The sequence below is a fragment of the Adiantum capillus-veneris genome, unplaced genomic scaffold (genome assembly GCF_014529385.1).
Source record: "Adiantum capillus-veneris isolate H3 unplaced genomic scaffold, ASM1452938v2 Hic_scaffold_935, whole genome shotgun sequence".
Taxonomy (NCBI): domain Eukaryota; kingdom Viridiplantae; phylum Streptophyta; class Polypodiopsida; order Polypodiales; family Pteridaceae; genus Adiantum; species Adiantum capillus-veneris.
In genome coordinates, this window is record NW_028221892.1 from 1 (window position 1) to 53,625 (window position 53,625).

Consider the following 53,625-nt stretch of genomic DNA (forward strand, 5'->3'; position numbering starts at 1 on the left):
GAAGTGGCTCCAAAAAGTGGTCCTCATGATGACCTTATCTCCATCCTCTACCTGTAACCACGCGTGCAATTCTCGCACCTGCATTACCTCCATGTCATGACGCCACGCAGATACTCGAGCACCTGCTTACCTCATCACCGGCTTCCCTGCTCTTTATCGAACTACTACTCTTCTTTATTGTAGAAAAAACACACTGGTACTGATAATAGTGAAAATCGCTGCACTATGTACACCCTGTCCTACCTGTACACACGTGGGCCCCACGTAACCACCTGGCTATGGAAATTGGGCAATCCTTTATTTGATGCACCATGCATGTATATGCACATATGCACAATCCCTTGCTCCAAAAAGCTCCTGACATAATTTTCCCATCCCCTAGCCTGCTAGATCATTCATGATCAGCAGCAGCAAAGAGAGATATGAGACTCGCCGCATCACTACTCTCCTCATCCCTCACCAACACTGCTTGATCCACAGACAGCTCATCTTGCTCCACCATCATCAATCTAGCATGATACAATTTAAGACGCAATCCATTTACCCTTGACTTATGTAGAACACCATCCAGGTTAGCCAGCTGATATGTGCCATTTGGAAATCACTCCACTACCTTGAAAGGGCCTTCCCACTTAATTTGAAACTTCTTTTGGAAGGTGTTGTCTAGCTTACTGTTGTAGCACAAAACCAAGTCATGTTACTTGATACCCTTACTTTTGACCTTTTCATTTATCTTTGCCAAATCCTTATCCTGCATTTTCCATAATGCTCCAATGCGCTCATCCTATCCAACTGGACCTCTTGTAACTGCAAGAGCCTCTCTTTGAATGCATCACTAGGCGGCCCAAGCAACTTCTCTAACATCTTGACCACAGGCAACTCTACCTCCACAAGCAATAGTGCTTCCTTTCCATACACCAAATGAAATGGAGTAAACCCTGTACCTGTCTTCATCGAAGTACGGTAAGCCCATAATGCACAAGGCAATTCCAAATCCCAATTCTTTCCTTGGTGCTCTGTCACTTTAGAAAGAATTTGTACCAACTCACCATTGAATCTTTCATTTAAGCCATTACACTGCGGGTAATAAGGAGTGGTATGCTGGTGCCTAATCTTCATGTTTATGCATAAGAAGTCTAGCAGTTTAGCTCTAAATCCTGGCCCTTTATCTGAAAGTAGCTCTAATGGCACCCCAAACTTGCAACATATTTCATCATACAAAAATTTTGCCACATCCTTTGCAGTGATCTGTTTTACTGGTATAGCCTCTGCCCATCTAGAGAGATAGTCCGCTGTCGTCAAGATATAGCTTTTACCCCTGCTTGTGATAGGTAACGGGCCTATTGCATCAATCCCCCACTTTTCAAACGCATCAAACGCCATAATAGTTTTTCGTAGCTCTGGCTTCAACACTCTCTTCCAAATGCTTGACACCTATTGCAAGACCTACACCAATGGTGAACATCCTTGTGCAAACTAGGCCATACATACCCCTCTTGCAAAATCTTATGCAAGGTGATCTTTAGAGAAAAATGGCCACCACATGTGTCTTCATGATTCTCTTCCAACACTCTATAAAGCTCCTCTCGCCAAGGTACACGTCTCAACACGAGATCAGCCCCTTTCATGTATAAGACATCACCAATCAATTTGTACATGTATGCTCTACGCACAAAACCATACTTCTTAGACTTCTGAATCTCCTTTGGAATGATTCCTGTTAGCAAAAACTCCTCTTCTTGAGCCAAACTTTCCCGGCCATGATAAAGAGGTAAAGTGGTCCTCAACACAAATAGCTCCCCAATCATGCCTTGAGCTGCTTCATGTGCCTCTCCATTTAGAGCACGTTCAATGTGTGATTCTCCATGCTTTGAACATTTTTAACAGGCCTTTAATTCTGAAGCACATTTCCTTCAATGAGGTGTTCTTGCTCTTCCACACACCCAGCACTTGCTTCACCACTAACAAGGCATCACCTTTTATGCTCAACCTTCGAACCCCATGCTTCAAAAAAATGTGTAATCCGGCTTGTAGAGTAGCATATTCAGCCTCATTGTTACTATGAGCATCCAATTTGAACCCTCTCTTGCATACTAGCTTCCCCTCTGGATCATAAAGTGCTATACCCCCTGAAGCCGCATCATGGCTCTTTCTGTATGAACCATCAAAGAACAACACATGTGCATTGCTGATCTGTGGCACTTCTTCAACTACCTTTCTCACCACCTCTTCCTTAACAATAAGGGGATTCTCCTTGTAGGTCGACAAATCAGCTAGGGTAGCCCTTGTACTATCTTCCACTAGAAAAGAGAACTCAAATTCTTGCAGCTAAATTACCCATTTCTTGACCACATTTGACATGTTAGTGACATTAGTTAAATGTGGCAAAAAGGCATAGCTCGTCAAGAAAACAAAAGTTCGTGGTAGCAAGTAATGACGAAATCGTCGACAAGCAAATATTACACTGGCCATCACTAGCTCTACTTCCAAGAATTTTCTCTCTGCTACCAGCTTCACACGGCTTGCACAATACACTGGCCTCATATAATGGCTGCCCTTCCCCTTTTGCAATAGCATGGTTCCAATGGCATCCTCTCCTACTGATGGATTTACATAAAACACTTGCTCCCAATCAGGAGCCTGTATGGCTGACAACCCCCCTAACACCTCTTTCACCTCTTGAAACACTTCTTCATAGTTGTCATCCCATTGCAATGGATCATGCTTTTCCACTTGTTCTAATGGATAAAGAATCTGAGAAGACAATGGAATAAACCTTGCCATGTACTTCACTTTGTGTATAAAAGTTGCCAATTGCTTCGTACTCGTAGGTGATGGAAGAAGAATAATAGACTTAACCTTTTCTAGATCAGTCTCAATGCCATTTTCTGACACCATATGGCCCAATAACTTCACCCTTGGCTGTGCTAGATGACATTTCTTTGGATTTAGTTGTCCTCCACATTCATCATATCGAGCCAATACCATCTGTAGCTTCTCATGGTGTTCAGCCCTACTACTATAAACACAGAAGTCATCCATAAAAGCTTTAACACAACTACCAATGAATGGTTCCAACACCCAATTTGCTCTCTCTTGATAGAAGGAAGGTCCATTTGACAACCCAAATGGCAATACTCTGTAGCAATAGCAGCCCCATGGCGTAATAAAAGTGGTCTTTGTGCGGTCTTTAAGAGCAATCTTCAATTGAAAATAGCCTGAAAAACCATCACACACACTCTACCTCTCATAACCTGCCACTGAATCCAAGATCTGATCGATGAATGGAAGAGGATATGGGTTCTTCTTAGTGGCTGTGTTTAAGGGTTTAAAATCTACACAGATTCTCCACTTCCCATCCTTATTTGGACTGACTACAACTGGACTCACCCATTCTGTGGTCTCCACAGGGACTATGAACCCTGCCTTCAATAACTTGTCCACCTCTTCTCGCAAGGCTTCCATTTGCTCTTGACCCATCCTTCTTAGCCTTTGCCGCACTGGCTTAGCACCTTCTTTCAGCTCTATATGCATCTCTTCGCCCTTGAACCCTCTGATCTCTTCATATGAAGTAATGAACAAATCAGGAAAACTAGCCAGCATGTGCAAATATATATCCTTCTCCATAGTTGATAGGTCTCCACTGATCATTTGTGTCATCAATTCCTACTTCTTTGACAACTCAACCTTGGTTTGCATCAGCCCTTCAATCACTTCATAAGGCCCTTCACTTTCATCTTCAACCTCATTCGCAAATGCAACTAAACCAAACTCCTGGATTTCTTTCGCCATCAAAAGAAATTCAACATCAGCATCCTCATCACTGCTGGTAGTGCTATCACTATCCTCATCTGTCACCGTGGAAGAGTCTTCATCACTAGACTCATCCTCATCTTCATAAATCTCCTCTAATCGTTTCCTTGTGTCCATATTATAAAGCTTCTTGGTACTTGTCTTTCTATAGAGGCTAATCGTACCATGTCACCGATCTTGAACAGCTCCCACTGCATGTAACCATGGTCTGCCCAGTATAATAGGATATGCTCCCAACCCTGCTGGCATCACATGAAAATCAACCACTGCCTTTGCATCATATGCCTCCATTTCTAAGCTCTTTACAACACTCAAGCATTTTACTTTTTGATGGTTTGCCAATCTGATCCGAAAACCTGACACCCCAGCCACTGTGAGACCCATCTTCTCAACGCATGAGTGTGTTATGACGCATATTTGGGCTCTGCCATCCACATAACCTTGTCCCAAATTTTTCCTTTTATGCCACACATCTACTATTGGAAAAATGTCTGGTAGCTCATCCATTGCCAACACCTTTACTGAACCTCTCTCTGGCTCTTTCTCCATTGGGTTAACCATCCTCTTCCACTGTCGCTTTAGCTTAGGCACCATCTCTATAAGCTGCCCAAAAGTAACATCTGCCTTCCTGATCGTCAGATCCTCCTTCAAGTCATAGCTTAATTGCCCATCCCCTAGTGGAAAATCTGAAACATGAAACTTTCGACGAGCTCTCCTTTTCCTCTTGGCCTTGACATCCTCGCCTTCATGGCTCTTTCCTTTATTCTTACTAGGACCTGGGGTACTTCTTCCTTCCTTATCCTCTATGGTCCTCTTCCCAATAGGCATCACTAATCTATCCTCTAGCTTTGATGCCTTCTCCAAGGTGACTACACTTAACACTTTTGTCTTTCCCTTTTCCTCTTGGGTTAATCCACTGGTTCCTTTATCTCCCTTAATTTCGATGCCATAATCATTTGACCTAGTTAACACCTGTCTTGGCAATGGATACATGTCTCCCCCCATCCTTGGTGGCTTATCACATTGCGGGCTGATGTGACCCAACTCTCCACAATTGTAACATGTGGGCGTTTGCCTCCAAAACCTACCATTGCTTTGTCCAACACCATTCCTAGGCCTTTCTTCACCTCCTGGCTGATTTGCAAACCTCCCTTGACCTTGATTATTTCCCACTTGACCTAGCATGTTTAGGCTGAGATTCTTCATCAAATCTACCATTTGCCTCATGTCTTGCCTTAGCCATCATCTTGCACTGCGTAGTGAACCCTGCTGGCATAACCTGAGTAGTAACAGGAACCACTGGTTCGTGATGAACCCCTGGCATGCGACCTTGTAAAGAGTCAATAGGCTGAAATTCAGACCTCATGGGCAAAGACTCCACCCCTAACTGTCTCATTTATCTCAGCTTCCACTCTTTGTTCCTTGCTACCTCTAGTGCATCTTCATATGTCCTAGGCTTCTTTAGCTCCACTCTCCAATGTATATTCTCCCAAAGACCAGCTAAGAACCTGTCCTTCTTCATCATGTCAGGCGGGGGTACCTGTGGTGCTAAGGCCTTGCACATTCGCTCCCATGCCAATGAAAACTTACGTATGTACGCATCTACTGGCTCACCTTCCTTTTGCACCAAAGCCTATACTTCTTGCCACACTTTGTCAGGCTCTTCTATCTTCACAAACTCCACTTCCAACCCATGTCATAGATTGTCCCAACTCAATCTGACAGGTGGATCTGCTACACGCAACTCCTCTTCAAATGCTTTGGACCAAAATCGTGCATCACTCTTCAAACAAATTTGGAGAACACGTAACATCTGCAGAGGGTCATGAATCTGGTTGCTAATGTATGCAACCTCCAATTTTTCCAGAAAGTCTTCCACATCTTCATCACTTCTTCCATGAAACTCCGGATAAGAGAAAGCCATGGCTACCAAGTTTCAATGCTTTGAGAACCCCTTTAAACACACGTGCAAGAACCCAAAACTTTTACTGACTCAATTCTCAGAAACTTCAATGGAGCTCAACTTTAGATAAGGAGAAACACATGCACATCAAATGAGTTTTCATAGTTGATCATCGGAATTACAACAGGCAAAGGACATTCCAGGATCTCTCTTAATCTTCTTGGCCCGAACATAAAGACTATGCATTGCTTTAAAAAAAATCTTCCTGGACACATGAACATTTATCTGGATTCTTTGAGTTAAATGAAATGGAGTGAATTGAGGGGCATTTTGATCATCCATTAAAGCCAACCATGAAGCTCCCAAGAAGGCACACCTGACTTAACCTCTGATTTTGCCAAAATTTCAGCAGCATAACAGCATAAATGGCTCAAAAGACCAAAAAACCAGCCATCATAACTTGGAAAAATTTTGGCAGAGTTTCCCCAGAAATAGAGTAGTAGGAACCCAAAATATAGACTGTATATGTATGCATAAACTGTCAATAATAGAGCCCGAGCATCAAGTAGGACTCACTAGTACATAGCCTATGGCAAGGTCACAAAAAGGGTGCTCCAGCTACATGTATCACCGAAAGGATCTCTACATTTGAGAATCCCCCAGCTCAATAAAAACCTCACGCTATCGACCCTCACACGAAGGCTAATGCAAATCGCGTATAGTCAAGTCTTAGAAATGACTATCTTCCAGACCAAGTCTCAGAAATGACTGGGACTGCCAAATACAACCATGTATAGCTCCACAAATGCGTACAATGGCAGTTTCCACAAGTAACGTACAATCCAACAGACAATGCGCTCAAATAGGCGCCAAGTGATGCATACCCACAACAACAACAAGTGACATCACTGCTAGTATATCACTGTACTCCAGCTACCTGTACCTCTGTGAACCACCTGTACCTGTACCTATCCCTGTAGCCTGTAACCTGTAACCTGTATCTTGAAGCTTGAAGCTCGAAGCAGAAGGTACTCGAAGAAGATCCTCAGTGGGGGCGCCAAAAGAATGTGAGCGGGATGGAAACACACACAACGCCTCTATAATGACCCGACACACACTCTTGGGAAGATACACACACACTATGGGGCACCACTCGGCTTACACAACCAGCCTGGCCGAGACAGGAAACACACAGACGGAGTGAGAAGAGAGAGATTTCCGACTTGCCCACTCAACACTCACACATACACACTCACACACACACTCTCAATTCAGCTCAAAGGAGGGAAATTGCTATTGTTTAGACTCAATGAAGCTCAGCCCAACACCAATGGGGCAAATAGTCTACACAGTATTGAGGAAATACACCAGATACAACCACAAAGTTAAGCGGAGGCTTCACTCACCGGAGAAGATTACACAGAAAAAAAGCAAAAAATATGTGAGGAATTTGGCAAAATGGACAGCGCCATTGTGTCCGGAACGCCCAAAAACCCCAGTCTACAATGTCAAAGTGCTCAAATCCAACCTCGGATGAGAGGTTTAGGGCCAAAAAATGCTCCAAAAAAAGCAAAAAACACACTTGCGGCTGTTCCTCCTCTCTTCTCCATGTTTTTTCTGGTCTTCTCTCAGTTTTTTCAGTTCCCACACTTAGCTTTATTAGTTTGGCACCCGTGGCCTTTTAGATGTCCTCAAACGGACCCCAAACAGGCGAAAAACTGACCTCGCAGTGCATAGTTGTCACCTTTTTGCATCATCCGCACACCTGGCACTCAGTTTTTCCAAATAATGCATCCCGCAACCACGTGAAGTGGCCCCAAAAAGTGGTCCTCATGATAACCTTTCTGCATAAGTATCACAAGAAAACACCCACGTCGTGTCCATACTTCTGTGCGTGCAAGTATTGACCCCATTCGCCCTCCTGACGCCACTAGATGCCATCTGACGCACCTGCTTACTTCATGTCGTCGGCCCACAGATAGCTTCCTCGAGAAGTTTTACGCGCTACCAACTCCTCTTTATTGTAGAAAAAACACACTAGTACTGATAATAGTGAAAATCGCTACACTATGTACACCCTGTCCTACCTGTACACACGTGGGCCCCACGTAACCACCTGGCTATGGAAATTAGTAAATCCTTTATTTGATGCACCATGCATGTATATATACATATGCGCAATCCCTTTCTCTAAAAAACTCCTGACAACGTATATACCGAGTTGTATATATACATGGACATTGTTCATCTATACACGAGGTAACATACTGTGACTGTAGGTTATTGTTTATATCCTATCTCACTATCCAACTATACCATACATGCAATTTTACCATTATTATCATGCACTATATTTGACGTAGGTAATTGCATGCATTATAAACATCTTATCATAATTATTATCGCACATTATTATTCCTCGATTATATCTCTAATTAATTTATATCCTATCAAGGTGTTAAGTTCATACCCCTTGATATACATCTACATTTAATATCAATTGTTCATTGGGATCGTCGTAATAATTACATGCGGTATCATAATCATTATCATGCACTATCCTCTTAGATCTCTAAAATACAACCTATATATATCTAGTGGATATCAGAAACATGTTCTACATCACACGGTGCAACTAAAATAGATCTTGCATAATTATATTTGTCTAATGTATACTATCTTGTGAGATATATAAAGAATGTCTAGTGCTAAGTTATCTAAACATGATATTCTAGGTACATATGGAGTTGTATACATGCATGGACACTATCCATCTATAGAAGGGGTATTATAATGGTTGTTATCAAGGTTAAATATGTATATCCTAACTCACTGCAGCTCCCCACATTAATATCTCCACACATATATACATATATATCGAGTGCTCGGTAGCTCCAAACACATGTACGTACATACACATTATCTTAGACATTGATAATAATGTGGTAGTGTGGATTGTTTTAATTTTTATAACTCCACTATTTGAGCCTCCTATTTGAACTCTCAATCATCATCATAACCTAATCTAGGCTATCATGAAGTAGACTAGAGGCCGCATCGTAATTATTATCTTGCATTGTTTATATCGTAGGTCGCATATATGGAAAATATATAACAAATTCCTATTGATCTATATATTCATGTAGTTTTATATAAAATATATGCAAAATCTAGCAAGTATGTTTATAGAACTTGTTATTCTATGTGTATATATTGAGTTGTATATATACATTGACATTGTTCATCTATACACAAGGTATCATACTATGATTGTAGGTTATTGTTTATATCCTATCTCACTATCTAACTATACCATACATGCAGTTTTGTTAATATTCTCACGCACTATATTTGAAGTTATAAGTAATTGCATGGATTGTAAACATCTTATCATAATTATTATCGCACCCCATTATCTCTCGAGTATGTCTCTAATTAATTTATATCCTATCAAGGTGTTATGTTGATACCCCTTGATATAAATCTTCATTTAATATATAGTTTTCCAAAAATATGTAGGACATCCATATTAACAGTTTATATCTTGACATGGACATAATATCAAAAGGTCCATTTTACACGAATCAACATTTTGAATAATATGTATACCTACCTGGAGATAATATGTGAGATTATTTTATCTTTGTATGTTGATGCCTTTTGATATACATCTTCATTTAATATATAATTTTTCTAAAAGATGTACGGAATCCATATATTAATTGTGTCTATATCTTGACATGGACATAGTATCAAAAGGTTCATTTTACATGGATGGCCATTGTGAATATTATGTACATACATGTATAGAGATAATATGTCAAATTATTTACATGTAGGGGCACTATCCATCTATAAATGTATACATGTAGGGACATTATCAATTTATATAAGGGGTGTAATAATTATCCTACACGTTTACACAAAATCATATTGGATCTTGGCCAGATTGGCGGGCTTGGGAAGCAATGACGAGACGTGTGACCATTATACCAAGCTATGTGGATATAAGTAGACAAAAGTTTGAGTCCAATAATGACTTTACTATCCACTATCCAACTAGACTATATTGTAGCTCACATATATTGTAATTATTATGTAAGGCCAAAATACCCCACTAATTTGTGGAAATTCCAAACTACCTATCAAGTTTGAAAAATTCCCAAATACCATTGTATCTATTTTGGTGGCCTAAATATATTCTAATCATTATTCTTTTTGGACAATTGAGCAATGAGAGGCGTTTTCAAGTGTAAGCACCTCACGAAAAAGGGCAATTATGTTTACAAATAATGAAGTTCATAGTCTCCAAAAACTACATAACCAACTCAAACTCTAGTTTTAGCATCTTCTATTGAATGGCAATCAATCTTTGAAATTTGAGGGGTATTTTGGGAATTTGCAAAAATTAGAGAGGTAGTTTGCTAATTTCCTAAGGACCAACTTCGAAACAGTGTAGCATAGCTGTAATGGCTTGCGTCTCTTGCTGGGGACGTTGGTGGTTTGCAGCCCCTCTCTTGTTTTTGCACGCTTCAGAATTTGTAATTCTGTCGCTATCTTGTTGTGGGCGAGGAGGTAACCCAGGGTATACTTTTGATTTTCCAAACAACATGCGGCACCGATGGTATTGTGCCAACTCAAAGTCGCGCACGTCGAGGTGGACGTGTGTGATTGGGCCCTAAGAGCTACAACCCGTCCATGACATTGTATACCTCACGTGTAACCAACACAAGATGTCAATCGGAAAGAAATTTTTCCTAAGCCAAGATGTCCCCACATATGTATACGTATATATAATTTTCATTCGTTGTTGTAGCAAAGATAATAACTCCACCGCTAGTCTACTTGGATAGTAATATACGATATAATTAAAACTAACCTAGAATGTATATTTCACCCCTGGCATAGTTCGATAGTCTCCCTACCATAATAGCAACACTGCTAGTCTAGTTGGATATTGATGTACGATATAAACACTAACCTAAAACGTATATGTTACCCCTTGCATAGTTCTATAGTGTCCCTACATGTACACATGAATAGATGGATAGTGTCCCTGCATGTTTATAGGTACCCGTATTAACCCCACATGTATACGCACATATCATTTGCATTTGTTGTTACAACACAGATATATGTTTTTACTATTTATTATGATATACAATGTAAATAGTGTTTCATAATAATCATGGTGCCGTGAGTCTAGTAATTGAATAATGACTTAGTATATGAATGTCCTACATATTTTTGAAAAACTATATATCAAATGAAGCTGTATATCAAGAGGTAAATGCATAACGCCTTGATAGGATAAAAATTAATTAGAGATACACTCAATACTTAATGAGTGCTAATAATGTGAGACAATAATTATGATAAGATGTTTACAATCAATGCAATTACTTATAACTTCAAATATAGTGCGTGAGAATAATAACAAAATTGCATGTATGGTATAGTTAGATAGTGAGATAGGATATAAACAATAACCTACAATCACAATATGATACCTTGTGTATAGATGAACAATGTCAATGTATATATACAACTCCATATATACACATAGAATAACAAGTTCTCTAAACATATTTGCTAGAGTTTGCATATATTTTATATAAAATTAAACGAATATATAGATCAATAGGAATTTGTTATATATTTTCAATATATCCGACCTACGATATAAACAATACAAGATAATAATTACGATGCGGCCTCTAGTCTACTTCATGATAGCCTAGATTAGGTTATGATGATGATTGAGAGTTCAAATAGGAGGCTCAAATAGTGGAGTTATGAAAAATTAAAACAATCCACACTACCACATTATTATTAATGTCTAAGATAATGTGTATGTACGTACACGTGTTTGGAGCTACCGAGCCTCGATATATATGTATATATGTGTGAATATATTAATGTGGGGAGTTGTAGTGAGTTAGGATATACATATTTAACGTTGATAACAACCATTATAATACCCCTTCTATAGATGGATAGTGTCCATGCATGTATACAACTCCATATGTACCTAGAATATCATGTTTAGATAACTTAGCACTAGACATTCCCTATATATCTCACAAGATAGTATACATTAGACAAATATAATTATGCAAGCTCTATTTTAGTTGCACCATGTGATCTAGAGCATGTTTTTGATATCCACTAGATATATATAGGGTGTATTTTAGAGATCTAAGAGGATAGTGCATGATAATGATTATGATACCGCATGTAATTATTACGACGAGCCCAATGAAGAATTGATATTAAATGTAGATGTATATCAAGGGGTATGAACATAACACCTTGATAGGATATAAATTAATTAGAGATAAACTCGAGGATAATAACGTGGGATAATAATTATGATAAGATGTTTATAATGGATGCAATTACCTACGTAAAATATAGTGCATGATAATAATGGTAAAATTGCATGTATGGTATAGTTGGATAGTGAGATAGGATATAAACAATAACCTACAATCACAGTATGTTACCTCGTGTATAGATGAACAATGTCCATGTATATATACAACTCGGTATATACGTCACATAGAATAACAAGTTATATAAAATTATCTGCTGGATTTTGCATATATTTTATGTAAAACTAAACGAATATATAGATCAATCGGAATTTGCTACAATGGAAAAATTATATGTATATCAAGAGGTATATGCTACAAAATGGTCCAATGAAAATGACTAGACTGGCGAACTGTATCCAGGCTCCATGAATTCGACGCTGGCTAGGAGTGGGTCCACGCTGGCTAGCGGCAAACTCTAGCGAAGCTCAACAGCCACACACACACACATTGCTGCACTCTCTCTCTCTCTCTCCACGAGTCCACCGTGAGTCTGTAGCGTCATTATGGAGGGCTATTGGGCGCCGTTTCTTACAGTTACGAATTCTGGCAAAACCAATATTTGATTCAATAAGCTTTTACAGGCAAAGGAGTCACGTTTCAAGTTTCCCTCCACACACACACACACACACACACACACACACACACAAATTCTGTTAGTAGCTACAATCTAAATCGACACTCCATCTTCATATCCCACCACAGCTAATTTCTGTATTCTCTAGCTATACACAGAGTGCGTTGAACGTTCTAGTTTGGCTATGCACAGATCAGCGTAGCAAACGCACAAGGCTTCTCCTCAAATGTCAGCTTCACTTTGCTAATACTATTACTTCACTTTGTTGTATTACGACCGCGTGCCCAAGCTTGAATAAGCTCCTTAGTGGGAGTCCTCCTTATCAAGCCACTGTCGACTGGTAGAGCAAGGGGTATATTGTGTGCATGAAGCGAAGGATGGAGCGGTTGCGTATATCCTGCGCAGGCTCCCACTTGTTGGAGCTATATATGGCTCACTCTACTCAACTTGGTCTCACCTATATATTTGTATCTTGTCTTCAACATGAATCAGTCTTTGGGAGCTTATATGGTATGTCTCTTGTCTCGTCTCTCTCTCTTTCTCTCTACATCTCAACATGGTATCAGAGCAGTAACGATCACGCGCCGATTCAATTCATGGTGACAAAACAGTATGTGTATTCGATTTGCATGTAAGATTTAAAAATTGCTACAAATTTTGTTTTTGAGCATTGATTCTTGTTAACTGTGGTTGTTTTGTGTTAAGAAGAATATTATTAGTGTTTTCTGTGGCGTTTATTACTAATCAATCTAATCGTTGATTACGTTTTCTTGTTGATGACACCCTGAACTTCATCTCAATTTTTCTTGCTGTTCTGCTCAAAATTTGGAGAAACGGGAAAAGCTTGTTCGTCTCCTCGAGCTGGATAGTAAGACTTGTTCGTCTCCTTGAGCTCTTCGATTTGGAGTATCTGGATAGTAAGAACCCTAAAAACTTGTTCGTCTCCTCGAGCTCTTCGATTCGAGTTCTAGGTTTGCGCCAATCGGAGTTCTCAACAGAAAGTTATGCTGTTTTTACTGCAATTGAGCTTGACGCAGCCTTCTTCGTCCTACTTCTTCGTGAAGCGTCCGCGATCGTTTTTCTTATTTTGGCGTTAACATTTTCGAGAAGATTTAGCTTTTTGCTATTCTTATTGTGGCCGTCAATCTTGCGTCTCATTCCACTCTATTTTGAGGACTCTTTTATTTTTAACGTCTCCTTTACCCTGCCTTTTTTGGGTGACGTCTCTCACATCTTTCGACGTTCCTTGAGCATCGTTCTTACGTTTATCGTTGATAGAACGCAGTCCTCATATCTCTCATTCTCAATTGCGGCCTTCACCATATATGGTGTGCAAATTCTGCGATCTTATCTTATACTTCTTCTCGCAACAAGATATGGCTATGAATATTCTCGTCAACGGCTTTCTTTCTGGACATCGTTCTGTTCGTCCTTTCCAAGGTCAAGGTTTTCCAGGCTGGAAAGCAAAGATGTTGTTAATTCGTGAAGGCGATGAACTCTCCGATGTTGTTCTTGAAAATCGTGTTTGTCCACCTCAGCCTCTTGATACGGATAATGATAACGTGCTTATCACTGAAGGACCTATATTTGAAGATTGGAATGTTGCCTATACGGATTGGCAACGACGTGATAAAGCAGCTCGTCGGTATATTCTTTCTGCTCTTACTGATTCCCTTTTTCTTGCTAAGTATGAACTGCCTACTTCCCACGACGTATGGAAGTACCTTATTGCAAACTTTCAGAAGAAATCTGTCACAGAAATATTTTATTTGAGAGGGTTGCTTAACAAGTTACAATATGAAGTTGGTACTGCCATGACGGGACATATTGAATCTTTCAAATCTATTATTAACCAACTTGCTGCTGCCGGTGATCCTGTTCCACAAAAGCAACTGATTACACTTCTCCTTGATACGGTGAAGGACTCTTCTTATGATAACATTGTTACTATTCTCTCTAGTAAAGATGGTCTTGATTTTTACCAAGCCTGCATGTCTTTAATTCAATACTCTCAACGTCAAGAACGTCGTAATGCTAGTCATGATACAGCTATGATTTCACAAGAGGACACTGAGTCACAACAAATGGAACGGGCTTTTATTGCTTGAAGGCGTCCATTTCAATGAGGAAACCGTAGAGGTGGCCGTCGCGGTAATATTTTCTCTCGTCTCAAATTTCCTAATAAGCAATGTTCTTACTGCAACAGAAATGGCCATACTGAAGATGACTGTTGGGCACGTCAATATGATGAAGAACACAATATTACCACAAAACAACCACGTTTATCTAGAGACTCTTCTTCTTATTCTTGTGAATATTGTGGACGATCTGATCATCCCACTCATATGTGCTATAAGCGTCGATTCGACACAGATCGGAATAGAGCATATGCTACTGAACATCGAAACAAAATTGTACCAGAAACAAGCTGCGTCCTATGTTCAGTTGCTCCAGACAGAATACTTCATGTACGCGATGGATCACTTTTTTTTGTCAATTCTGGTGCTACAGGAAATATGACATATCAGTCTAAGTGGCTCCATAACTATCATCCACTGCCAGTTCAACGTGTTGTTTATCTTGCTGATGATACTACTTGTCAAGTAATGGGTATTGGAGACTTATATCTTGGTACCTTATCTTCTTCCACTCGAATTTTTCGAGGAGTATTACATGTACCAGATCTTCAACGTAATCTTCTTTCAGTTGCTAGACTTGTTGATCTTGGTCTGTTTGTTGGATTTGATCATACCAAATGCCGAATTGAGAAAGATGGACAAACTATAGCCACTGCTCCTCGAAATGGTAATTTGTTTGAACTCTCTCTCAACGATGCTGTAGCAAATGTTGTCACTGCTCCAGGTGATCATGATTGCAAAGTATGGCATCACCGTTTTGTTCATGCTAATTTCTCAAAACTCCTTGATCTTCAACGTCGTGATCTTGTTCATGGTATGGATCTTAAAGCCCATCCCCATAAGGGAATTTGTGAATTTTGTGCTCTTGGGAAACACAATCGCAAACCCTTTCCTCTTTCAAATACAACTCATTCTCATGACATATTGGATCTTGTTCATAGTGATATATGTGGACCTCTACCTTCTTTGAGATCACAATATCACTACTTCATTACTTTCATTGATGATTTCTCAAGGTATACGACTGTATTTCTACTTAGACAAAAATCTGAAGCCTTATCTGTTTTCAAACAATTCCACAAGGCTGGTTCATATTTTCACATTGTATAGGGGCTTGGGTTTGTCCCTTGAACTCCCCAAGGGTTTTTTCATCCAAAGCTAGAGACCTTTGTTTGAGTGGGGGTGTTGGAGCTATATATGGCTCACTCTACTCAACTTGGTCTCACCTATATATTTGTATCTTGTCCTCAATATGAATCAGTCTTTGGGAGCGTATATGGTGTGTCTCTTGTCTCGTCTCTCTGTCTTTCTCTCTACATCTCAACACCACTTGCAGAGAAATATAAAAGGAGGGCATGGGGGGCTCAGAAGCCAGAGCACACTGCAGGAGCTAGGCACTACCAAGGGATTGGAGGGGATGAAGGCCGCCAACTGATTGACAGCCAAAGAGAGGATACGAGCTGCAGTTGAAAGGGGGGGAAGCCATCTAACAAGCTCAACAAAAGGCTCTCAAGGCCGGGCTCAGAGAGAGCGAGGGACATTAGAGACGAGCTCAGTACGGAGCCCTTAAGGGTGCGATGCAGCAGCTATAATCAAGGCCAGTCAGTACGGAGCCCTTAAGGGTGCGCTACAAAAGCTGTAATCAAGGCCAGTCAGTAAGGAGCCCTTAAGGGTGCGCTGCAGAAGCTGTTATCACAGGTAGGTCGTCTCCGAGCTCCTATATAAACGGCTCATCTCCATTTGAAACTCTGAACAGGGTCATACGTGCAACAAGAAGACAAGCTCAGGTGCTCACAGGGGCTATTTCACGAGCTCCATAAACTGCATTTTCGAGGACAGATATGGCTGCCGAAGGGTACGTACAATGCTAAGCGTTCTGAATTCAAGAGTATACTTTTCTCTTTAGCAAAAAATCAAGCTTTATTTAGTGTTCTTTCTTTAATCTTTTCAATTTGGCTCGTAGCTTTGAAGATGTGAGCTTTGACACTAACTCCAAGGTGATATCATGGGACACTCTATCAGTGGTTAATTTTGTGCAAAGGTTTTGTGGTACACGTGAATATTCTGAGGCTATTTTTTCCAGTGGCATTAATGGAAAACTTTGCTTGTATATGACTAGTGAAGGTTGGAGTGAGATAGGCATAAAGAGTGTTGCCCATAGACATGCTCTGGTGGGTTGGTCTAAAAGGGTACTAGAGGGTGGACACATATTTGTTCCTAAGAGTCAAACATCATCCCTTTTTTCATTCTTCCGAGAATATGAGCTTAACCTCACAAAGCAAAGCCCTAGAATACAACACCGAATCTCATGTCAAACCTACTTTACCCGATGTAGTTAGTGACTTTATCACAAGTAATGTAGGAATCCCTAAAAATGATGCGCGCCCAATAACGTATGATAGGATTTTCTATCCTACGAAGGTAAAAGATATGTATGCCACCGTTGGGAAAGCCTTCCTTGTGAAACATTATCGAGAAGCATGGGAATCTTTTAACAAGGGCATGGTAAAAATTAGAGAGTTGTTTGACATGGGTTTTTGCAGGCAAGACAAAGAGGATTTTTCATTCATCAATCTCCGCAATAGCCGTGAAAAATCAGATCAAATTCTCGATTTTATCAAAGAAAATATGGAGCACATTCCACCTCTCCACTTTGGAAAACTTGGAGAATTGCCATGGCGAATTGAAGATGTGTACATGAAGGTCTTGGAACATCGAAGCTACATTAGAAAGTGTGGCAAAGGAATGGTAGACGCAAAAAAATGTAGATGCTATGCTCAAGGCAACAACATTGATCAAAGTCTTGGTCATAATCACACCAATCCACAAACGGTATTACCAATATGTATGTTATGTATCTTGTAAGTTTTCTCTGTATCTCTCACTTGTCCTAATCTCTCTCTCTCTCTCTCTCTCTCTCTCTCTCTCTCTCTCATTCATTCATTCTAGAACGATTTTGTCAAGGATGATATACCTCCCATGGAGTCTACCCAAGATTGCGCTATGAGCAATGCATCAACTACATTGCACAAAGAAGATACTCCTCGAAGTGCATTCTATACGGGCCTCGTCCAAGGGGTCATCACCCTTGATGATACTGATGAGGTAATTCTTTGAAAAATGAGTTTTAAAAACCTTGTAATATAGACATATCCTTTTGAAACAATTATATATGGATGTTTTTTAGGAGGCTTGGCTACAAGGGGAAGTACCAACAAGCTATGAAGTTCTTCACCCTTATGTTAATAAAGGTTGCTTGGATGGCTCTCACGATCTTCAAAGAAGTCAAGCTCAACGAGTAAGTTTTAAAGAGCTTGTGATTCTAAGAAACGTAAAGTTTTAATTTATTGTTGTGATATTTGACTCCACCCTTGACTCTTACTTGTCTATTGTTAATGGTAAAAGCAATTGTCTATTGCCAATATTGCAAACATCGACTCGCGGGAACAACACTTCACTAAAGAAATCCTTAGAAATTGCACAATGAAGTATTCTTCTTGCAAAGATAAGCAAGATCCAATAGTTTTGAAAAATGCTTTGACTGTAAGTAGATTAGATGGTATCTTCTTACCCTATTTTAATACCTTGTGCATAAATGTGAGATAGTATGTGTGTATATGAACTCTATTTTTCTTTGTGCACTCTAGAAATTTTTATTGAATTCAAAAGGTCCAAGGGCTTGTTAGATAATACTGTAAGTTAGATATGGGTGATTGAGTGTGAAAGATTAGTATTTTATATCATTTGTCTTCTCTTTTAGGAAAATGTTTCTTTTATCTTTGTTCCACATGCTTGAAGTTGTAAAGTGCAATTCCATGTCATTCTTGTAATGATAGAATAGGAAAAGGCAATCATCATTCTTTATCATTAGAGTTTGCTAATAATCTCTTTTTATTTTCTTGGGATTATACCCTTTCTCTTAATCTTAGCTTTGAACATAGTGAGTATTGCTTACCATTTTGTCATCTAATAGAATCTAATTGCTTTTAGTATAATGTTGCACCATTTTCGAATGAAGTAGAGCAACCATTGAACAAAAGCACAATTGTCAATGTACCGGCCATTGCTCATGAGATACAATACGCTTGTGACTATCAAGTAACTTTCGAGGATTTTATGTGCGAAGATGCGAGCAATTTACAAGACAAGTGTCTTAATAAAAAATGTAAGACTCTCTCTCTCTCTCTCTCTCTCTCTCTCTCCCCCCCCCCCATTTTCAAAAAAGAGATCCCTTAGGCTTATTGTTAGGTAAATGAAATTCACACTAACAAACTCTTGAAATTCAAATGTTCATGTTCATATAGTAGAAATTGATTATAAAGTGTTGTTAGGAAAACATGGTTCCCTCTCACTCGAGAGACTTATTAGGGACTTTTGAGAGAAATGAAGATATCATTCATGTCAACAAGTGATCGATGAAATTGAATCAACTAGCTTTGTAAGTTATAAGCTCTATTCTTACCTGTCTCACCCACCACAACATCTTCTTTCTCTCTCTTTCTCTCTACTCTACTTAATTTTTTGTGGTTTGTAGGAAAATGCAATTAATCCAAAGACGAAAACAAAAAAGTTTGCAAGCCTGTCTTCAATGATGGTAACCATTGGCACCATGAGTTAACACTAGAATGGTAACCTAACAGGACATAAAAGTGTCCTTTCAGGGTTTTGGGAAAAAATTCCAAAACCATAGTAGATCCACTCATTTTGAAAAATCCTTTCATGAGCTTATAGTTCAATAACTACTGCATATGGAAAAAATGAGAAACTTGTAATTTTTCTCATCCCTTGGTCACTACAAGCCTCCAAAGTTGATGGACCAATGCATTTTGCCCAAAACAACAATTTCTTACGGTTGATTGCATATAATAAAGAGTGGGGATTTTTGTAGGACATAAGATAAAATGCCATGTTAACTTCAATGGGTTGGTGACCAAAACATATGGTTGCTTTTACCTCACTAATTTTTTTTTGGCAAAAAAAATAGGTACAAAAAAGTTGCATTTTTGCCATTCTGCGGACCTATCATCAAAGTTTCTATAGTCACGCTCAATACAGATACTATACACATGTTTTCTTAGTTCCCTTTGGGCCTTTGGATTCAAAATGAGCCATGGAGCATGTCAAAAGGATGATGGATCTCTTACAATTGGAACCTTGGGGGCAATGATAAAGTGCTAAATACAGCAAACATGAAAAAACTAGGTTTAGCATTATGACCTCTAGAAACCCATAGAAACTACTCAATATCTAGACAAGTTTGTAGTCTATGATTAGATATGGTTACTACCTACAAAATAAACACAATTGGCCTAAGAAACTAGCAATATTGAGAAAGTTATACTTGCTACTCTAAAATGTATCGTATTCTTCAACAATAAAAAAACTCAACCATCATCATATACTATGTTATATAGCATATTAGGTCCCCCAAAACTCAAGGAAGATTAGATTTATGTTATACATTACACTTACACAATCAAAATTGAATTTGGATATCAAGAAAGCCACCAAAAAAATCATAAAAGTGCTAATTTTGGCCAAAAAACAGGATTATGCAATTCTTATAAATTGGTCATAACTTTCAATTTTAACACTTAGCTCTCCCTACAAGCATCAAAACATGTTGAGAACTATGAAGGCCTAACCTCTAGCCATCTAAACCTCACAAACATGAAGTTTAGAGTGGTATAGTTGCCAAAAATTGAAAAAAAGCCAAAAATAGGACCCATTTTTTCACACAATTTAGGTTCAAAAATGTTGTGCAAGAGTAAGGTTAATGGTGAGATCGATACTCCAAAAAAAATGCTAAGTTTTTTTCAGCTCATAAGGAAACTTTGTGGATATATAGCACCTAGAAATTCATTTTCATACTCTTCAAATAATTCAAGCAAAATGGTCACTTTACACGACACAAAAGTGTCCAAGGACATAAAAGTGTCCTGTTACCATTCTAGTGTTAACTCTATTTTTAAGTTTATTCAATAAAATTACAACAATGACAAACAATCTGTGAGCTTTTTCTCATAGAACACCTCGAGCACCGAGCCTCTTAAAAAGAAGAAGAAGTTACTAACTTCAAGTGGCAAGAAGGTATGTTTGTGAGTTAATTCTTATGTTGTTAGAGTGGATAATGATCAATAAAAAAATTCATTGTGTGTAGGTACTTGGTGATCTCTCTAATCAAATCCCCCCTTCTATGTGTAATCAAAACCATTCAATAGTGAGTGTTAATTTGAACAATTTAAATGTGTGAAAATGTTGACATTGTTAATGCCACCTTTTGATTAATGGTCCTTTCTTGTGTAGATGCCTAAAGTAACCAGGTCATGTAGAATTATAAAAAAGCCATCAAGGTTCAATGAGAGCTTTGATGAAGAGGTTAGATGAAAGTAACATTGTATTTAGAAATGTCGCTTAGCTAAAGATAATTGACATGCCTTGTTCTAGTTACTAATTATTGTTTTTTTGGATGCTTTAGGTTGTGGTGGAGCTATTGAGCAATGATCGCATGGAGGCAATTGCAATGGATACATTGAACTTAGATGATGTAGATGACATGTATGGTCAACTTTGGCCAACTATAAGAGACCTAAAGAGCACACACAAAGTACATTTTAAAAGTTGCACTAGCAAATCACAGCAAGAGCATCTTTTGAGATGTTACATAGAATGGATTGCTTCCACTAATGCCTCTATTTAAAGGCCCTTGTAATTCTATTCATTTTAGAATCGAAACCTCAAAAGTTCTCTTCATCTATGCTCATCTACATGGTGATAAACCCTCCAAATGGTCTTGGGAAGTAAGCTTAAATTGTTTTCAGCATTGTTTCAAAGTAGTCATGCAATTTGTCTCTAACCATTTTTATAAACAAATAATTACAAAAAAATATGAAATATTTTAAAGATAGGGTACGAAATTTCAAGACATGTGTATTTGAATGTAATATGATAGAAATATTGACAAATTTAGGTATATGAGACCTTGAGACATGTGTCCATAAGGTGAGGGGTAGATGTGGTCTTTTAGAAGTGTTGGTCAACAAGTAGCTTGGAAGGAATATTCTACTATCTTGGAAGAGTGAGATGGGATTCTACCCAGGACGCTTTAGCCTTTTTGCCATGAATTTTACCTATTCTTTACATGTGAAATGTGAGCTACCCGTTATAAATTACACTTAAGCGCAAAGAAAAGAATAAAACCTTTGGTTTTTTCAAGAAACGGGTGGTTGCAAAAAAACAATCCTGATTGTAGCCAATACATATATTTATATTTTTAACTGTGCCATGTCCAATATTTACAAATTGGAAAACAAATTTTCCATGTGGAAGTTCTAATATACCCATGTGGAAAAGTTTTTAAGTTGGGCGTGAGAAATTTCCCATATAAAGAAATTTGAATTTCCATGATGTGATAACTAAAACCTACATGGAAAAGTCTTGATTTCTTTATGGTAAATATTCCTAGAAATATTTACATCATGGAAAATATGCTCTTATATTCCAACATGGAAATTAAAACGTCCTTTTCTCATATTGAAAAGAGAAATACCTATCTAAATTTACATTTCAAAGTAGAAATCCTTAGAGGAAAATAGGTCTCTTTTCCAAATAGAAAAGTGTCATGAAGTTCTTGTGTATGCTTTATGATTAGTTTCGGTGAGTTGTTTCCACCAATTTGACCTTATGTGAAGATGTATGCTTTTCTAACTTGAATGTGTGGTTAACTTTGCATATACAGGCTTCTTTTTTCACCATAGTGTTAGCATGAGTTTCATATCAATGGACTGATGTGCTATGATGATAACCTCTGTTACAGGGTTGAGCTTGATGCATTGACATGGGTCAAACACTATCTCTTGTGTATACGGTGCATGCATCCAAAAAAATTTTTAAAAGTTGTTTTATCCATAAGGATGAAATTAGGGTATATGACTGGCCAAAGCGATCATGGGGTTGTTTTGTGTCATTATTATGGTTATGTAAATGAGGTTATAATGTGCATATGGTTGGCCAAAAAAGTGATGGGACTGTTTTGTGTCATGATTATAGTTATGTAATGAGGTTATAATGTGCATGGAATCTCAGAGAGAATGTGTGGATGTCTCATGTGCGTATGTGTACTGTTTTTCATCCTTTTAAGTTAAAAAAAACTAGCTCTATGTAGAAGGAGGAAGATGTACAATTGTGGTATGTTGTTAACATGTAGTTCAAATATTTTAAGTTGGTGATTTGAGATTATGTTTACTTGCTAGTCGGATTTTTTTTATACATTAAAAAAATTTGTTTCTAAGGACCATGTGTATTGGATGAGTTTGCCAACAATGAGTGCAATTAAAAATCCAAGTGTGGCACTTGGGTTCATTGATCATTATGGATTATGATCAAGGACTGAGATTTTCCTTGTAATTATCGATACGCTTATGTTTTTTTTGTTGTGTTAGCTAGTGTGGCTCTTGGATTATTTTTTTGGTATGTTTGTCCTATCAAATTTTTTGCAACCATTGGTGGCTAAAGTGGTTTGCAAAATGGTTATGTATCACATAAAGAGGGGTGGAGTCCTCACCCATGTCATGGGAAACGGATTATGATTTATGATTGAATTTTGGATTATGGATGGTTTATGGCAAGCATTTTGAAACATGCATTGATACACCTAAAAAATTTTGGCCCCACTAAAATTTTTCCTTATATCAAATGCTTGAAATGGTCTGTGAGACTTGATCAACTCTTAGAGACTCCATCCCACTACATTATTAGGAAAGAAGGTGCATGTGTCAATCCTCCTAGAGACTCATATTCTTCACCTGTGGAATATGTCTCCCATAGTGATGTTCACTATGTGAAGGTGGCATTCATCGTAAACCTTGCTCCAAATTGGCTACATCAATCTCCTTGATTTGGAAGCCCAGATTTTGCAGCCTTATATAAAGTAAGAGCAACATGTGGCAATTCAAAAAAACGATCGCTAACCTTGTAGCCTTATAATCTTTGATAGAAAATCAATTAAAATAAATTTAATGCCTGTAGTTGTTAACATATGAAAAGGGAAGCTTGACAGAGGAGGTACTACGTACACTAACCCCTAGAATCCTTTCCTCAAACATGACTTTGTCATCTACCTAAAGAGATAAGTGGGTGAATGTTCATTCAAAGCATATTTAAAAATGAAATAAAATTAAATTGAATACTTATTATGATGAGGAAAAGTATCATATACTTACCTCAAGGAAAAAGGGCATTAGAAAACAAAAAAGGTAAAGGTGCATCACCAAAATCCCTACCTCTATTAATCTAGTCAATTCCTTGACCTGTTAACCAAACACTAAAAGTATGGATAAGTGAATATAAACAATACATCTAAACTAATGACATGGATTGAAAACCTTGGTCTTCTTAGCTAGGAGTTCAATATACGTTAGTTTGAGAACTGCCTTTCGGAGTTAAATCTAATTCACCAGCTTGATCTTACACAAGCTATACTTTATCTATAGGAACAACAATTCATGTAGAAAGTACTATGATATACTGAAGTTGGAATTGTATTCACTACATTATAAGTGAGAATTGTATAGTTAGGATTATGAAAATGTTCCCCTTGTTCCTCCAAGTAAAGACCATCTAATGCTGACTCAGATCATCGTCCTCTTTGTCTTCATCTTGGCTTAATTGGAGATGCTCCATTGTTGCTTGATTTTCTAAAGCACTTGTTTATTTGGTCGCGTTATCTTCCAGGTCCTCTTTCATGTTTACAATCGGATCTTGTAGGTCTGTCTGGTTGAGGGATAGATTTCCTTCCAAGTTTGTGATATCTACCAGAGACTAGTGCATATAATTATCCAAAATGGACTACTTCATTACATTGTGGGCCTCCTTTAAACTATCAACAATTGGTTGCTTCTTGTCTAACATAGACTATTATTTTTTCAGATCATTCCCTAGGTTCCATTTCTCAACCTTCTCATTGGATTAAAAATTTTCCAGTTCTTTAGTTTGCTACTCCAGTCCTTTGATGGCTTTCACTATTTTCTGTTAAGTACTTGCTCACTATCAAAACCTTGTCATGTGTGATTAATTCAAAATTCCACTATAGTTCTAAATTTTGAGTGTCTTGAGTCCAACCATTGTCTGAGTTGCCGATGTCAAAAGTCACCTTGCTAGCCTACGCTTCCAATCATTTGGCCCACTGGATTGACAATTTTATTCCATCCTGTTTGGATTGTGGCTATGCATCCATTGGTAATGGTATCCACATTTATGCTCTTACTTTCATATTTGACTACATGGGAATTATATGGTATTTGTAGTTGGTGTGTGGTATTGATGAGTTGAAACTTGATGGAACTTGAGCTATGAGCTAAGCATGATGGGATAAAGGCATTGTTGGAATTAGGGTTGCAGAGAAACACACACATCTTGGAGAAGACGAAGGAAGCTCAAGGCACACAATAGAGAGTGTTTTACTTAGTGTGCAATGGAAAGATAGATGGCCCTAGAGTGATGGGTGTATATACAATGCATGGGGGGAAAACCTCTTAAAGAGGAAAAAAATTCCTTGGCGGTCCTAGTGTGTTCACACACATCACTACCACATGGATATGGTAACGAATCCCCCCTGGAGTGATGCGGTGAATGAGAGCTGGCACATGAGTAAAGGGAAGTTCCATGCCCTGAGGACAGGATCAGTCCACAAAGGGGAGTAAGCCCAAAGCTTTGCAGAAAGCTTCAAGCTTCTCATGATACAATGCCTTTGTGAAAAGATCTGCAAGGTTGTCCTGTGTTGGCACATAAGCCAAGCTGATCTCTCCTGCTGAGAGCCTCTCCCTGACATAATGGTAATGCACCTCAATGTGCTTTGTGCGAGCATGAAAAACTGGTTTCGTCGCAACTGCGAATGCGCTCTGACTGTTATTGTAGATAGTGTTGGCAGTGTCCTATCCAACACCCAAATCAGCCATAAGGCGTCTAAGCCATACACACTCAATCGTAGCTGTGAAGACTGCCCTGTACTGAGCCTCACAACTCGGAGTGGACATAGTAGGTTGCTTCTTGCCATGATATACATGAACTGCCAAGCATGAAACAAAAACCACTTGTGGACACTCGCGTGTCAAAACAACTAGACCAATCTGAGTCCGAAAAAGCATGTAAGTCTGGCGGCAATGATCCCCCCTTGGGATAAAACAAGCCAAGATGTAAAGTGCCACTAAGGTAGCGGAAAATCCTCTCGACAGCCTGCCAATGCTTAGACCCTGGGCTATGCATAAATCTGTTGACCTGTGAGACTGCAAACTGAATATCCGGCCTCGTGTTGCATACATAAATGAGGTAGCCAACAACAGTTTGAAAAAGAGTGACATCAGCAAGATCACCAGCATCATGTAGACTCAACTTCAAACCTATTTCCATGGTAGTGGCAATAGGTTTGCATTCCTCAAGTCCAACCTTACATAGCAATGTATCTATGTAAATTTTCAGACACAAGGCAATACCACCATCACACTGCTTAAACTGTATACCCAAGTAATGATGCAACAGCCCCAAATCTTTCATCTTGAAAGTAGCATTCAAATCAGCCTTAAATTCAGCAATATGTCTCTCATTTGGTCCAGTGATCAGAAAATCATCAACATAAAGAACCACAATGAGAAGTACATCACCCTCACGCTTTACATACAATGTGCTTTCTTTTGGACTGTTACGAAAGCCTCATTTAACCAAATGAGTGTCAGCTTTCTCATACCAAGCACGAGGAGATTGCTTCAACCCATACAAAGCTTTCTTACATCTGCACACTTTGTCCTCTTGTCCTTTTATGACAAAACCGCAAGGCTACGTTACATAAACTTTGTAATGAAATTTGCCTATTCAATTTGAGAGTAGCGGAATTTAATGAGAATACTTTCAAGAAATGATTTTGTGAGCATAGCGGGTAGACATAATTGAAGATAGCAACATAATCATAGAAATTAGTTAACTTGGCATAGACAATACTTTTGCAAGAGAGAGAATTTAGAGAACATGACAACAGTTGAGGACCGGATTTATGTGGAGCTAGTCCCCCCTCCAATAGGCATTTGTATTATGATTTCTCCCATAAAGAGAGACTTGTTACAATACATTCTTTGTGTTCCTTGTGACCTAGGTGAAGCAATGAAGATGGAAAGCTTCATGCATCACCATCATAGCATAACCTAAACTTGAAGAAAGCTTTGACTATACCAAGCCTCAGTCCCAAGACCTCAAACACCTTCGAAGGTGGAGAGAGCTAGCAGGGAATGAGGGTAGGGAAGAGGAAGAAGAAACATTTCATACGAGAAAGAGCTAGTTCCTCACTTATCATAACTCTTGAGCTAGCATACATAATAGCATAGTAATGAAGAAGAAGGAGATGACAAGCTCAAGCATTGAAGCATGGCTCTTGGTTGGATTTGAACTCCATAGCCAAGAGTGTTGGTGTAGGCTCTCAACCTCTACTTGCTTGGAGAGGGAGCTCTTGCACTTTGCATAGCACACAATGAGAGTGTGTGTGGGTGAGTATACCCCCTAAGCACCCCCCTAGATTGCTTGGGTCGACCCCCCCTTGTAGCTCATGCTTGAAGCTCATTGGACCCCTCCAGGCCTAGCCAATCACAAGCAGGAGCCATTACAAGCAACAGGGGTAGCCTTGGGACAAGTGTCCCCCTTTCCCCTTTGAGAGAGAGGACTTGATAAATGCAAAATCAATTAATTAAATATCCTAAATTATCATTGGACCCCTTGGGTGGCCAACCAATAGGCTTCAGGCACACCATGAGGGCAACATGAGGAGGAACTTGACAAGTGTCCTTGCTACCTCTTCAAGCTGGGGCTTCCCTTGTGTGTGTGTGTGTGTGTTATCTCTCATACCCCCCCCTTGTAGGCTCGCCCCCCTCCTTGTAGGGATATTTTTGACTTTAGGAGCTCAAGCACCTTAGTCATCAAGCATGACAAAGCACTTGGACTAGGGGGTATTCCCACAAGCATCTCAGGCAAGCATGTCAAGGCACCTCAAGCACCTTAATCAAGCGTCAAGTCAAGCACCTCAAGCATGGAGTAAGTCAAGCACCTCAAGCACCTTAATCAAGCACCTCAAGCAGGAAAAACACCTCAAGCAAGACAAGCACCTCAAGCAGGTCAAGCACCTCGAGCTTGGGCCGGGTTCCCACCTCAAGCTCAGCCCTACCTTACCTAAGGTCAAAGGACTTTTTCACACATTATTGGAGGTCTTCAATGAAGCTAACCCTAAGGTCTTATGCTCCATTGGTTAGCCTTGCTCTTGATAGACCATCTCCCATTTGGGCCCCTTTACTATTCGCCCCGTGTTGAGATAGATCTATAAGCACATATCTATATCTTAACACTTGTTCCCGTTTATTCTCCCACATTAAGTCATCAATTTAATATGAGAAAATCATTTGGGTTGGTTAGATATTAGATTCTATGACATTACTTCCTCAAATATGTCACCATTCAAGAAAGAAGTAACAATGTCTGATTGATGTAAATTCATGAGACATATACTCCCCCCCTCGATCGGAACGGAGGGTGCCTATAGTACATTCCGAGACATTTTCAGCCACCATAGCCAGAAATTGTTTGAAGCACATAAAAACTTCAGACTTCGCTTTAAGCGGAAATACCCATGCATGCTTGGAGTAATCATCAATGAAAGTCACAAAGTACAGGTAATTGCCCAAGGACGGAGTTTGCATGGGCCCACAAACATCACTATGCACAATCTGCAACCTGCATGTGTCCCTAACTAAACCATCCTTTGGAAATTTAGAACGCTGCATCTTACCCAAAATACAGCCTTCACAAACATGTTTGACAGGTGCTTCAAGAGGTGGCAAAGAAGCAACCATATCAGATTTCTGTAAACGCAGCAAACTGGCAAAATTCAGATGACCAAAACGTGCATGCCAAAGTTTTGCATCTGAAATAGCCCTTGAATCTGCAACAGCATTTGCAAAATTTTGTCCACACTTGTCATACAAAGTGAGCTTATATAGCCCACGGCACAAAAGCATGGATGCAACAATTTCATCACCAAAACTGAGATCATGAACTGTACATTTGTCATCCACAAATTTGACTACAAGTGCAAGTCTAGCAAGTCTGGATACAGACAAGAAATTCTTCTTGATCTCAGATACATAAAGTGCATCAACAAGTGTGAAAGAACTGCCATTAGCAGCAGTAAGCACAATCTTTCCAACTCCCTGAACTGGATAAGAGGCGTTGTTGGCACAAGTGACTAAATTCCCATGAGGGACAGACTCGAGAGAGGTAAACAATTCACGATGTGAGGTAATGTGCTTTGTAGCACCACTGTCGAAATACCACACATGTGAATCTGCAGCAATTGACAAGCATGCATCATGGAAAGCAGGATTGTAAGTGCACTCTGCGCTAAAAGCCCATTCTGCATCAACATCAGCAACACAGTCTCCTTTCACAGAAGACTCAACAATGGATGCATTTGTATTAGAACCAGCATTTGTAGTGGAACCACCCTCTTTCTTCTTAGCCTCTTTGGCCTTCAACTTAGGACACAACTTGATCTAGTGATCATTGGATTTACAATAATGGCAACGCATCTTCTTTTTGCCCTTATCACTAGAATTTCCAGACAAAGTGCTGCCGGCAGAAGAATTAGGAACAGAATTTTTGCCACTCGCAGAAGAACCATAAGAAGTGACTGCATTACTGTTACCACCCTTTCTTTGAGAAGCAATAAAAGCCTGTTCAACTGCACGCTGCCTAGTCCTGTTTTTTCTAGAAAGTGACTCTTGCAACAGCAATGTGCATAATGCATCAAACTTGACAGCTTCAGGATTTCCTTGGGTCATCAGTCTCCAAGTACTAGCAAAAGTCTGGTAGGAATCTGGTAAGGCATCAAGAACGGTTTGCACAAGGGAACTGTCTAAAATGACTTCACCTGCAGAAATAAGTTGCTCATTGATATCCTTGAAACTAGCAAGGAAAGTGTCCATATCATCTTCCTCATGCATAATATTCGACTCTAGCTCTTTACACAACAAAGCAATTTTAGCCTCATTACAACTTGCATAAAGACCAACCAGAATATCCCAAGCCTGTTTTGTAGATTTTGTTGAACGGATGTGAGGAACAATGGTGTGCTTCACATACAACGCAATCAATGCATGATCCTGCGCATCCTTAACATTCCATGATCTTGTTTTGCCGTAGGCAAAACAACTCTAACAGCTGCAATCCTTGCAACAAGACCTGCAACATCCTCAACATCGCCTACATCCTCAGAACCAGGACGTACATCAATGCCCTGCACAATGTTCCAGACACCCTTTGACACAAGAACATGTTGCATCATATAAGCCCACATAGGGTAGTTGTCCCCATCAAAACTGTCCTCAGCAGCAAACATCTTGAACACATCTGTGTTGTTGTTGTCAGCCATAGTAAATGCTACACCTGATGTGAAAACTGCCCAAAAATAGGAGAAATGAAGTGGGAACAACCTGTGCTTTGTTGGAATTAGGGTTGCAGAGAAACACACACAGCTTGGAGAAGATGAAGGAAGCTCAAGGCACACAATAGAGAGTGTTTTACTTAGTGTGCAATGGAAAGATAGATGGCCCTAAAGTGATGGGCATATATACAATGCACGGGGGAAAAAACATCCTAAAGAGGGAAAAAATGCCCCGGCGGTCCTAGTGTGTTCACACACATCACTACCACATGTATATGGTAACAGGCATTGGAAGTGAAAAATTCTAAATATATCCCACTAGGTGTTGCTTTTGTAAGGCCTCAAGTCTGTAAGGTAATCTTTGAATTGTTGTTGTAGTGGCGATTGTGGACTTTTGTTTCAATGTGGTAGTTTTCAATTTTGTGTCTTCTTAGATTCATTTATTTCTTGGCGTACATCGATGGTTGTCTTTGGGGTATCATGATAGTGGTACTATGGCCGTCCACTCTAGTTTCCCTCCTACCTGTTTAATGGTTCATTGTGCCTTCTTTTCTCTGGATTATTTGCTTTCGCGATGAGCTACTCTCAATATTCTTTTCATAGTTTTTTTTTCTTTGTGGTATTTTAAAAATCTCCTTGCCTAGTCCACTCTTTGTTCATGTTACATGTCTTCTTGCCCTTCTAATTTGGCTAGATCCAATGTTTGATCTCATGTTCTATTGGGCTTTGGTGCCAGAAGTTTGGGATTCCCTGGCTTGCAAGTCATCTAGTAGAAAACTTGCCAAACATACGAGGATTTAAACAGGTGTTGGGATTTTACCTTGGCTCTCTAAACACCACACTAGAGCATAAAATAGTTTTCTTAGGTTAATTCGACACTTATTGTCCAAAGCTATCACAAGAAGCATGGTGAACAGCTCCTTAGACACATACATAGGGTTGATAGTTTTCAGATTGATGGCCTCAGCTACAAATTTATAGGTTGTTTTTTGTTCCAAAGTCATGTCTAGTGATGTTGGCTTGCACATTCTCTCACAAATGTCACATGTGTTCCAAAAATCTCAAACATTTGATATCATACTCTACCACCATGAACCAACTTGAAGAATTTTCTTGTAGTAGAGAAGTGTCCACTCAAACTTCTAGTGTGTGCTTTAGTAATTACTTGCATCTTGCCTTGCATTTGTATACACCTTCTCAAAACTCCATCAATACTTAGTAAGATTCTAGTTCAGACTTCTTTGAATGAGAGCCTTTTTACACCTAGTTGATACAAAGATCCTATTATGATAGTGAAATTTAGACTTCTAAGAATGAGAGATTTCTTACTCGATTGTCACCTGTCCTTTGGTATACACCCATATTGTAGGAATTTATACACGTTGGTACAATCAAACATGGTCAAAGTTAGGATCAGGCACAGACAATGCTATGTATGTTTACAAGTGCATGATAGAGTGCTAAAGTAGGTGTGGAGGTCCTAGGTAGGCAAGTGGTTGTTGGAATGTATGCTTGAGGTTTATTTTTAGGCCATAAAGGCTCCATGATCGGCTAAATAGGTTGGTACATCAAGGTGTTCAAAGTGGTGGAGTCATGTGGTAAGATGTAGTGCTCAAGTTGCTCTACAAACCGGTTAAGACTACTCCTCAATCAGAGCTATAGGGTGGACGTTATTGGAATTTGAATGTGGAGTGCCTTGCAGATCTCCTACGGGATGGATAGGTGCAGATGGGTGGTCAGAGAAAAGGTGAGTGTATATATTTGGAGTGTTTAGTTTATGGAGCATGTGTATCTTTTGAGATTGAAAATTGGAGTCTAGATGCTTGAGATATGGCCAGTTGAAGTTTTTTCAAGGGCTAGGTCAGTGCCAGTTTAATTGCCTCAGTAGGCATGCCATCTGGAACTTTTTTGGGCTTACCAAAGTTCTCAAGAGAAGTATGCAGTGTGTGGAGCTAGCTAGAATTGATGGGTTGTCCATCTAAGTTGTAAGTATAGAGTTATGGCTGATTGAAGTTTGTGGATGGTGGAAACAGTGGAGAGTTGGATGGTTTTTCACATTTTTTGAATGCGTTGTTCAAGGCCACAGAGACGTTGAATGGTGGAGGGGACAGTGGTGGGCTATCGATGGAATCTTATAGCATGTGCATTGGATTTTGGGGCCAAAAACCGTGAGCCACTCAATTGGCAAAGAAGAAGACAATTTTTTAAAGTTATTGCGAAATTTTTCTAACCCCAAAGGGTTGCTTCCACCGTGTGCGGCCACGTGGCAGTGAATAGGCCCATATGTGATGGGGATATCCTTGGATGCATGTTAAAAATCTTGGGGCAAGACCCTATCATCATCAAGAAAATCGAAAGAAAGAGGCTCTCGTGGAGCTCTCCCCCCCCCTCCCCCCTCCCCCATGCTTGCGGCCCTGTGCGACACTCATGGCGGTGTTGGGTGGTTTTTGAGTGCACGGTAGCGGTGTTGGTTGATGGTGAGTGCTCCTAGCATTGGTCGACCATTTTGGCAACAATGATGTGGCAGTGTGGCACCTTTACAGGCTATTCTCACTTGACGGGTCCCCAAGGAGCCCCCTTTTAGAATTGAAAGCAAAACACTCCCCCCCCCCCCCCCCCCCCCCCCCCCCCCCCCCCCAAACTAGCAATCTCGCTAGTGCTTGGGTGAGGGAGAGAGAGTTCAAGGAGGAAGTTCTTGAGAGAGTGAGAGAGAGAGAGAGAGAGAGAGAGAGAGAGAGGGGGGGGGGGGGGGGAATGGAACCTTGTGAATCACAAGGGGCACTAGCGATATTGCTAGTGCTCCTGGCTCTAAAAAGGGAGAAAGGGAAATTTGTGAAGTTGAAAGGAACTGGCCTCTCTAAAAGATGCCAAATTGGGCCGCCAAAGAGCCACCAAGTGGACCAATGGAAGAGCAAATGCTAAAAGTGTAATAGCACCTCCACAACATGGGGTTTTCTAATCATTTTTGGGCTTTTTGGGATCCATTAAAGCATGCATGCGGGTTTTTAGATAGAGATGTGTGCTTGTCAAGCCCATGAGGGTTTTTTTCTTGAAACTAGTCATAGCTTTGTCATTGGAAATGTTGTAAATGTTCTTTTGAAGAGATATCAAGCCCATTGTCACCCATTTGATATCATTTTTCCCTTCGCCCTTTCTCCTTCTCTTGCTCTTGTTGTGTTTTTCAATGTTGTCAGTGTGGATGTGTGTGTCTCCCCAAAGCAGCGGTGAATGTGTAAAGCGGTGAATGTGTAGACGTGGTTCTGTTAGTGTAAGTTGTAAGTTTTAAAGGAGTTTCTTTTATAGGATAGGGGTGTTTTGAATACCCTGATCTATAGAGAGGCCATTGTGTTTTGTTTCATGTGTGTTCCCCATTCCCCCTCTCCATCTTCTGGTGCCCCCATGGAGGAGCACAATAGATTGACAAGAAGCATAGTTTTTTGCATTGGTAAGCATGCCGAAGTGAAGCTATGGACCAATTTTCACTGATGAAGAGAATTCACACAAGTAAATTGCAGATTGTGAGTTGTACATGCTATCATTGTGTATGCCTAATGAGGATAAGAAGATGCAAACTTTTCCATTGGTGATGCACGGTAAAGCGAAGGTGTGGTGTGAAGCTTTGGAAGGCAAGATCAAGGCATGCGTGGTCGGTTGTACGGCATACTTTTTTCATGTTTTCCATAAGAAGGCGTCCCAATTGAGGTGAATGTGAAGCTTAAGGCTCTTAAACAAGATGTAAGTGAGGATTTCAATCTATTTTTTGATTTTGTTAAAGCATGTTGGGCACAATTATCGGCAACTATGCAGTTGGCTAATGGTGAGTACTTCAAGGTGGATAAGTTCATGGAATTCTTGCATCCCAAAGTGCGAGAAAAGGTTGACTTTGAAAGCCCAAAAAACTACAAGGGTGCAGAGGTGATTGTACGAACTAAGACTAGGAAGATTAAGAAGAAAATTAAGCAAGGCATGTTGGGCTACAAGGTGGTGGTTCTACTCAACCACAGAGTCCTTAAGATGTTGTCTAGGATGAGAATCATGGGAATCAAGGTATGGGAGCTATTCCACAGCATTGGGAGCATACAGTCCGGGATTTGTTCGAGAAAATGCAAGAATTGCTATTAACTGTAATGAAGAGGGGACAACTAAGAGGATCAATAAGATTTTGGATGCAGGTATCATCTATCATATGAACGAGTCCGAGTGGGTTTCACTTGTGGTCATCACTCCAAAGAAGAATGGGAAGTAGAGAGAGTGCATCAACTACAATCTGTTCAATGCTACTACGAAGTGGGATCACTACTCTTTACCATTATAGGATGAAATCCTAAACCAAGTAGCGGGTCATGAAAGGTATTTGATTATGGATGGGTTACAGAATGTGCATCAAATTTTGGGGCCAAAATTAATGAGCCCCTTAAGTGGCAACAAAAGAAGACAAATTTTAAAAGTTTTTGTGGATTTTTTCTAGCCTCAAATATGTTCTCTCTCTCTCTCTCTCTCTCTCTCTCTCTCTCTCTCTCTCTCTCTCTCTCTCTCTCTCTCTCTTTACACACGCACAGCATTCGTGCACTCACAATTGGTATCAGAGCTACGGCTTGGCTATGACAAGGAGGACAAGGGCTTTGAGAGCTTCAAGGTGATAGCTTGTTTTCTCTCAATGGTGGAGAGATCAAGAAGCTTTGTGAGAATGCAATGGCAGCTTGCGAGCTCAGCCTGCGAGTGATGTATACTCTTATGGAAGCTCAGAAAAGAGTATGGAAAATTGTGTGTAAGTGAAGGTGTTGCCCTAAAAGTTGTGTGAGTAGAAGCATTGTTTTTAAATCCCTTTTTATTCTTGTAGAATGCAGATTTGAATATTCTACCCGCTAAATCCCTTCGTTGCAATGTGATCTACCACTTTGCAGAAGACACTTTCTACAAAATCCTCACCGTTTTGTTGATATTCAGCTCAGACTGACTCTATACAAAAATCTTAAGTTTTTTGTTTTCAAATAGTGTGCAAGATTAATGCATTTTTTGGAAGCACGGCAAGTGCTCAAAGTTGAGTACATAAATTATGAGTTTAAGATGCAATTTTAGCATGTGTAGAGATTAATGCATTTTTTGGAAGCACGGCAAGTGCTCAAAGTTGAGTGCATACATTATGAGTTTAAGATGAAATTTCAGCTTGTGCAAAGCTTGTGGTTTGAAGGTTTTTGGTAGATTTGGGCAACAAAGCACGGAGGCGTTCACAAACCATTGAAACGATCTCTTGAGAGACACGGTTTTTGAGCACAGAGGTGAAGCTTCTTTCACAAGTTTTCATAGGATACGTTGACAGTGATTTTTGTGCTTTGGTTTATGATCTTCGCAAATGGATTTGCAGATGGTTATGGTGCGTGGTTGATGCCCATTATACATGCATTTTGGCAAGTGCTTTTGAGTGTCGGTGAGCTCTCTTGAGCCTTGAGAGTATTGGTTTTGCATTGATCAAGTTTTTGGATTGAAACTCTTTTGGTGCTTGTTCATGCACGGTCACTCCGTGGATGTATGATGAGTGCGGATTGCCATTTTATGTGGAATTGTGGAGCCATTTTAGCATTTCTACTCATTGGCATTGAGTAGTGTTTTGGTTTATGGTTTTGAGTCCTCTTTTGGAGACTGTAGTGGTCGAGGTTTACTCCCACTTTGCCATAACTTTTGTTGATAGATTTTTGTCAGCTTTTAGTGATCAAGAGCTTCTCCCACTTTGGCATCTTGGATTCAATTTTATGGTTGAGATTTGCATTGAGATTTTACTTCAATTGTAGAGGAGACTCTCTTGGTTTTTCACCAGGTTTTATGCGTTTTATTACAGGCGGTAGAGCTCTATTTTAGCAAAGATTTGGCTTGTGCCTATACGGATGGTGTTTGATCAGCTAGTTTTGTTTTGCATCGTGTTGAGCGGTTATACTCTTGTGGACATTCCATTTACACTTTGTTTGGGCTGATATGTAGATTCATTTTGTGCTCAATTATGGCATCTTGTAGTGACAGTTTGTCATTGGATACACAGGTTGGTGTATTATGTAGACCTCAAAGGCGTAGACATGCGGCTTGCTGGCATTGTGGCAGGCCAGGACACAAGAGCAGACGTTATTTTAGGCGTTGGAGACAACATAAGATTCCATTAGATATTACTCAAAGTACGACTATGGTAGGCACTCCTATTTCTACAGGTTCACCTAGGCATGCATGGACTTTGTCTCACGATTGGTAGCTGGACAATAAAGCTTTATGCCATGTTACTCCTTGTAGGGAATGGTTTAGCACGTTTTCTGCTCTGAAACATGATGGTGTTCATGGTGTGGGTGACATTCATTTTCATTTTTCCAGTGGGAGTATGCTTGTGCTCCATGGTGTTCAATATGTGCCCACTTGTGATAGCGTGGGGCCATCATGGTGCTCATTTGACTCTTCTCTAGGTTCTTGGTGTCAAAGATGCCATAGTCTCTTTGTGTCTGTTTCCATACAAATGTTCGCAATCTAGGTGAGTACACTTTACTAATGAGCAGTGTGTGACACTTTGTTGTTTTTGTGTGCAGGGTCTAAGGATAGACATGTAGAGCAGGACAGCTGTGTGAGTGCACGACTAGAGCACTCACCAGTGGTGGTGACAAATTTTGAGGCTTTGAGGGAGCAGAGCAGCAAGTCACATGTACCAGACAGTGAAGTCTTAGTGACTTTGCAGACATATACTTTTGCGGATGAGCTTCAGAGTGTTATGCACAATATGTCTAGGACATGCTCTAGAGAGACAGAGCGGATTGATCCTCTTAGGACAAAGATTCCTACTACCACCGAGATGAGTGACATGGAGTTCTTTGACATGCTCATATTAGAGGTTGATATGGTGATTCCAGGACAATAAGATGCAATCCGTATGGACAATGAGGGAGTGAAAACTACCCTAGAGTCATGGGATTGAAGCGTCCATATGTGACTATTTCTCGTGGTGATGCACTGAGGGTTGAGATACATATTGCAGATAGATTGGCAAAGGTCAATGCACATGGCATTGACATGATTGGCATGGATATGCTGGTAGAGATTACGCATTTTTCATCCGCCTTTGAGACTCTCATATATGACCTCTTAGTGTTGAGACCCAATATAGTAATTATAGTGGGAGCATTTGCAGTTGGGGTTGTCAGTCGTTTGATGATTGACACTAGCATGATGCATCATGGAGCGGTGCAGGTCATTACAAGATACTTGTAGGGTATGCATATTGATTCTAGTAGGGATATATGCTTTTGCACACCGCTAGAGCCTACACGACAGCCTGCATTGGCTTCGAGAGAGCTAGTGGGCATAGGTTGAAATGAGATCCCTTACATACTGTATATACTACTAGGTCCTATAGTAGTACCACTCCATCCACATCATGTGTTCTCTCTCCTTCTCGCTCTCTGCACACGCATGGCATTCATGCACTCATTTCTCTCTCCTTCTTTCTTTTTGCACACACATCGCATTCGCGTTCTGATACCAATTGTGAGTGCACGAATGCATGCATGTGCAAAGAGCAAGAAGAAGAGAGATAAAACATAGGATGAGGGTGGAGCAGCTCAACATAATGTGTGTAAGAGAGCCCCTTATTCTTCTTACTAGTAAAGAATAAGGTGTGTACAAGTAGTAGGCGATTGGACGTCTCTTGCATGTTCATCCGGGGTAAGAGGCACATTGTCTTTACCCCAACAATCCCCCACTTAAAGGCGAATGTGTCGCATAAGTGGTACTACCATAGGACCTAGTAGTATGTATGATAGGTAAGGGACTAAACTTGTCTCAACCTATGCCCACTGGCTCTCTCGCAAAAATTGTGTTGAGCTGCTCCACCCACATCCTTTGTTCTCTCTATCTCTCCTTCTTGCTCTCTACACATGTACCGCATTTGCACACTCATAGGCATGCATATTTTGGGCATCTGAATTTTTCCAGTTTGCTACATTTGTAAAAATCTGATATGGTGGCTTCTTTGCCACCTCTTGAAGCACCTTCTAAGCATGTTTGTGTGAAGGCTTTATTTTGGGTAATATGCAATGTTCAAAGTTTCAAAAGGATGGTCTAGTAAGAGTTGCATGCAGGTTGCAACTTGTGCATAGTGATGTTTGTGGGCCTATGCAAACTCCATCCTCAGGAAATTACCTATACTTCGTGACTTTTATTGATACGGTGGAAATGTGTCTATCATTGCTGCAAAGAACACAGGGGAGGCCCATGAAATTGCTCAACAAGTGTCAATGAGTGGACAAAAAGCTAGGAACTTTTTGAAGAAAGTTTCCCAAGGAAAGCCAAGTCGATATGATGCTCAAAACAATTCCAACCAGCAGGTAGGTAACCTTTGGGAGCTTTGGAAGGAGTTATGCAAAGCTACTACTGACAATGATTCAAATGGCGAGCTTGCAAACAAGCGCAAGCAAGTTTCGGCACATTTTGATAAAATGGTCAAGCTTATGGGCCACACCAATCATTTCAAGAAGGCTTGGTGGATTTTACCAAGGTCTTCACCCTTTCTTGGGGTGAAAATAACATCACACATTACATGGTAAGCCATTTTACGTGGTGTATTTATTACAAGGGATTGTTTTTATTAAATAATGTGGATCGTTTACTCATGTGAACAACATATCTTTTTTGCGCATGGTGCATTTTTTATGCACAAGTATGGATCGCTTGAAATTTTTAGCACTCAAGGCATGGAGAAGTCCCATTATCGAGCAAGGGGAGTGTACTTCAAAAATGCTCGACATGGTGGTGGAATGGTGCAATCCAATTATTTGGAGGAGATGTTCAACTGGTTTTTTCGCACAACATTTGCTCGTAATCTCACAATGGAGCATGCATGACAATTGAAGATTGCTATTGAAGTTCGGAAATGGAGTCGTCAAGAGCATAGCAACAAGTGGAAAATGTCGCAAGGTCCCACCACGCATGCTGCATGGCGGCGATATAGAGTGCGACAAGGATCAAAGCGGATACTGCGCGAGTCACTTAACATGAACACAGGGTCCAACTCTTAGCGACATGTTTATTTTAAAAATAATAGTTTTTTTTTTGAAAATTAGTGTGAACAATGCCCTTTTTAAATGGACCCTTACAAATATTGCATGCTCTCATAAACCACTCATTTCTTAAGAGCAGGTGAGCTCTTACCAACGAAATGGCACGCACCAAACAAACCGCGAAAGAGCATCCACCTGCCAACAAAAACACCCTCCAAGGATGTGAGAAGCCTGCATGGCTTAAAGGCACAAGAAAATGGCCACGAACACCTGGCCGTTCCAGGAACTCTTCTAGCAGTGGGCGTGGTGGTAGGGCAGCAGAGTCATCGAGGGCTATTGAATCTCCACCTCCTCAAGATATAACACCTAGGAAAAGAATGAAGCAACGTGCCCAGCACTGGAGAGAAGAACATGGCCAGCAAACAACAGAGTCCGATAGGGATCAGCCATCACGCCACCAATCACAAGCAGGACCATCCAGGACTCGGGTGGTCCATACAGAAACTGAATCAGAGAGTGAGCCACCATGGCTGCGAGATAAAATACCGTGCACACACCGGGTGGCCGTTGTGGGGAAGACACTGCCTCGAGGCCAGGGAGCTCTCCCCACACAACAAGATCGGCAGCCAAGGGAAGAGGGTACATATATATATATACATATACATATGCATATATATATATATATATATATATATATAGATATATATATAGATATATAGATATATATATATATATGTATATGTATATGTATATGTATACATATAATATAGATATATATATACATGTATATGTATATTCATATATATATATATATATATATGAATCAGAAAAGGATGCAGAACCAGCCCCTAAGCATGTGAACAGGCGCAAGTCTAAGTTTTTCAAGAAGCCTAAACGCCGCCCGCCAGCAAATGTGCAAGTGCCCCCAAGACAACCGCAGCGGCATCGAAAAATAGCAAGGGCATTTGCAGAAATCCGCCACTACCAGAAGACTACGGAGCTTTTGATTCGATGCACCCCCTTTGCTCGCATAGTGAAGGAGGTGCTTCAAAGCTATGGAAATCAGTATAGAATGCAAGCAATAGCGCTAGAGGCTATTCAAGAAGCTGCAGAGGCCCACATCATTTCGGCGTTGGAAGATACCAACCTATGCGCCATTCATGCTAAAGTTCCAAAAATTAATTAAAAAGTCCAATGGCCAAAAGTGGGGAAAATTGGATGGTTATGGGAAGACTAAAAATTCTTCCCACGTCCATATGAAGGAGGGGGCGAGCCCTAATGGTAGGTGAAGAGAGAGAAACACACACATACACACTCCCAAGCTCTCCCTTTACACAAAGGGAAGAATGGACACATGGAAGGCTCCTAGCCTAGTTGCCCCCAATCTCCCCTCAAATCCTATTGGATGGCCATAGAGGTGGACCAATGAGAATTAGGCTAGAGTAAAAGTAGTTTAATCAATTTAAAAATGCTTGATAAAATAACCAATAGAAATTAAGCTCCCTAGAAGACTCTTGGACAGTCCACCAAGGGGTCCAATGAGCATCCAGCAGCCCAATGGCTTGCTTGATTCTTATTGGCCAAAAGACTAAAAGGTTCAATGAGAGTTTAATTAAATTATTTTAATTACCTAAAGCTCTCACAAAAGGGGAAAGGGGGACACTTGTCACAATGCTATCAACTACGCTTATTAACTGCTATTGGACAAGATCTGCAGGAGCCAATGGGAAGCTAGTAAGAGCTTTTGGGAAGAGGGGTCGCGACCAAGAAGAGAGAGAAGTTGGCATTTTACTCTAACCAATTTTTCCACATCCACACACAACTCATGTGTTGAGCAAGAACTCCATCTCCTTCTCCAAGCATTGAGAAGTAGAGGCCTACATCAACAACTCTTGGCTATGGAATGCAAATCCAACCAAGAGCCAAGCTTCAATGGCATGCTCATCTCCTCTACCATGCTAATTACTAAGCTAAGCTATGCTATTAGAGTGAATATGTGAGGAGAATACTTCAGATACATCTTCTTCCTCTCAATCTTTCCTCATTCCCTACTAGCTCTCACCATCTTTGAAGGTGTGTGAGGTCTTGGGGCTGAGACTAGGCATTTTTCAAGCATAATTTGGTGCATGAAGCTTCCATCTTCATTGCACCAATGAATTTTGTCAAGGAACACAAAGATTGTATTGTACAAAAGTCTACTTTGATGGGAGAAGCTATAATAAAAAGCCTTTTTGGAGGGGGGATTGGCTCCATGTAGATCGGGTCCTCAACTATTGTCAATTTTTCTATTTCTCTCTCTTCTCAAGTATTGTCTATGCCAAACTAGCTAGGTGTAAATTTCTATGTTTATTTCTCCAATCAAGTACTCTCTCTATGCTCATTTGGAAGTTGTTCTTAATGGAATGCTCACTATGTTATCATTTTCCGCCACACACAAGTTACTAGTGCATTAAATGTTACAAGATGACTACTCCATTTGGTGCATGGGAGACTTAGCTGCCGTAAGCATGTCTGCTCTTTAGTTCATATCATACTCCCAAAGTAGAGTGACAAATTCTACTTGGTGTTTGGGAGACATCGACATCACAAACATGATTCTAAGCATGCATCTACTTAAATTTGTGCACAATAGAAAGAGAACTAGTCTTATATGACAAAAATATTGTTCATTTAAAAAAACATTTACATTTGTTATATTCTTTCTGTAGGAAAGGTTGGGAAGGGTGCATGTATTGTCATTTTTGGTGTCTTTCTATACATATATGGGTTTCAGGTTCTGTGTTTTCCATTATTAGTTCAGTGTTTTGTGCTCTATCTGTGTGTTTTTATATTTCAATAATAGCACACACGGAATTTTAGATCTATTAAGCTCATTTACTATCATTATAATTTACCACCATCACAGTACATAGTCAGCTCGTGGCTATTAGCTCACTCACAAACCACACACTCAGTTCTTAATTGTTGAAGTGATAAGGTTCATGTTAAAAATAAATAAATAAAAATAACATAAACAAAAGCCTGCATGAGAGAGGGGGACGGAATTCTTCTTGGAAAGAAAAATTGAATTGAAAAACCCAACTAGCCCCGATCTTTGATATATATATAAAATGTAGAGACTACATCCTCCATAGCCTCCTCCTTTGGTGAAAGCAAGAGTGAGGGCCAAACTATATATATAGAGCTTAGTACTCTTAAGGGTGAAGAGGGTATGTGGGATAAAGAGGATCCATCATTAACACTTGTGATGACACCACAAATCACTAAACCGCACTATACTATAGTTATGCTTATGGAAAAGAGACAGACATTGGAAATGACTCTCCATATATGGATGTCTAACCAAGTATTGTTGAGTCACACAACATCGATGAAGGTGCCGTGGGAAGCGTGTGCGAGTGCAAGTGCGAGAGTACACACACACACACACACACACACAGAGAGAGAGAGAGAGAGAGAGAGAGAGAGAGAGAGAGAGAGAGAGAGAGAGAGAGAGAGAGAGAGAGAGAGAGAGAGAGAGAGAGAGAGAGAGAGACCTGCTTTGGGTGGAGCGCACGGCAACGTTATCCTGTTTTGCAACTCCTTATTTTGTTGTATTAAAGAATAAGTGTATAATAGTTAAGTGAGTAGATGGGTTAGTAGTAAGTGGTATGTCTGGCCAAGGTTTCTGAATCTCAACAAACTCCCACTTTAAGGCCAGCATAGCCCAAGTGACCTGATATGTACAACCATGAAGCAATCTAGTGGCTTTAACCTATACCCATCAACTCACTGCAATGTGTAAACCGCTCTAAGCTAAGCCTTTTGTCAAAGCATTTGTTGGGTTGTCGTCAGTGTGTACCTTGACCAAATCAATGAGTTCTTTGGCCAAGAAATCTCTCACAAAATGATACCTGACTTCAATGTGTTTCGATTTGGAGTGAAACACGGGATTCCTTGACAATGCAAGAGCACTCCGACTATCACAATATATCATTGGAGTCTCATCAATGCCAAGATTTCTGACCAAGTGAGATAACCATACATCCTCTTTACTTGCACCGATAATGCAACGTACACTGCTTCCGTAGTGGAAGATGACGTACAATCTTGAAGACATGACCTCCAAGATACTGCTGCTCCAGCAAATATGACGAAATAGCCAGATGTCGATCTTCTATTGTCAACACAACCCACATAGTCTGCATCCGCATAACCCATTATGGATGCATCACTGTTCTCGAAGCGTAAACACTTGCCGACCATACCTTTGAGGTACCTAAGAATGTGCTTCACTGCTTCCTAATGCTTGCTGCCAAGATTTGCCATATATCGGCTCACCACTCCCACTGCAAAAGCAATGTCTGGTCTTGTGGCCACCATAGCATACATGAGACTGCCCACTGTCAAAGAATATGATACCTTAGCCATTTCAGCTTGCTCAACATCAGATTTGGGTGTATCTTCCTTACTGAGTTTCAAGAATGCATGCATTGGAGTACTCAACGCTTTCCCCCCCTGCATATTGAAACGCTGCAAAACTTTCTCAATGTATGTTTCCTGAGATAACTCAATAATAGGACGTTTGCGATCTCTTTTGATTCGCATGCCAAGAAAGTTTTTAGCACCCCCAAAAATTTTCATTGCAAAATTATTGCTAAGTGTTTTCTTCAAGTTGCAATTTTCGCAATGGATTTCCCAACGATAAGCATGTTATCAACGTACAAAACTAGAATGATCATCGAGCTATCATCTAGCTTTCGTGTGTACAAGCAGTGATCCTCTTCGCTCCTTTTATATCCTTGAGACCTCATACATGCATCAAATTTATGATACCACTGCCTTGAACCCTGCTTTAAGCCATAAAGTGAGTTTTTGAGCTTACATACTAGCTCCTCATGAGATGCATTCTCCTGAATAAACCCTTCAGGCTGCTATGGAAGTTTTAATGGAGCTAAACCTTAGGTATTTTAAGCTCCAATGATGCACGTTGCTCTTTTGCAGACTGTCCCCCTTTGGATCCCTGTTTTCCCTCCTTTGGATCCCTGTTGAGACCGTTCTGGCAGCCGTACCAATATTTTAGCTTTTAATTCCCCTGTTACCTCCTCATATTAAATGATCAGTTTAACATGATAAAATCATTTGGAAGAATTAGATATTAGTTTTTATGACATTATCGCTCTCTTGAAATTATAGTCTTACTCGACTATGAGGTAGAGAAGATAAAGCCTAGTCATTAGTCCATTTGCTTAGCGGCTAGAGGATCCCTACGACACTGCTCCAGAATGGATGACTAGTCCATTTGGTGCTTGAGAGCCTTAGCTAGTGCAAGCATGTCTGCACATTAGCCCGTATCAATCTTCCATGGTAGAGTAACAAGCTCTACTTGGTGTTTGGGAGACGTTGGCTCCACAAACATGATCCTAAGTATGCATACTTATTAACATTTGTGCACAATAAAGAAAAAAAAGAGTCTTATAAGACAAAAACTTTGTTCATTTATACATATTACATTTGCTTATTCTAGGGAATCATTGTAAGCATTGACAAGATTTAGGTTATCCTTTAATTGTATGCCTTGCATCCATCTAGTATCTTCAAAAGGATAATTTTTAAACTTGATAAGATATCATCGGATAGTCTTACCACCTCTCAATACCTTGTCTTCATGTCGGAGAATGGACTCGGGTTGCGGCACCTCTTCTTGGTCCTCGATCTCTGGTGGGTCTTCAATGGTTGCTTCTTGAGGTGGCTCTCCTTTGTAAGGTTTTAGTAGGCTCATGTGGAAGGCATTGTGGACGAGCCAATGGTTGGGAATCTTGAGCTGATATGCCATCTCATTGATTGGCCTAAGAATCTGAAAGGGACCATAGTACCTTTTTGCTAACTTATCATAGTACTTTTGGTGCCCCGTAGGATTCTTGCCCGTCGTGTGCCTTAATCGAGCCTTGGGAAACTTAAGCAAGGCAATCGTTTTTTTTAAAGGCCATGGCTCTTCTGTGCTTATCACTAGCAGCCATTTGCCTTTGCCGAGAGATGGATATAGCATCCTTAATCTTTTGGAAAGATTCTTGCAGGTCTCGGCTATATTCATATGCAACAAAGATATTCCCATGTACCTTGAGTAGCAGGGGACTTTTTAATCTTCCCTCCATCACCTCAAAAGGTGCTTTTTCTGTGGAAGTATATACAGTGTTATTATGAGCATACTCCACTAAAGGTAATTACTTCTCCCATTGGGACTTTTGATCTACTTCTGTAACGTGAGCTTTTAATAGATCAAGAATTGTTAGGTTAGCTATTTCACTTTGGCCATCTATTCGGGGTGATAGGCCAAAGAGAAGTTTAGCCTTGTACCTAAATTCTCAAAGAGACCCTTCCAGACATTACTGGTCATTCTAGGATCACTATCTGATACTATGGACATTGGCAAGCCATGGTACTTGAAGATTTTTGATATAAAGATGGTCGCCATTTGATGGGCCTTGATAGTCTTTTTGATAGGTATGAAACATGCTTATTTGCTAAAGCTGTCCACTATCGTCCATATTTCTTGTATTCCCATGGAAAGACTTGGGCAATCCAAAGATAAAATCCATGGATATGCTGTCCCATGGTGAATTAGGAATTGGCCAAGGTTGAAGCAATCCAGGTTGCTTCCCTCTATCAAACTTCATCTTTTGGCATACCACACATTTTGAAACATACTCTTGTATGTTTGTTTTCATGGCAGGCCAATAGCAGTATGTTTCTATCCCTTTTAGCCTCTATGCCCCACATAAGGAGGAGCATGAGATTCATACATTACTTTCTCACGTGATGAGTTAGTAATGCATAGCCTGTCATAGAGAAGATAACCATCTTGTAGGGTAAATGGTTCTTCCTTCTTCCCTAGTAAAAGGGCTGAAACCACATCTTTAAATCCGGCATTGATAGCATACTCATATATCATAGAAGATAGACCATTGTGAGTTGCTATGGATACCGCATTCACTCTCGGTCATCGAACTTGAGAGTGCTCAAAAGAGTCCTCATCAAGTTGTTGTCCCAAGTCAAATTTTTGAGTATCCTTCTCATATAGCATGGAACCCCTCCAAAGCTTCATCCAAAAGAGACACAATTTTGATGACTTCTTTCTCATGGAAGATCATTTAATGTGGGAGAATAAATGGGAACGAGGGTAGAATATAGACATGTGCTTACAGATCTATCTCAACACTGGGCCAATGGTAAAGCGGTCCAAATGAGAGATGATCTGTCAAAGCGCAAGGCTAGCTAATGGAGTTTAAAGACCTTAGGGTTAGCTTCATGAAAGACCTCCAAAGGTTAGTGTTAAAAGGCCTTTGACCTTAGGTAAGCTAGGACTGTGCTTGAGGTCGGAACCCGGCCCAAGCTTGAGGTGCTTGTTGTGCTTGCTGACTAAGGTGCTTGAGGTGCTTAATGACTAAGGTGCTAATGTGCTCCATAACTAAGGTGATTGAGGGGTTAAGGTGTTCAAATATTCAAAGAATATCCCTACCCAAGGGGGGGAGAGCCCTCATTGAAGGAGCTAGAGAGAGAAAACACACACACTCACACAAGCCAATCTTGGTACAAAGAAAGCATCTAGGACACTTGTCAAGATCCTCTTCATGTTTCCCTCATGGTATCCCTAAATCCTATTGATTGTCCTATCCCAAGGGGGTACAATGATAATTTAGTTAATTTAATTAATTATTTATGCATTTATCAAGCCCTCTCTCTCAAAGGGGAAAGGGGGACACTTGTCCCAAGGCTACCCTTGTTGCTTGATATGCACTAAGCATGTGATTGGCCAGGGTCCAAGTGCAAGATAATTGAATTCATTGTTTATGCATTTATCAAGTCCTCTCTCTCAAAGGGGAAAGGGGGCACTTTTCCCAAGGCTACCCTTGTTGCTTGATATGCACTAAGCATGTGATTGGCCAGGCTTGAGGAGGTCCAATCAAGTACAAGATAGAGCTAGATGAGGGGATCGACCAAAGCAAGGAGGGGGCTAGCTTGGGGGTTATACTCTCCCCCACACACACACACTCATTGTGTGAGTTGCAAAGTTGCAAGAGCTCCATCTCCTTCTCCAAGCTCGTAGAGAAGTTGAGAGCCTACACCAACACTCTTGTCTATGGAATGCAAATCCAACCAAGAGCCATGCTCCAATGCTTAAGCTTTCCAGCTTCTCCATCTTCATTACTATGCTATTATGTATGCTAAGCAAGAAGAGTGATGATAAGTGAAGAACTACTTCTTTCTCCTATGAATGTTTCTAGCTCTCTCCACCTTTGAAGGTGTTTGAGGCCTTGGGATTGAGGACGGGGGTGGTTAATGCGTTTTACAAAGTCTATGTTATGCTCGTGATGCATGAAGCTTTCTATCTTCATTGCATCACCTAGATCACAAGGAACACGAAGATTGTATTGTACCAAGTCTCTCTCGATAGGAGAATCTTTAATACAAAAGACTATTCCAATGTCCTAATCCAAGGAATCTATATGAACTATGAAGCTTTATGGACTACAAAAGTACGCTCCAGAAAAAAAATTGTTGGAGTTTAATAGGCCGCTAATATCGCTAGTGGTCGGTGGCAAGGGAGACATAGTGTGCTGGGAGTTCTTCAAGGGCCACAAGAATAGCGTATCAGAGCCGCTGGTGATTAGCAAGCCCTTGACTCCCTTCTCTCGCATTTTGCACGATGCCTTTCCACCAGATCAAAATGCCACATTCACTAGAGGATGGAGGATGGCGCGCATGGAGCAGAGAGCAGGTGATGGAGGCATGGTACAGACCTGCCTGATTCTGGTTCTTGTGTTGGTAGGAGCAGTGCGAGTGGAGACTTATGAACTCATAACACAGACACGGTGAGAAGAGCTGTATATTGGCAACCTGTTTGACAACGATAGCGAGAATTTTGACAGCTTCTACTACAAGCACGACACTAGTACAATAAGTTCAGGGCCTCGTATCACTTTCTTCAGGCGGATAATCCCTCGATTTGATCACCACTTATGCCATATATACAACTCTATGAGGGTACATAAATTAGGTCAAGGATATCTATGCCTGCCACCATAGTACTTACACACGATTATAACGCAGGCCAGCGGCACACCTCGCAGGACCTCCGCTTCCACATGGTGCAGCTTGGTGAGCACCTGCTTGTCGTGGATCTAGAGCACCTTGAATATACGGAATCCATGTCTTTCAGTTTGACTTTGCCACCCAAGATTGGATGGCGCTAGAGGGGGATGATTTTGACATCAAGCTTCGAACGCTCCCACGGAACTCCTTCTGCATCGCTAGCTGCAGCCAGGTGCTTCTACTGGCGGGTGCTTCTATGTATCTCTACGATTACACAAAACATTTATGGCGCATCATTCCACCTTGTACAGGGCCGGGCTCCTCAAAAAGAAGGGTTGGCATTGCCTATTTAGGCTGTGCTTTCAATGCTAGCTTCGACAAAAACCTCCATCTTCCTAATCAGCCTTCACCTCACCCTTGAAAGCTGATACTTACACACATTTTGATCGTCATCTAATGTTGGTTTTTGGTCTTCCCACAACTTTTACTTTGACATTTTGGGCTTGGCTAGTATTACCTTTTACGTCGACCTTTTGGGCTTGAAGATAAATTATTTTTGTTTGAGAAAATAAATTATTAAAACAATGATGAAATTATGTAACGAAATGGTTTTACAACATCTGTTTTCTTTAAGTAATTTTTTTTTCCAAACATAAGTGATAATTAAGATTCATGTGTGGTGTATATGCACCAAACGTACGTGAATTCTTTTTAAACCCTAATCATGTTTTAGTTCTTTTAGACATTAAAATCTTTGGAAGGCTGTCATATGTATTGATAGGACAGAGTAGCTCATTTAATGAAGTCAAGACCTTGTTTGGATATGCCGATAATTGAAGTTAGACCACCACTAGAGTATGAGTTAGCAAGTGCTTTTGGTGTGGGAGTGCCTACTCGTGTAAGGGTGCTACCAAAGAGCAGTACCGTATGGGATTGCAGGTTTGATATAAAGTTTATATATGCTTTATGATTAGTTTCGGTGAGTTGTTTCCACCAATTTGACCTTATGTGAAGATGTATGCTTTTCTAACTTGAATGTGTGCTTATCTTTGCATATAAAGGCTTCTTTTCTCACCATAGTGTTAGCTTGAGTTTCATATCAATGGAGTGATATGCTATGATGATAACCTATGTTACAGGGTTGAGCTTGATGCATTGACATGGGTCAAACACTATCTCTTGTGTGTACTGTTTTGTGTCATGATTATAGTTATGTAATGAGGTTATAATGTGCATGGAATCTCAGAGAGAATGTGTGGATGTCTCATGTGCGTATGTGTACTGCTTTTCATCCTTTTAAGTTAAAAAAAACTAGCTCTATGTAGAAGGAGGAAGATGTACAATTGTGGTATGTTGTTCACATGTAGTTCAAACATTTTAAGTTGGTGATTTGAGATTATGTTTACTTGCTCGTCAGATTTTTTTTATACATTAGATTTTTTTTTTTAAGGACCATGTCTATTGGATGAGTTTGCCAACAATGAGTGCAAGTAAAACTCCAAGTGTGGCACTTGGGTTCATTGATGATTATGGCTTATGATCAAGGACTGAGATTTCCCTTGTAATTATTGATACACTTATGTTTTTTTTGTTGTGTTAGCTAGTGTGGCTCTTGGATTATTTTTTGGTATGTTTGTCCTATCAAATTTTTTGCAACCATTGGTGTGATAAAGTGGTTTGCAAAATGGTTATGTATCACGTAAGAGGGGTGGAGTCCTCACCCATGTCATGGGAAACGGATTATGATTTATGATTGAATTTTGGATTATGGATGGTTTATGGCAAGCATTTTGAAACATGCGCTGCTACGCCTTACAGATTTTGGCCCCACTAAAATTTTTCCTTATATCAAATGCTTGAAATGGTCTATGAGACTTGATCAGCACTTAGTGACTCCATCCCACTAGATTATTAGGAAAGAAGGTGCATGTGTCAATCCTCCTAGACTCATATTCTTCACATGTGTCATATGTCTCACATAGTGATGTTCACTATGTGAAGGTGGCATCCATCATAAACCTTGCTCCAAATTGGCTAAATCAATCTCCTTGATTCGTAAGCCCAGATTTTGCAGCCTTATATACAGTAGGAGCAACATGTGGCCATTCAAAAAAACGATCGCTAACCTTGTAGCCATATAATCTTTGATTGAAAATCAATTAAAATAAATTTAATGCCTGTAGTTGTTAACATATGAAAAGGGAAGCTTGACAGAGGAGGTACTACGTACACTAACCCCTAGAATCCTTTCCTCAAACATGACCTTGTCATGTACCTAAAGAGATAAGTGGGTGAAAGTTCATTCAAAGCATATTTAAAAATGAAATAAAATTAAATTGAATACTTATTATGATGAGGAAAAGTATCATATACTTACCTCAAGGAAAAAGGGCATTAGAAAACAAAAAAGGTAAAGGTGCGTCACCAAAATCCCTACCTCTATTAATCTAGTCAATTCCTTGACCTGTTAACCAAACACTAAAAGTATGGATTAGTGAATATGAACAATACATCTAAAGTAATGGCATGGATTGAGAACCTTGGTCTTCTTAGCTAGGAGTTCAATATATATACGTCAGTTTGAGAACTGCCTTTTGGAGTGAAATCTAATTCACCAGCTTGATCTTACACAAGCTATACTTTATCTATAGGCACAACAAATCATGTAGAAAGTACTATGATATACTGAAGTTGGAATCGTATTCACAACATAAGTGAGAATTGTATAGTTAGGATTATGACAATTTTCCCCTTGTTCCTACAAGTAAAGACCATCTAATGTTGACTAAGATCATCCTCCTGTTTGTGTTCATCTTGTCTTAATTGGAGATGCTCCAATATTGCTTGATTTTCTAAAGCACTTGTTTATTTGGTCGCGTTATCTTCTAAGTCCTCTTTCATGTTTGCAACCGGATTTTGTAGGTCCGCCTGGTTAGGGATAGATTTTCTTCCAAGTTTGTGATATCTACCAGATACTAGTGGATATAATTATCCAAAATGGACTACTTCATTACATTGTGGGCCTCCTTTAAACTATCAACAATTGGTTGCTTCTGGTCTAACATAGACTAGTACTCTTTCAGATATTTCCCTAGGTTCCATTTCTTAACCTTCTCATTGGAATTAAAATTTTCCAGTTCTTTAGTTTACTGCTCCAATCCTTTGATGGATTTTCTCTATTTTTTGTTAACTACTTGCTCACTATCAAAACCTTGTCATGTGTGATTAATTCAAAATTCCACTATAATTCTAAATTTTGAGTCTCTTGAGTCCAACCATTGTCTGAGTTGGCCGATGTCAAAGGTCACCTTGGGAACATAGATTCCGGATTTTTGGCCCACTGGATTGACAATTTTATTCCATCCTGTTTGGATTGTGGCTATGCATCCATTGGTAATGGTATCCACATTTATGCTCTTACTTTCATATTTGACAACATGAGAATTGTATGGTATTTGTAGTAGGTGTGTGGTATTGATGAGTTGAAACTTGATGGAACTTGAGCTATGAGCTAAGCATGATGGGATAAAGGCATTGGAAGTGAAAATTTCTGAATATATCCCACTAGGTGTTGCTTTTGTAAGGCCTCAGGTCTATAAGGTAACCTTTGAATTGTTGTTGCAGTGGCGATTGGGGATTTTTGTTTCAATGTGGTAGTTTTCAATTTTGTGTCTTCTTAGATTCATTTATTTCTTGGTTTACATCGATGGTTGTCTTCGGGGTTCCTTGATAGTGGTACTATGGCCGTGCATTCTAGTTTCCCTCCTACCAGTTTAATGGTTCATTGTGCCTTCTTTTGTTTGGATTATTTTCTTTGGCGATGAGCTAGTCTCAATATTCTTTTGATAGTTTTTTTTTCTTTGTGGTATTTTCAAAATCTCCTTGCCCCGTCCACTCTCTGTTCATGTTACATGTCTTCTTGCCCTTCTAATTTGGCTAGATCCAATGTTTGATCTTATATTCTATTGGGCTTTGGTGCCAGAAGTTTGGGATGCCCTGTCTTGCAAGTCATCTAGTAGAAAACTTGCCAAACATATGAGGATTTAAACAGGTGTTGGGATTTTAGCTTTGCTCTCTAAACACCACACTAGAGCATAAAATAGTGTGCTTAGGTTAATTGGACACTTATTGTCCAAAGCTATCACAAGAAGCATGGTGAACAGCTGCTTAGACACATATATAGGGTTGATAGTTTTTAGATTGATGGCCTCAGCTACAAATTTATAGGTTGTTTTTTGTTCCAAATTCATGTCTAGTGATGTTGGCTTGCACATTCTCTCACAAATGTCACATGTGTTCAAAAAATCTCAAACATTTGATATCATACTCTACCACCATGAACCAACTTGAAGAATTTTCTTGTAGTAGGGAAGTGTCCACTTCTAGTGTGTGCTTTAGTAATTACTTGCATCTGGCCTTGCATTTTTACACACCTTCTCAGAACTCCATCAATACTTAGTAAGATTCTAGTTCAGACTTCTTTGAATGAGAGGCTGTGTGCTTTAGTAATTACTTGCATCTTGCCTTGAATTTGTACACACCTTCTCAAAACTTCAACAACACCTATTTGATACAAACATCATCTTATGATAGTAAAATTTAGACTTCTAATAATGAGAGATTTCTTACTCGATTGTCACCTGTCCTTTAGTATACACCCATATTGGAAGAATTTATACACGTTGGTGCAATCAAACATGGTCGAAGCTAGGAGCAGGCACAGACAATGCTATGTATGTTTTACAAGTGCATGCTCGAGTGCTAAAGTAGGTGTGGAGGTCCTAGGTAGGCAAGTGGTTGCTGGAATGTATGCTTGAGGTGTATTTTTAGGCCATAAAGGCTCCATGATCGGCTAAATAGGTTGGTAGATCAAGGTGTTCAAAGTGGTGGAGTCATGTGGTAAGATGTAGTGCTCAAGGTGCTCTACAAACCGGTCAAGACTACTCCTCAATCGGAGCTATAGGGTGGAAGTTATTGGAATTTGAATGTGGAGTGCCTTGCAGATCTCGTACGGGATGGATAGGTGCAGATGGGTGGTCATAGAAAAGGTGAGTGTATATAACTAGAGTGTTTAGTTTATGGAGCATGTGTATCTTTTGAGATTGAAAATTGGAGTCTACATGCTTGAGATATGGCCATTTGAAGTTTTTTCAGGGGCTAGGTCAGTGCCAGTTTAACTGCCTCAGTAGGCATGCCATCTGGAACTTTTTTGGCTTACCAAAGTTCTCAAGAGAAGTATGTAGTGTGTGG

The 53,625-nt window shown here is 39.9% G+C and overlaps 1 protein-coding gene across 1 annotated transcript; it reads left to right on the forward strand.

Annotated features, from left to right (window-relative positions):
• Positions 1-16,811: 16,811 nt before the first annotated feature.
• Positions 16,812-37,166, forward strand: LOC147416479 (uncharacterized). Its single transcript, XM_086508326.1, has 8 exons — positions 16,812-17,637; positions 17,770-17,910; positions 17,993-18,103; positions 20,833-20,895; positions 21,112-21,183; positions 21,284-21,363; positions 36,632-36,720; positions 36,841-37,166. Exons 1-8 carry the CDS (start codon positions 17,065-17,067, stop codon positions 37,164-37,166), a joined length of 1,455 nt encoding a protein of 484 aa, XP_086364452.1. The 5' UTR covers positions 16,812-17,064.
• The last annotated feature ends 16,459 nt before the right edge of the window (positions 37,167-53,625 follow it).

What these genes read in the sequence shown, in the direction of transcription:
- LOC147416479 (XM_086508326.1), top strand. Translation starts at nt 17,065, where the DNA reads ATGAGCTTAACCTCACAAAGCAAAGCCCTAGAATACAACACCGAATCT. An exon ending in CCCTTGATGATACTGATGAG is followed by an intron (nt 17,911 to 17,992) that starts GTAATTCTTTGA and finishes GATGTTTTTTAG; the next exon opens with GAGGCTTGGCTACAAGGGGA. An exon ending in ATGAGAGCTTTGATGAAGAG is followed by an intron (nt 21,184 to 21,283) that starts GTTAGATGAAAG and finishes TGGATGCTTTAG; the next exon opens with GTTGTGGTGGAGCTATTGAG.